Below are 72,089 nucleotides of genomic sequence, written 5' to 3' on the forward strand. Positions count from 1 at the left end.
AATGAAATGTCTACAAGAAAGCAATCAAGCTCAGAGAGCACCAAGGAGCCCTCAAAAAGGAAATATTGGAAGATAATCAAGCTATTCTCCAAAACTAACAGAAACAGAGCTCAGGAACAAGAGTATTCCCTATCTTGACAGCAAGGTCAGCATTATCAGTGGCAGTTTTAGCAATGGGCATATAATTAGTTCACACATCTGGGGAAGCAGCCAGATTAGGAAAAGCTAGTTTTCTGATGAATGCATTCCCTTATCCACTGTAAGTGAATTTTTTTACCATGGGAGTTTAATGTTAAAATATTGATTGGTCCATTTTGCTTGACATAATAAAAAAAAGGTGGTTTAAAATGGCTCCAGACCAACTGTAATCTCAATGCAATCCCCCCTCGAAGAAATTAAGTTTCCTTTTCAATTCAGGACTTTCCAAATCTCTTGTCATAGAGGATTAACATTCAGCATGTTGGATACAAACAGTGTAAAATGTCTCTTATATCTGCCTCACAGATGAGAAACCTATAGTCTCACATAGCTTTTGGATGGTCTCTCTGTGGCCTGCAGAAGCCCTGTGAACTCCATTGTCTTTTTCCAACTGTCAGCAGATCCACCATTAGTAGGCCAGAAGAATGAGATTGTGGCTATTTACCTCAGATAAAGCAGGTAGGACGTTTGTCTGCTGTTGCTACAAGGAACAGCTACTACTAATTTTCAGTGTATAATCAGATGGAAAGTATACTAAAGATTGACCTAATCTGGATAGAGTCCTCCTAGAACAGTAATAGCTAATCTTTTTCTAAAGGTGTGCCAAAATTGTGCGTGTGCACTATTGCCCATGTGTGCATGCCCCACCCACCTGCACATGTGCATGTGACCACCACCACACGGGGGGAGTTTTTGCCCTCCCCAGCTTCCGGAAGCCTGGGGAGAGTGAAAATGGTGTCCCTGTGTCCCTGGAGGCCCTCCGGAAGGCAGAAATGGACTTCCAGTTGACCTGTTGGGCCTGTTTTTTGCCCTCCCCAGGCTCCGGAACCTTTCCTTAACTCAGTGCTTCTCAATTATTTTCTGTCATGCCCCCCCTAGGAAGAAGAAAACATTTCACGCCCCCCCCCCCGCGCGACTGTAAATAGTATAATTTGTCTATAAAATTGTTATAAGTACACCTCTGCATAACATAGCACACCGGTCTTTCCTCGTCTCCCACCGTAGTCACATGCTTTCTTTCCTCTTTCCCTCTTACTTGTCTATCCTTCCTTCCACCCTCCCTTCCTCCTTCCCTTCCTTCCTGACTCCCTTCCAGTTCCCTCCTTCCTCTTTCCCCCTGCCTGCCTGCCTTCTTTCCTCTTTCCCTATCCTCCTATCCTTCCTTTCTCCCTCCCTCCTTCCCTGCCTCCCTTCCAGTTCCATTCTTCCCTCCTTCCTTCTGCCTCCTTCCTGCCTGCTTGCCTTCTTTCCTCTTTCCCTCTTGCTTGTCTATCCTTCCTTCCTTCCACCCTCGCTTCCTCCTTCCCTTCCTTCCTTCCTCCCTTCCAGTTCCCTCCTTCCTCTTTCCCCCTGCCTGCCTGCCTTCTTTCCTCTTTCCCTATCCTCCTATCCTTCCTTTCTCCCTCCCTCCTTCCCTGCCTCCCTTCCAGTTCCATTCTTCCCTCCTTCCTTCTGCCTCCTTCCTGCCTGCTTGCCTTCTTTCCTCTTTCCCTCTTGCTTGTCTATCCTTACTCCCTCCTCCATTTCTTCCCTCCCTCTCTGCCAGCAGCTCCTCCAGCATCCCAGCTGGAAGCAGCAGCACAACAGTCGCCGTTACCAGGGGCGAAGGGGTGGCGGTGGCAAGATCGGGCGACCACCGCCCCTTTGTCCCTTCCCCAACAGCGGCTGTTGCGCTTCCGCTTCCAGATGGAATCCTGGCGGTGGAGCTGCTGGCGGGGAGGCGAGCTACCTGCATAAAGACGCCGCCGAGGGCATGGCAGAATATATCCCGGCTTGAAGTGGCAGCGCTGGGGACTGCTCAGAGACTCATCAGAGCCACGGGCTGGAGCTGTGCAAAAAGTCTGCTTGGGCTGGGGGGGGGGAGGGAGGGAAGCCTGGGACAGCCATGCTTCCCTCCCTCCCACCCCCGCCCAAGCAGGCTTCTTGCACAGCTCCAGCCTGCGGCTCCAATGAAAATCCACAGTCCGAAGTGCTGCCACTTCCAGGCGGGATATATTATGCCTCGCCCACGCCGCCGCCGTTGCACCCAGATGGAAAGGGAGCCTTCGCGCCCCCCTTTACGGAGCCTCACGCCCCCCCAGGGGGGCGCGCCCACTATTTGAGAACCGCTGCCTTAACTTAACTTTATTCAATTTCTAGACCGCCCCTCTCTCAGAAGAGACTCGGGGCGGTGTACAGTCATATTAAAACAATAGAACAATAAATATACATAGTATAAATATAGAATTAAGCCTTAAGCCTGGGGAGAGTGAAAACGGCCTCCCCCAGCCCTCCGGAAGGCTGAAAATCCATGCGCATGTGCGCTAGAAGTCTTCACTCACATGTTCCAGTGTGCGCATGTGCCAGTGCACTCATGTGCACCAGAGCTGAGGGCTGCCATGGTGGCAAATATGGTTCTGCGTGCCACTTGTGGCACACATGCCATAGATTTGCCATCACGGTCCTAGAATGATGTGCTGCTTTTGTACATAGTATGTTGCATTGGTATGTGTATCTATAGGCATATAAAAAATCAAGATGGTGGTCAAATTGTGTGGTTAAAGCCACACCCCATTTTTCTGAGACTTGGTTAGCATGCCCTTGCAATTATGTTAACCATGCTTGCTTTTGAGATAAAAATAGAATATGTGAAAATTTAAACAGCATGCTAAATTCTTCACCAGAATGTAGCCTTCTATAGCACACTGGAGATGAGTACTCTATTGTGTGAGCTTCCCACCCCTCTTTTGTGACTGCTGGAGACCTGAATTTCAGGCTGTCAATTTTTGGCAGCAAACTACTGAATCACAGCAGTGCAATTTTCCACTGATTTTCAAAAGGTGGAGAAAGTATATTAAATATTCTTGCATTGACCCACATATAACATTATAAAATGCCTTCTGAATCCCTCCAAATGTACTCCCAAGGCCTTCTCTAGTAATGTCAAAACAGCCCCAAACTTTTATACTACGATTATTTAAAATGCAATTATTACCATCTGAGTAAAATGCTACCATAGTACATATTCTTCTCTATATGCTTGTAGGGTCAGCATCTGTAGTAATCCCAACAATATAAGTTCAGTAAAGCTTACACATGTGATAAAGCAAAAAAAAAATGGACTATGACTCATATCTTAATACAGAAAATCCTGAAAATGGAGATAAAAATGAAACCAGAACTTTTCCTCTTGGGTCTAATGGAAAAAGAACTGGGGAAAAACGTTTGGAACTTTGTTACCATATATGTTAACAGCAGCAAGACTACTGAATGCGCAGAAATAGAAGGACACTGATTCCTACCGTGGAAGAATGGTTGCAGAAGCTGATGGAGTTGGCTGAAATGGCAAAACTGACTACTTTTTTTAAAAAAAGAGAAGAATATAAGTATTTTTGTTTCTACGGGGAAACTGCTTCTGAACTTTGTGCTTGATGTGAAAAAGAATGAAACTTTGATTTTTGCTTTTACAGATTAGATTGAAAGATCTTTATAGAAATGACTGGTTCAGAGGTGGTATCCAGTTGGTTCTCTCCGGTTTGGGAAAACCGGTAGCAGCGGCTGTGGGAAGCTCCGCCCATCTGCCCTGACGTAATGCATGAGCGCTGCGCATGTGCCGAAGGTGATGCGCAGGTGCAGATGAGGCACACGCCCTCAAATTTGCGAACCAGTAGGGAAGGTAAGTGAATCCCACTACTGGACTGGTTCTACTATTACGGTAAAACAAAAAGTTGTGATCTGTTGTTAATGCCTTATTCTACTGCAACAGAGAGAGTCAATGTTTCTTTCCCTTTCATTCCTCACTTTTCTTTCCCTTTTTCCCTTCACTGTCCTCTTATTTCGTTTTGTATTTTATAATACTTGATAACTTGATAAAAATGTATTTTTAAAGAAATTCACTAAGGCTTATTGTGCAGTAAAATTCAAGACTTAGTTGGAAACTGCATCTGTTAAATGCATATTGGAAAATGGAAATATTGAATTCTTAAAATTAAGATTTTGTCCTGCACAGGGATTGTTAGTACAGAAAGAGAAGGACTGCATCAAGACAGCACAGGAGGGGAAAAGACTCTTTGTTATTGAATTAAGGTATATTTCCAAATCAACTTACAATAAAAATAAGAATCAGAATCAATTAAGCATTCACTCCATCGTTGTCTCTAGCAGTTTTCCCACTTGCTTCTCTTGTCTGTGCTTTCTGGGGTTGTTGGAATTACACAGTCTAACAGCATTAGTCATTTATCCACAATAGTTTATGACACCTAGCTTGAATCAAAGCTTTCTGCAAATAGCTGATTTATGATCAGTGTGATGCACATCTTATGGGTCGTCCTCGATTTACGAGTATAACTTTTGTGGTTAAGCAAGGAAGGTCTTAATTGAGTTTTGCCCTGCCTTGCAATCTTTTCTGCCACAGTTGTTAAGTGAATCATGCAGTCATTAAGCAAATCTGTTTTTTCCCCATCGGCTTTGCTTGTCAGAAGTCAGCTGAGAAGGTGGCAAATGGTGGTCATGTGTGCAACTGTCATGAATACAGTTGCCAAGCATTCCAATTTTGATCATATGGTCATGGGGATGCTGCATTGGTCAAAAGCGTGAAAAACGGCCATAATAATAATAATAATAATAATAATAATAATAATAATAATAATAATAATAATAATAATAATAATAATAAATATTTATTTCTTAGCCGCACCCTCTCCCGAAGGACTCGGGGCGGCGTACAACAAAACATAGGAAATAAATATATCGACATACATATAACAAAACATATACCAAGACATATACACGACATATACAAGGAGGAGGTGAAGTGATAGATAAAAACAAGTAAAAACACAATGTTTAAAAACCCCTAAATAAATTGAATGCAATTAAAATACCCCAAATAAAAAAACCCGTCAGGAGCGATATAGTTGGATCAAAGTTGAGCCAGGCCAGCAACTTGAAAAAGTTGGGTCTTGAGCTTTACACGAAAGGAGCGGAGGTCAGAGGTATTCCTAATATCCGGAGGGAGGTCATTCCACAGGGCTGGGCCCGCCACAGAGAAGGCTCTACTCCTAGGCGCCGCCCCTCGACACTGTCTGGTGGACGGCACCTGGAGGAGGCCCTCTCTGTGCGAGCGGATTGGTCGCAGGGATGTATGGGGCAGAATACGATCCCGCAAGTAACTAGGTCCTGAGCCATGGAGCGCTTTAAAGATTGTTATCAAAACCTTGAAACGCACCCGATAGACCACAGGAAGCCAGTGCAGCTCGCGCAGGAACGGTGTCACATGGGAGTACCTAGTACTCCCCATAATTACCCGCGCGGCTGCGTTCTGGACCAACTGTAGCCTCCGGGTGCATTTCAAGGGAAGCCCCATGTAGAGAGCGTTACAGTAGTCCAAGCGAGACGTCACCAGCGCATGAGTGACTGTGCGTAAGGCGTCCCGGTCCAGTAGGGGGCGCAATTGGCGCACCAGGCGAACCTGGTGGAACGCCCCCCTTGCCACGGCTGTCACATGGTCATCCATGGACAGCCGGGCATCCAGGAGGACGCCCAAATTGCGCGCCCGCTCCACGGGGGAAAGTTGAATGCCCCCGATGGCCAATGATGGAATTAATTGGCTGAACCGGGGAGCCGGTACCCACAGCCACTCCATCTTGGAGGGGTTGAGTTTGAGTCGGTTGTCATCCATCCAGATCCGTACGGCTTCCACACACCGGGACATCACTTCGATGGCCTCGTTGGGGTGGTTCGGGGTGGAAAAGTACAGCTGAGTATCATCAGCGTACAGATGGTATCCCACCCCGAAACCACGGATGATCTCACCCAGCGGCTTCATATATGTGTTGAACAGGAGTGGCGAGAGGACCGACCCCTGTGGCACCCCACAAGTAAGGGGGCGTAGGGTCGACCTCTCCTCCCCTACCAACACACGCTGCGTCCGGCCAGAAAGGTAGGAGCCGAACCACCGCAAAACGGTGCCCCGGACCCCCAACCCCTCCAGCCGGCGCAGCAGGATACCATGGTCGATGGTATCAAAAGCCGCCGAGAGGTCTAATAGGACCAGGATAGAGGAACAACCTCTATCTCTGGCCCTCCAGAGATCATCCACCAACGCGACCAAGGCCGTCTCCGTGCTGTGACCGGGGCGGAAGCCGGACTGGCGCGGGTCTAGATAATCATTTTCCTCCAGATGCCGTGGAAACTGGTAGGCTACCACGCTCTCTACAACCTTCGCCAAAAAGGGAAGGTTTGAGACAGGACGATAATTGGCCAGCTCCAAAGGATCCAGGGAAGGCTTCTTGAGCAAGGGTCTCACCACCGCCTCTTTCAAGGCGGCCGGGAGAGACCCCTCGCTCAGCGAAGCGTTCACTAGGTCCAGGAGCCAGTCTCGTGTAACCTCCCAGGATGCCAGTACAAGCCAGGAGGGGCACGGGCCCAATAAACATGTGGTGGGTCGCAGTCGTCCACGCATTCTGTCCAAATCCTCGATGGCAACCAAGTCAAACTCCTCCCAGGTCGATTCCTCAAGACTCGCCACGGACGTCTCCATTGGACCACTAACAGGGGCCCAATCCTTCCGGATTTGAGCGATTTTATCCTGCAGATATTTCCCAAATTCCTCTGCTCTGCCCTGTAGAGGGGCCTCCCGCGGCCTCTGAAACAAGAGGGAGCGGGACACCCGAAACAGGGCGGCAGGACGGTTCTCTGCGGATGCAATGAGAGTGGCACAATATTGGCGTTTGGCCACTCTCAATGCCACAAGGTACGTCCTTAAATGGGCTCGTGCCTGTGTTCGATCAAGTTCGGAACGAGAGGATCTCCAACGACTCTCTAGACGTCTCTTGCATCATTTCATCACCCTCAGCTCCTCGGTAAACCAAGGGGCCAGGGTGGATCGTTGCCGCCGGAGAGGCCGCAAAGGCGCCACCCGGTTCAAGGCCCCGGTAGTCGCATTATTCCACGCGACCACCAGGTCCTCTACCCGGGGGAGGGTCAAGGTTACAGGAGGTGGCCCAAGCTCCGTCTGGAACCTATCTGGTTCCATCAGGCGCCTGGGGCGGAACCATCTAGTGCTTTCCGGTTCCGCCTCCCCGCAGCGGGAGGTAGCACCAGGGAAGTCAAGACGAAGGAGTGAGTGATCTGACCATGACAGGGGAGTGATGGTTAAGTCCCCTCCTCCCAGATCACTCAACCACTGGCCAGAGACAAAAACGAGGTCCAGAGTGTGTCCTCCCTCGTGTGTCGGGCCCTGAATCATTTGAGTCAGGTCCATGGATGTCATGGAAGCCATGAACTCCCGAACCCCCTCTGATGCTTCTCCCATCGATGGCAGGTTAAAATCCCCCATCACTAAAAGTTTGGGGGTCTCGACCGCCACCGATGCGATCAGCTCGAGGAGTTCAGGCAGGGCCGCTGATGTATAGCGAGGAGCCAGGTATACTATCAGCAGGCCCAACTGTCTCCCAGGGCCCCATTTCACAACAAGGGATTCACATCCGGACGTCTGTGGCACAGTAGACTCCCTCGGCTCTAAGTCCTCCCGAATAATTACTGCCACCCCACCGCCCCTTCCCTGGGCCCGGGGCTGGTGAAATGCTCGGTAGCCTGGTGGGCACATTTCCACGAGGGGAAGACCTCCCTCGTGGCCCAACCAGGTCTCTGTTATTCCCGCGAGGTCCGGCTCCCCCTCTAAAATTAGATCGTGAATGAGGGGGGCCTTGTTAACAATGGACCTCGCATTGCATAACAACAGCCTCAGGCCCTGGGTCTGTAACTCTTGACCACCTAGACCGCGGGGATTGGTACAAGCGACCGGGTGTAACCAGCAACCACGGTCTCCCAACCGACTATAAGTTCTTAATCTGTCCTCGTATCTGCCCCTCCCTGCGACCGTTGGAATTAAAGAGCCCTGTATAGGAATGATATTTTAAGACATTTTTTTCATTGTAACTGTGACCCCGCACCCCGCTACCCTGCCCCCTGTGCATGCATGCATGCATGCACCCCCTGCATGCACCCCTGCACATGCATGCACACTCCCCTGTGCTCCTCCTGCCCCCCACGCATGCACAAGTGACCCCCTAGATGTGCCCCATCCCTGTGCATGCACATACGACTCCCATGTGACCTCCCCCATGTGCATGTGCGTGTGACACCCTGCGATTCCCTGCCCTTGCGCATGTGTGCACAACCCCCCCCCACATGCACCTCTCGCATTCCCCCACCCCATGCATGCACGTGTGACCTCTGCATGCACCCCTGGCATTGCATGTGTGCTCCCTGTGCATGTGTGCGTGACCTCCGCATGTGCCTTGCCCCCTTGCATGCATGTATGACTCCCATGCATGCACACACCACTTCCCCCGTGTGCCCCTTGCCCCATGTGCATGTGTAACAGAGACCAAGGAGGGAGGAATGGAGAGGAGAGGAGAGGAGAGGAGAGGAGAGGAGAGGAGAGGAGAGGAAAGGAAAGGAAGGAAAGGGAAGGGAAAGGGAAGGAAAGGAAAGGAAGGGAATGGGAAGGGAAGGGAAGGGAAGGGAAGGGAAGGGAAGGGAAGGGAAGGGAAGGGATGGGAAGGGAAGGAAAATCATCAAAGCCCATAGGAAGAAAAAATGAAGGGTAAAATGAACTGGACAGCAAGATAGTCAGTCACTCTGAACATTTATAGTAAGGTGTTTAAAATCCTTGTACAGCAAGGACAAATGAGCAGAACTGTAAGAACTACGCATACTTGCTTCATATGGTTTTAAAACCATGGGTTCTCATCTAAGCTTGAGTAGGATACTTACTAATTAGCCTTTCAAGTCCTTTTTCTTAAACACATGTGCACGCACGCACACGCGCACACACACATACACACACTATATCTATGGCTGCCCAACTTGCAATGCTCACAATCCTGTTCCCTTTTGTTATCTGGGACTGCCAATACTTTTAAGGATCTGTTTATTCTGTACAAGTTGGTCTGGAAGAGGTTCTCTCCCAGATAATCAGTTCTATAACAGAGTTGGCATTAGGGATTACTGGAGAGCAGATTTCACAAGCGTTCTAAGGCTAGAAGGTCATTGACTTAAACAATGTTCAGAAATGAGCATCCTTTTCAAATGCTTCCCATAAGAAATCAACCAGAAATGATACTTTGTGATTCCAGAAAGTGAATCTGAAAGTAGTGCGACAAAATGCAATTTTAAGAGGTTAAAATTCAAGGTTTGTTTGCTTGCTTACTTGCTTGTTTTAAACTGCCTTCCTTACCATATCTGAGTTGAATTACAAAAACCAGTTGAGAACTAACTAGATGGTAGCAAAGATACCAAAACCTCTAATCCTTTGCTATGCTCCAAGCGTCGTCTGGATAGCGACAGCCTAGATATGGCAGGCCTAACCTTCTGGTCTCCACCTGTATCAGGTCACATTTTGCTTTGCCAATGTTGGGGATATAAATCAAATGCAGTCAAATGTTTGGGTAGACTGCTAGGCAACTACATCATGTTTCAATGGATAGATTATCTTCTCCCTTCCTGGATCATTCAACAAGCTAACAAAATCTGTGTCTACAGAGAACCCGGAGGCGCTATGCAAAATCAATGGAAAGCAAACTCAATTTTAAAGACTAATTAAAATAAACAAACTTTCAGTTTAGTATTTATAGGTGATGATTGGCTGGATTCAATGATCTCCTTCCTAGAGTCTTGGAAGACTACAAAATGTCTATGTATTAAATCCTGCATAATGTACTCTGCATACATGCCACTGAACAAATTTCTTGCATCATTGCATATAAATTCAAGATAATTAATCAGGGGTAAGATCTATTCAAATAATTAGATTACATTAAATTAGATCAGATTAGATTAGATTAGAGAGTTGGAAGCAACCTTGTAGGTAATCTAGTCCACCACCCCCTACCCAAGCAGGGGACCTTACACCATTTCTGACAAATGGCAGTCCAATCTCTTCTTGAAAGCCTTCAGTGAAACTCCCACAAGTTCCGGAGGCAAGCTGTTCCATTGGTTGATTGTTCTCACTGTCAAAAAATTTCTCCTTATTTTCACGTTGAATCTCTCCATGATCAGTTTCCATCCATCATTCCTTGTCTGGCCTTCAGGTGCCTTGGAAAATAGCTTGACCCCCTCCTCTCTGTGATAGCCACTGAAATATAGGAATACTGCTATCATGTCTTCTCTGGTCCTTCTCTTCACTAGACTAGCATTGCTGTAACTGTTCTTCATATGTTTTAGTCTCCAGTCCCCTAATCATCCTGGTTGCTCTTCTCTGCACTTTTTCTAGAACAGAGGTGTCCAAACTTGGGAACTTTAAGACTTGTGGACTTCAACTCCCAGAATTCCCCAGCCTGGCTGGGGAATTCTGGGAGTTGAAGTCCACAAGTCTTAAAGTTCCCAAGTTTGGACACCCCTGTTCTAGAGTCTCAACATATTTTTTATAGTGTGGTGACCAAAACTGGATTCAGTATTCTTGGGGTGGCCTTACTAAGGTTTATAGAGTGGTATTAGTATCTCACTTGATCTTCATTATATCCTTTAATGTATTGTTAATGCAATTTAGGATTGTGTTGGCTTTTCTGGCTGCTACCGCACACTGCTGGCTCATATTTAACTGGTTGTCCACTAAGTCTCCAAGATTCCTCTCACAGTTACTACTATTAAACCTGGTTTCACCCAGTCTATATGTGTACTTTTTGTTTTTCCTGCCTAAGTGTAAGACTTTACTTTTCTCTACGTTGAATTTCATTTTGTTAGATAGGCCCCAGTGTTCAAGTCTGTGAAGACCCATCTGGATCTTGAATCTGTCCTCTAGGCTGTTAACTATTCCTGCCAGCTTAACATCATCTGGAAATTTGGTAAGTTCCCTTCTATTCCCTCATCTAATTCATTTATGAAGATATTGAAGACTACTGGGCCTAAGGAGGAACCTTATGGTACCCCATTACTTACTTACTTCCATGTAGACGTAGACCTGTTAAGGACTACTTGTTGGGTACGGTTTGTCAGCACTTACTAATCCATCTGGTAGTGATCCTATCTATCCCACTTTTTTCTAGCTTACCAAGAAGTAGGTTGTGGCTTACTTTGTTGAATGCCTTGCTGAAGTCTAAGTATATTATGTACACAGTATTTTGCTGGTCAACTAATTTAGTCACTATGTTGAACAAAGAAATAAGATTGGTTTGACATGATCTGTTTTTAACAAACCCATGCTGACTGCTAGTTATTCTTTATTCATTTCTAGATGTTGGCAGATCTGTTTTTTATTATCTTTTCCAGTATTTTCCCAGGTATTGATATTAGGCTGATTGGTCTAGAGCAGTGGGTCTCAACCTTCCTAATGCCATGGCCTTTTAATACAGTTCCTCATGTTGTGGTGACCCCAAACCATAAAATTATTTTATGTTTTCTGTATTTTTTTGAAAATATGTGTTTTCCGATGGTCTTAGGTGACCCCTGTGAAAGGGTCGTTCGACCCCCAAAGGGGTCCCGACCCACAGGTTTAGAACCGCTGGTCTATAGTTTCCTGGGTCTGTTTTTCCCCCTTTTTTGAAGATGAGAACCATATTAGTTTCCAGGCCTCTAGTAGTTCCCCGGTGCTCCAGGATTTTTGAAAGATATAGTACAGTGGTTCGGAGATTACATCTGCCAGCTCCTTTAGAACTCTGGGGTGTAATCCATCAGATCCTGGTGATTTGTATTCATCAAGATCAGACAGGTGTTCTCTCAGACAGGTATTTTTTTGCTTATTTTAACTTTTATTTCTAGTTTGTTTTTTACAGATATGTTTTGGGTAGGTTGGGCTATAGTTTCTTTTTGCATGAAGACCAAAGCCAAGAATGAGTCAAGTAGCTCTGCTTTCTCTCTGATGCCTGTTACTTCCTTGCTGTCTTCTCTCTTTAGTGGACCAACTGTTTCCTTGATTTTTTTTCTTATCATTTATATGTTGGAAGAAACTTTTTTTTATTATCTTTGACTTTTGTTGCAAGTCTTTGTTCATTCTGAGCCTTTGCTTTCCTGACTTTGTCTTTGCAGATTCTGGCTATCTGCTGATATTCTGCCTTAGTTGTGTGTCCCTCTTTCCATTTTTTGTACTTGTCCTTTTTGTCTTTCAATTCATCAGAGAGATATTTGTGCAGCCATGCTGGTTTCTTCTTGGATATCTTGTTTTCTTCTCAGTAATATTGTGCTGGCCTGGGCTTTTATGATAATATTTGTAAGAGTTTCCCAAGATTTGTTTTTTTAAAAAAAATTATTCTTAAAATTTTTAATAAGTTTTACAATTATTACCCTCCTTACCCTTCCCTCTTCCCCCATCCCTACCCCTCTTCCCTCCCTCCCTCCCCCCGACCTCCCAGAGCAAAATACAGGGTATAAACATTTAACAACCATACGCTACCATAAGCTAACTAATTTTAACATGTTACTATTCTTGTGCTTTAACTCCCCCTTTATTAAACTAGCTTTGAATAAATTGTAGCATTCCTTATGCCTTCATTCATAAAATAACTGAATTTTTTTAGTCTGGTATTTGTTTTGAATATAGTCAATCCATCTTTTCCAGTCCAGCTTGTACTTTTCATCTGAGTGGTCCTTCAGATACGCTGAAATTTTGGCCATCTCTGCTAAGTTTACTACTTTTAACGTCCATTCTTGGATAGTGGGCAAGAGTTTCCCAAGATTCTTGAGTTGTTTTCCCCTTTAGAATTTTCATCCAAGGAATCTTTCCCAACTTCTCTTTGAGTTTATTAAAATCAGCTCTTTTAAAATATAACACTCTGATATCATTATGTTCTATTGCCTGTGTTTGCATTATGTTGAATTCTAATAAGACATGGTCACTCTCACCCAAGGTTCCTGCAGTTTCCCTCTATCACTTCTTCTCTGTTTGTAAGAATTAAGTCCACTATGGCTGTCCCTCTAGTTTCCTCCTCTACCTTTTGAACAACAAAATTGTCAGCTAGGATGATTAGGAGCTTATTTGATTTCTCACTTGGTACAGAATTAGTCTTCCAATTGATGTCAGGGTAATGGAAGTCCCCTGTTATTATTATAGTGTGTTTCCTACATATATTTGTTAGTTAGCAAAAAGAACATCTACTTTTTCTGCTTGATTGGGTGGCCTATAGTATGCACCTATGGCCATGTCATTCTTTTTTAATATATATTGGCCCATATGCATTTTAGGAGATTTTCATCTTTGGTTTCATGCATTGCTGTAGCAGTATAGTAGTCCTTTGCATACAGTGCAACTCCACCTCCTCTTTTATGAGGTCTGGGTTTTTTGAACAGTTTGCATCTTTCTATCAGTATGTTCCAGTCATGGGTTACATCCCACCAAGTTTCTCTTATTCCAACTATATCATAACTACCTTCATGTATTAATAGTTCATGTTCACCCTGTTTGTTCCCCAGACTTTGTGAATTTGTATATAGATACCTAAGATCTTTATGTCTGACTCTTCCTCTGTCTCCTATTTGATTTTTGAGTGTCTTCCTTCCCATCCCTCCTTACTTTGTTATTTGACTTGCTTTCTAGGGATTTTTGTTTGGAATTAGGTCCTGGAGATCCTAAAGATTAGTTACCCTCCACCCTCAATTTTAATTTAAAGCCCTCCTGATAAGTTGAGCCAGTCATTTTCTAAAAACATTTTTCCCAGTCTTTGTGAGGTGCAGCCCATCCCTTGCCAAAAGCCCATGAAGATAGTACAGACCATGGTCCAGGGATCCAAAGTTTTTGGGTGACACCAACCCTTTAGCCAGAGGTTCACTTCTAGAATTCTTTGTTCTCTTACCAGATGCTGCCCTTTCATTGGCAGTACAGATAAAAAAAACTACTTGTGCATCTAAGTCAGGGTGTCCAAACTTTTTGCAAGGAGGGCCAGATTTGGTGAGGTGAAAATGTGTGGGGCCGATCATTCAGCCTGACATTCTTTGAACCCTTAACATTAAATGCGAATTGACTACCGTATTTTTCGGAGTATAAGATGCACCAAGATTTTGAGGAGGCAAATTTAAAAAAAAGTTTTTGCACTCTCCCAAAAATGGCCCATTTTTCACGAAAATGGGCCTTTTTTTTAAAGGGCATGAATAGCCTTTAAGAGGCTTCTAGAGTGCTCCTGGGGGCTGGGGGGGGGGCAAAGTTGAGCAAAAAATGGCCCGTTTTTTGCTCTTTTATGCCCTCCACAGCCCCCAGGAGCACTCTGAAAACCTCCTAAAGGCTATGCACAGCCATTTTGGTGAAAGGGGCAGCGTTTTGGGAGGCAAAAAATGCTGTATTCAGTGTATAAGATGCACCCAGATTTTAGCCTCTTTTTTGGGGGGGGGGAAGATGCATCTTTATACTTCGAAAAATACAGTATTTTATGAAAGACTAAACAAATAATTCCACTGGGGAGAAGAGGCTGCGGGCCGCTTGAAATTTGAAAAAGGGCGACATTTGGCCCCCGGGCCGCACTTTGGACATACCTGATCTAAGTCCTTGACTTTCTTGCCTAGCTGCTCCTAACTGCTCCTAATCAATATTGTTTTCAAGTCCATTTTTGTGTCATTCATCCCTACATGTAATAATAGAAAAGGGTAGCAATCTGTGGGCTTAATTATTTTGGTTAGGTTCTCAGCCAGTGGTGGGTTCCTGCCAGTTCGGACCGGTTCAGCCAAACCAGTCGCTGGAACCGGCAGTGACCCAAGCCTGCCATGCCCCCGAACCAGTTCTCTGGGTGGCACCTATTAGGGATGTAACCCTAGGCTTGGCTTGGCAATGTATATAAGCTATGATTACTTTACTGTTACTTTAAATGCAAAGGAAATAAACAACGATGTAGTAATTGAAACCCGAGTAGACCAAAATAATGTATCAGGAATACCAGAAACGTGTGATGAAGGGAAGGAGTCTACTCAGGAGGAGGAAGTGATAAAGCAGGAGGACATTCAGGATAGTCCACCTATAAGCCCTGAGTTACCCAGAAGGTCAACCCATGTAACGCGGCCACCTGGTAGGTATCAGGCATCTGTTGCATGTCAAGTAGATAAAGTTCCTGCAACATATAATGAACTATCAATGTATCCTAAAGAGGAGCAAATAGTTTGGAAAGCAGCAATGAACAGAGAACTGAAATTTTTACAAGATCTGGAGGTATATGAGAATGTGAAATTACCACCAGGTGAAAAGGCGATAGGGTGTAAATGGATTTATAAGATTAAATCAAGTGTAGATGAGACAGTTACCCATAAAGCTAGATTGGTAGCACAAGGTTTCAACCAGTCTGCAACTGATTATGATGAAGTGTTTGCACTAAGTTTAAAAGCCATAACATTGCGTGCATCATTAGTTTGGACAGCTAAGCATGGATATGTAATAAATCATTTAGATGTTGAAACAGCATATCTTCATACAATGTTGCAACACACTATTTATTTAAAGAAACCTGAAGGGTTAAACACTGATAACAGCACTGATTGTTGGAAATTAAAAAAGAGCCTGTATGGTTTAAAACAGTCAGGCTACGAGTGGAATCAATGCATAGTGAAGGAATTAGCAAGGATAGGGTTTAAAGCTGGTTTAGCTGATCCTTGTTTATTTAAGCTAGAAAGTGATGGTATGACTTCATTATTGTTATTGTTTACAGACAATATAGCATTATTTATTAAAACAGAGCAGAAGGCCATTGAAATTGTTACACTGTTAAAAAAGAGGTTTAAAATAAAACATCTTGGTGAAATAAAGAAATATCTTGGATTGAAGATAGATAAGACTAGGGGAGGATATAAAATATCACAGGTTGATAAGATCAATCAGTTACTGAGGAATTACAAAATGGAACTCTGTAAACCTGCTAAAACTCCTATGAGTCAGGAATTTAGCAATGATGTTAACAAAAGCCCAGTGTTTGATAAGAATATTTATGAATCCCTAATTGGTAGTTTATCTTATCTTAGCAATTGGTCTAGACCAGATATTTCATATAGCATTAATTAATTGGCAAGGTTTAATGCCGAACCCACTGAACGGCATTGGCAAGCAGCAAAACATGTATTAAGGTATCTGAAACAGACAATACACTATACATTATACTTAGAGCCTAAGGATGAGCTGATATTAACCGCATACGCTGGTGCGAGTTTTGCAACTGAAGTTTCCACGCGTAAATCTACATCAGGTATCGCAATATTCTTGGGAAAGGCATTGGTTGGATGGCGGTCTATTCATCAGAAGCATATAAGTTTGTCTACAATGGAGGCTGAATTTTCATGTTTATCTTTGTTATGTACTGATTTAATTTGTTACAAGCAACTACTTATAGATATGGGAATTAATGTTCGTGAGCCTATTGTTGTATATGAGGACAACCAAGCAGCAATCCAGATGGCAACAAATATTGCTGTAAAGACAAGATCAAAGCATACTGACTTAAGATATATGAATGTACGGCAGAGTGTTAGTTGTAAAATGATTACACTGGAATAGTGTATGTCTGAAGAAAATGTTGCTGATCATTTTACCAAAGCACAAGGTACTGTCAAACATAAACAATGTTGTGATGTGTATGGATTGAGAATGTGAAGTTGTGTGTAAATACATTGACAACCCAAGAGGGGAGAATGTTAGGGATGTAATCCTAGGCTTGGCTTGGCAATGTATATAAGCTATGATTACTTTACTGTTAGTTTAAATGCTTAAGAGATGTAATTGGTTTGTTACCTCAAGCAGCCATAAGAGGGAGCCAGAATGGCTGCTAGATCTCTGTTTTGTTAGAAGCTGATCGGTGTATACTGAGGTATTGTGGTTTGCTTCTGTTTAGCTATACTTTGTGTGTTAGACTGACTATTTTGATAACTGAATTACTGAACCGTGTATGACTTGGACTGTTAACCGGACTCTGAATACCTCTATATTTCTACATAGTAAACTACTATATTTTTATACTATTCAGTGTCTCTGTATGCTGGTTTGTGCGTGTTATTCCATATCACTCTCATTACGCTTCTCTGCATACTCGCTCTCCCAACGGGGAGCTTAATTACTTAACAGCGCCTATGGCTTCTGTGCATGCGCAGAGTAATTTTTATTGCATTGTGCATGCACGTGCACAAAGTGCCCAAGAGCGAACTGGCAATAGTGACTGCTGGAACCCACCCCTATTCTCAGCCATATCCTTGATTTTTGCTCCAGGGAGTCAATATGCCTTCCTAGATTGTATGTCTGGTCTGCAGATGTCTGTTCCTTTGAGAAAAGAATCTCTTATCACCAACATTCGCTTTCCTTTGTTAGGGGGTGCAATTAAATGCAAGTTCTAAAAAAATCAAATCACTTCATATGAAAGAAACGATCTTTCTCTTTCTTTAGGGCTATCATACACACTCCAAACCCCAGTTCTCCCCTAGATGGCATCAGATGGAATTCAAAGTTTATGCAGCCCTTTGCTGCCATCTAGTGGTTTTCCAAATTTCTGCATGGTATCATTCAAGACAATTGCAATTCAATATAAAAGCTGCATTATCACATAAAACTATGTCTTCTGCTTAGAAAAAAAATCTGGTTAGTTTATAGTAGTCCACTTTGTAAACCAAGAGTTGTGTAATTGACTTACTTCTCAGGGAACTTTCAGTTCAAATCACAATCTCCCATTGCTAAACCCTATTTCTGACATCAATTTAAGGTTGAATTAATAGTATACACATCTGATGACTCAGATCAGCATGACTAAAATCATGATAAATTATAACACTTGCTTTGGATTCTCAGAAAATATAGAAGTATAACATGAAGGCTCCTTTAATACATCAGCAATGTTGAACATCCAAACTAGCATGTTGCCCCTTGGAAATAATAATCTGATTGCATAAAACTAGCCAAGATTCTATCCTTCCTCCAGATTAATTAAGCCATTTCCTCAGGGCACCTGGATACCAGGTGCAGCATTTATCAATTCATCAAGATAAAAAGAGAACGATGCCAGGACTTCATAGTATGAATTTTGTTATACAAAAGGTCATGTCCTTCAAAATGGTACCTCTCTTTTTAAATATGAGTGATACAAATGGATATTCCATTTTCTAGGATTTGTTACATGATGTGGATCATTAGTCCCTGAAGGAAAATACATTGAAATTCAGTTTCCATAATTCTCAAGTATGGCTAAAGATTAGAAGATTATGGCAGGTGAGGTCCAGTGTATCATATCAGCTTGATGAAGACTGTTGCAATCATATAAACACTTATATGATCGCAGGAGCCTTATTAAATAGTATGGAATTTTCTCCTGAGTAAACATGTACAGCACTCTAAGATTCAACATTACTGGGCAATTAATTTATAATAAGCTCTCTTGAACATTACCGAGTTACAGAACTAGTAACTTGGTCTAGAACCAAACTGGTAGTTATGGCATCAGGCTAGAAAGTGGGACAGTGAGTTCTAATCACTGTCATGATTAGAACTTGCATAGCCATGCAAGTGAACAACAGGGTTATTTTTAGAAAAAGAATAATATTATACAAACATAATAAATAAAAATAAACAATCTCTTAAATGATAGCGAACAAGTTACTTCTTGAAGCTTTCAATTAATTTCTAGTCTAGTCTTTACAAGTCAATTCAAAGTTTCAGAGTACTGTATTTAAGTTAACTGGAGAAGAAAGGAGAGTGTGTTGAAATTGTAAACTATGAGCAAAGGCTTTTGAATTTTAATTTGTACAGCACCCCATTGCAATAGTATTTTGCTCTTTTAAAGAGAACTAATTAAATAGCACAGTTATGCAATAACTTTGTTTATGGGCTTTGGAGCCCCAATTCCCAATAGCATTCCCATCATGACTTTCTTTCAGGTCCTCAAATTCTGCATCATGTGTCTAGGGAGTAGGAAATGTGCACACGGACCATTCTGACTTGAATGTCACACAGTTCCCATTAAAAATTGTTTTCCTAAAATTCAGCTTGATTTTGTGTTTTATTCAAGTTTTGCTTAGTTTCGTCTTGGCAAAAATGCCTTCTGCTCTTCATCCAGCTACAGTTGTCTGGCAGAGCTCGTCTCAACCTTTCTCCAGTGTCAACATATCAAATGTCATGTAAGCATTGAATTTGTTTCTTGTGTCCAGCCACACACCATTTCCCGCCCCCAATAATAATTAAGATTATTATCTTAATAATCGAGAGCTTTTTAGCTTGCTTTTACTGTTGGATCCTGGAGCAGAGGCTTTTTTTCAATTGATAACAATTTAAATTAATTTTAAATCCTATTTTCTCATCTGATAGGTTGCCATAAAATAATTTTAGATGGACTTTACAGAAAGTGTTAGAGATGGACTGTCTTCTAAGATAATACGTATGTCATTCAATTTTATCTTATTTGCAAAATTGATCAACATTCCCTTCACCTCACCATCCAACTGATTAATAAAAATGCTGAAAACTGTTGGGTCTAGACCCGTGATGACGAACCTATGGCATATGTGCCACAGGTGGCACGCTGAGACATATTTGCTGCCATGTGACCTGTCAGCTCCAGCGCACATGTGCAGGCTGGCCAGCTGATTTTTGGCCTTCAGAAGGCTGGAGGAGGCCATTTTCACCCTCCTCAGGCTTCACAAAAGACTCCAGAGGCTGGAGATTCTTGAACATCCGGTTGGCCTGTTGGGGTCGTTTTTCACCATCCCTAGGCTTCAGGGAAGCCTCCAAAGGCTGGGGAGGGCAAAAAACAGCCCCAATGGAAGTTCATAAATGATCCATTTGCAGCTTCTGGAGGGCCTCCAGGGGACCAGGAGAGGCCATTTTCACCCTTTCCCAGGCTTCAGGAAAGCCTCCAGAACCTGGGGAGGGCAAAAACTCCCCCCATGTGTGGGGGGTCACACACGCATGCACAGGGGGGGGTCAGGACGCATGCACATGTGGGCAGACAGCATTGAGTTGTGGGTGTGGGCATGCGTGTGCATGCTATAGCGGGCACACACAATTTTGGCATGCCTTAAGAAAAAGATTCTCCATCTCTGGTCTACACCTTAGCCTTGTGACTTCTACTCGACATTTGCATTGAGTTTGACAATAGCCTTTATTCAACACCTGTCTGTAGCTCATTAAGGAACCATTGATGAACACTTGAGATATAATTTCCCTGCTCCCTGGAGATCTATGAAATCATCAGAGCATCCAAACCAGGATAATTCTTTTTTCCACCTCTTTTGAATTAGACTTTGTCTCAGAATCATAACTATTACAAAATTACCTCTTATACTTCTAGCCCTCCATATTTTTTGTTTTATCTACAAGCACATGGAGAAAGTTCAACCTCTTTGCTGCTATATGTGGTTAAATAGATTTTTTTGCAGCCCAGATATGGTAGCTGTATCCTTTGTATTAAGTTTCTTTATATATGAAGAATTCCAAGTCTACCAGTATTCCAAGTCTTGCCAGATTCCCACAATACTTTTCACAAGGCAATTTTAATGGCAAATTCTATGCAAGGCACTGTTAATTTCTGAGTTATCAGATCTTGTTTTGTTCTCCATGCAGTATTATGAGGATTAAAAAAAAGTTTTCCCCTTTTCTCTATTAATGAATATGGTTGAGCAGTGCATGTCCTCAGGTATAGGTAGGCATTTTATATGGATTACAGCAAGGTCATATTAAAACATTTGCTATAGTGTTGAGGATTGAAGTTCAATGTTACAGTCACCCCATTGTTGCTTAGATTTCAAAACTGTTTTAAAGGCTATTGACTTTGTTCACTTCTATAAATTCTATCTTAAAATATATCACATGCCCAATAATCAAGTTTCTCTCCATGGACTTTTACAAGTATTTTTTTCCTCTGTGACAAGGGACATGGTATATTCAGATAATAAGCTTATCGTGTTTCTTATCTATCTAGGTATCTCATTGTCTACCTTCCCGTTTTTAATCACAACTTTCCATACCACTCCTCATATATTTTCTATTTTTCCTCTCTAAGTCAAGAATGGACCTCTCTTTTGAATTAGAGATACACTTTTTGGAACATGCTGAAGACAGCATCAAAAATGGAGGTTGTGGCAAGAACGTCCAGGGGAAAAGAGAGAGAAATAGAAATTGCTATTGAATCCATTGAAATACCTATTTAAATATATGCTTTACTTTCTGTTACAGATTTCAGGAGCTCAATAATAAGACAAACAGGACTGCTCATTTTGCTGGTACAGCTTAACACAGATAAGTAACTAGATGTTTTTAATTGAGTTAAGATATTGCATCCCACCAAGTTGGCATTCACTACCCTGTTTCCCCGAAAATAAGACCTCCCTGGATAATAAGCCCAATCGGGCTTTTGATGGCATGCACTAAAATAAACCTTCCCCTGAAAATAAGTCCTCCCCACAAAAATTTTGCAAGACAGCAGCAGTCATGAGGTGACCACGCTTCCTGCTACCTGCACCTCAAAAATAATAAGACCTCCCCGAAAATAAGGCCAAGTGTTTATTTTGGGGGAAACACGGTATTACCAATTATGCAGATAGACATTCTCCAGAATTATCTGCTTATTTGGCACTTCAGGACTTCCAATAGTGTATCCAGCATCACTATTGGAAGTCCAATAGTGGACTTTCATCCTTTCTTTCCTTCCACCTTATCCAGAATTATAGAATTCTGAAAAGATGATAGATGTTAAAGATACATGATGTAAAGGCAAAAATCACTAAAGAAGTTCCTGATATTTGAAAAAAAACTGACTATGGTTGAAAAATAGGATGAATGATTGACAATAGAAGCATGAACTTGAAAAATTTAAAGGAACAATGATGCCAGGTCAAGAAGAGTTGGAAGTGATTAAATGACTGAAGAAATTATGTAACGTCAAAAGCAGCTACAGACATTAAGGAGTGACTTCCTCCTTGCAGTGAGTATATTGCCTATTTACATGCAATCAAATAGATCTACCTAAATCCCATCTAAAATCTCATATAGTAAGAAAACTAACCACTGATTTTCATCTACCTGTGAAGGCTTTTCTTCTTGTATGGCACATTAACAAGTTATTTCTCCAAGAAGTCAATGGGAATATCTCTGTATCATTAATGAATTTGAAAATCAAACATTTTTTTTCTGTGAAAAAATTGTTTGGTTGTAATGCTTTAATCAGTAGAAATTGTAGCAGGAAATGAAAGCCCTTGGCTTGATATAAGGCACATCCTATTGACTTCAAGAATCTCTAATGATTTTTTTTAAAAAAATCTCTTGCTTAAAGCTTTCAGACCCCCTAACATTTTTCAAATGCCCTGTGTCAGACAATAAAGCCTGTTTCCTGTTTTAGTTATCCTTTTTAATCCCAAGAATGAGTTTGGAAAATAGATAGAAAATATATTCAAATATCAGATAAGACGTTTATTTTGCCTAATTAGGATTCTTCTCAAATTTAGACTAGGTTAATGAATTATTTTTCATTAATTGCATTACAATGAAACTGGGTGTGTCTAAATGCATTAGATTTTATAATTTAGTTAGGAGTATATTTGGGAAGAAACATAAGGTGCCATCGATCCATTGCCAGGGAATAAAAATGAATACAATAAGCAGCATAAAAAAATTAAATTCTGCCCCTGGAATACTTTGAAATACCAATTTGTTTACTTTCTCATTTTCTTCACCACAGATCCCATTTTCTTTTCAGAATAAATTTTGAATCTGAGTAATGTCGATACACATGCCAAAATATGACTAACAGGACAGATAACGATCATATACAAATATCTCCTTGTTGAGTGTTTCATTTTTTAACACATGCATTAGGATATGATTAGACATCACTATGAGTCATTTAAAATTGACTTTCACCAGATCCTGAGAAGAAAGCTGGACAGATCTCTCGATCTCTCTCTCTCTCTCTCCCTCCCTCCCTCCCTCCCTCCCTCTCTCCCTCTCTCTTTAATGTGATGTTCAAAACAAGGGCAAGTAAAGAGAACCAGCAATTGTGATCCTATCAGGAGGAATTTCCTCTTGTGAAGAGAGAGTTCTCTATTCTCCATTTCAATTGATGTGTAAAGTTAACTCTCTATTTGCGGAGGTGGGCCAAGGATGACCTATCACACCGATGGCGCACCTTTTTTGGCTTGCGTGCCATAAATGGGGGGAGTGCAGGTGGGTAGTGTGCGGGCATGCCACACCCATAATGCAATGTGCGACCTCCCTAGTGCGCATGCGCGCACTACAATGCGCACATTTTTTGCATGGTTTTTTTGCCCTCCCCAGGCTCCAGAGGCTTTATAGGAAGTGACTTATCATATATCAGGGTACAAGTTCAGGGTACAATCATCCTTAGCTTCTTTCATTAATATGCTCCTTTGCAGACTGTCCATTTTTGTCCCTTGTCTGCCTCATAAATATTACTCTAAATGGATAGTCAGAAAGACTTATTAGAATATGGGTATTGTGGACAGGTAACTACCACAGTCATGTCACAATTTACTGTCCCAAGAGTTCTATGTAGAATGAAACCTATAGGCTGGCTACACCTATAGACTGCTAATTAATTTTTATTATTAGAGGTTGCAGAATGTTGCATTTTCAGCAATCATAGTGGAGTCATTAATACAGTGCAGGTTATTGAGATCTTACCTAATAAAGCTTTCAAGTTTACACACCTCTTCAAAAACCTCATAGAATAGGACTGCTATTCTCCAATGTTAACTCCCACTTGTGTCTTCCCCCTTCCTATTATTAGTTTACAACTATGAATTAATTTCCCATTACTATTTAAGATATCCAGAAACAACTACCACTTCTTCCTCATCCGCTTCTTGCTCCTCTTATATAGAATACAGAATAACAGAATTGGAAAGGACCTTGAAAATCTTCTAGTCCAACCCCCTGTTTGAGTAAGAGACCCTGTAACAATCTGGACAAATGGCTATCCAGTCTCTTCTTAAAAGCCTCCAGTGATGGAGTGAGGATCACTGGGGGCTTCTTAAAAGCCCCCAGTGATCCCCAACTTCTGAAGGCAAGTCATTCCACTGGTTAATGGTTCTTGCTATTTCTTGCAACTAGTTGGAAAATACTAGAAAAAAAACCAGTTGATCTGACCATTAAAGTTTTCTTCTAATAATGACTGAAGAAAAATTACTAGTAGTTTGAATTTTTAAAATTAACATTCATAAAACCATTGCATAGTCTTTTCAAAAACTAAAAAATCCTGAAACAAAATAAAATATATTATTGAACTAAAAATGTGATGTAATGAAAAACACATAGTACCTCATTTATAACATGCATTGCATACCCATTCCTGGAGAGTGATTTTAAAGCACTAAAATGAATCATGTTGACAAACTAGTGAGCCACACTATAATGTTTCTTTATAAGCATAGGTGGAAATACGATATGATGGTATGTCCCATCAGTCAAAAGTAAAGGTAGCTTAGACGTTCTTCCATTTTTATAATATAATCCACACTTATTTTTTAAAAAAATGCTTCCTAACATTGTTGAATGTCTGGAAAAACACTAGTAAATAGCAATAACACTTAGACTTATACACCAGTCCATAGTGCTTTACAGCACTCTCTGGCTATGCAATAGTGGTGAATAGCTGTAGCTCGGGTATAGGATGAGGAAGAAGGATCATTCTCCAAGCTTGTGGGTTGCTTTCTGAACATTTCGTTACCAAGCTAGTAATGAAACTCTCCCCCTAAACTCTGCTGAAGATGTTACCTAGTGTAGGAAGTTATCACCCAGCCCTCTCCCAGAAAAATGAAATATCCTAGGAAATATTGATAAGGCAGAATATTATATTTTCCTGGATATGAAAAAAGGGAGAAACACATTTTAAAAACTAAGTAAATTCCTGCAGCTTCCTGTCCATCCTCACTTTATCAATGGGCCATTAAGAAGGCCAAGCTAGTCCACTTTACATAATAAAGAGTTCTCCCCTTCAGCTCCAGGGGGATGGGAATGAAGGCAGGATAATATAAGCCTTTACTCAACTGACCACATGGCATCTGAGAACTCAACGAAACCTGGACTCAGCCTAGAGGGTTGCCCTTGCATGGGCCCATGTGAGTCTGACAACCAATCAGAATACATTTCTTACACAGGAACAGGAAACAGAAAGGTGGGACTGAACAGGTTATAAAAAGCCTAGCAAGCCCCTCCATCTCTCCTTCTCTTCTTCTTCACTAACATTGAAGCATGTGATCACCTTTTCTGTTCAGGGCTCAAGCCATGCGGTCCTGTCCACCATTAAAACCATCTTTCCAAGCAGCCTCCATGTCTTCAGTGTCTTTTTCCCCACTTGGAGCCGAACCCAGAAGGACATTTCTTTCATCACTAGTCTAGTAACAAAACATTCAGAAACCAACCCACAAGCTTGGAGAACGATCCTTCATTCTCACTCTCTGGGTAGTTTGCAATGACAGCCTATTGCCCCCAACAACCTGGGTCCTCATTTTACCAACATCATAAGGATGGAAGGCTAAGTCAACCTTTAGCCCTGTCAGGATCAAACTCCACGCTTTGAGCAGAGTTTGCCTGCAACACTGTGTTCTAATCACTGTGCCACCAGGGTTACACTGTGTTAGAAATATGTGTTTATTAGCTCATCTTATTTATTTATTTTTTAAAAAATTGTCATAAAATAATATAGGGTAACTCTGAGCAGCTTATATGGTTATAGTTGTCTATGGAAATTGTCAGCCATCCAGGTCATGGTTGGTCCAAAGTGGCTATTTCAAGAAGCAACTGGAGTTTCTATTTTTTTTTTTTGAAGACGTTTCGCTTCTCATCCAAGAAGCTTCTTCAGCTCTGACGGGATGATGGGCAATGGAAGGATTTATACTCGTTGCAGACAGATTTATACTCCTTGCAGGCAGTTGGTCATTTGCATTCTTTTAGCGAGCTGTTAAGTTGTTTATCTGTGTCATTAAGGTCACCTGAATGATGCAAATGGGTGTGAACTATATAGTTATAGTTCTATTCCTTTTGATTGTGTGTTTCTTGACATATAGACCTATATAATCTGGTACTGTAATTCTAATAATGTCCCCAAGTCAGGAATAAAGTGTCATATAACAATGACACACTAAAAAAAGATGGGCTGGTATAGCATTTTCTAGTATCAAGAAAAACAATTTTTAAAGCTTTATTATAGTACAATTACAGTTGTTCATTAATCCCTGCAACTCAACTTACTACTCAAAACCAACATTCCCATTGTTTTTAATAAAGCTAGATTTGCACCCATTTTATCTTCACCGAAAACTAAGATTTCTCCAATTTTTTGTTCCGCTTTAAAACAGATGTATTTGCTCCTGACATGTTTTGGCAGTGAGTTTGCCTGACCATTATGTGTGAAAAGATGAATTTCCCCACAATTACACCACTTTTTGCAGTTCTGGTTCAATTCCAGAAATGAAAGGTGATCCCTTAGTTGATTTTGACTGCCAAAAAAATTTTTTTTTCAGTACAAAAGCTAAAAGATACAAAATGTTGGAAATCCTTGTTTACCTTCATTAAGTGACCTCTTGGGAATTTGCTGGCAATAAATTGAACAAATTATTTTTCTTTCCATTTGATCCTCCAAGAAACGTTGACTTTTCAGATGGAGTCCAAAACTGTTGTTTCTGTGAAGCCTGGCTGCATGGTTTTGAGTTAAAATGCTTGTTTGTATACAATTTCAAATGTCTGTAAAAAGTAAGACCAGATGAGACTCACAAGCAACCAAATATCAGTCATCATTCTGAAGCAAAGTTGAATTCTAAGGCTCTCGTAAACGTTGGTTTCCATCCATTTGTACTACTGCTATGTTCTGCAGTGTCTTTGCACACGCAACACATGTTCACTTTATTTGGAGACAATTTTGCCACGTCTTATCTTCAGTTTTTCTTTTCTTTTCTTTTTATTGTCCAAGTTTTATTGATTTTAGAAGTTTTACAGGGGAAAAGGGTTAAAAGGTTATAGAACATTTTGACAGCTACATCGTGCAGGGGGGGGAGAAGCCCCCCCCAGATCTCACAACTTTTACAAACAAAAATAGAAAAATATCAACATTTACATAGGTATGAGCAGTTTTAAGTTTAACACAAAATCATCAGTATGTTTCAATCATATTGTTTTATATCACTTCCATAAAGGTACATTGTAACAACAATTGCAATAATATTTCAAATCACTTTTGTGATCTGAGTCTTCTAGTTGTCACATCCTTCCCCCTCCCCCCCCCCCCGTCCACTGGCAGAGCCTCAGCCCCTCCCTCCTTTGTTTCTTGTGTAACATCCCCCATTTCACCTAAGAGAGCACTGTGCTTTTTAGTGAAAGCCTCTGCTTCCACCACTGTGTTGATTCTAATTCTTCTTCAGTTTTTCTGATTGCAAAAACCACGTTATAGCCATGAAGCCATCTACAGCATTCAGGTTAAACATTAAATCAACAAAAGATCATTTTTCTTAAACCATGACTTTAAAACATTGCTCCCAGTAGACCAAAGAAGACATGGTATTTCATAATATAATGGCAATGATATTTGCACCTTTATTAAAATGGCAAAAAATGCAGAAGCAAAATGTACTCCACCTTTATATGCTTATTTTTTGACATCTTATAAAATATGTTTTTGCTACTTTTAATCACCAAGCTTAAACTGAACTAGACCACATCCTTAAGATGCACCGTAACTTGGGCTTTGTCCTTATAGCTGCTCCAAAAAGGTTACACATCATATAAGTCAACTTATGCTTTCTGTAGCATTTCATATTTAATATAAATACTTGATTACATATACAAATAAAATGCATTGTAAAACAAAAAAAAAATTTAAAATGGCAAAATAAGAAGGAAATATTGGTGGTTGTATGTGAGTTAATAGCAATCCCAAATGAAGTGTTGGAAGTAGTAGAAATTCTGGCATAAAATTAGTTGCAATTCAGAATTTTGACATAGGCTCTTCTAACTAAAAAAAGAGTGTAGAGAAGAACAACAAAGATAATTAGGAGACTTGAGGCTAAAACATATGAAGAATGGTTGCAGGAGCTGAGCATGTCTAGTTTAATGAAAAGGAGGACTAGGAGAGACATGATAGCTGTGTTCCAATATCTCAGGGGCTGCCACAACGAAGAGGGAGTCAAACTATTTTCCAAAGCACCTGAGGGCAGAACAAGAAGCAATAGGTGGAAACTAATCAAGGAGAGAAGCAACTTAGAACTAAGGAGAAATTTCCTGACAATTAGAACAATTAATCAGTGGAACAACTTGCCTCCAGAAGTTGTGAATGCTCCAATGCTGGAAGTTTTTAAGAAGATGTTGGATAACCATTTCCTGAAATAGTGTAGGGTTTCCTGCCTAAGCAGGGGGTTGGACTAGAAGACCTCCAAGGTCCCTCCCAACTCTGTTATTCTATAGGTCTAATTGAATGGCCATTATTTAACTTTATTTGGAAAAATAAAATATTTCACAGACACAATGTGGAGACAACAAAACTTTTACTTTGCCTTTGAGGCTGGAACGCCTAACATTACTCAACAAGTATCCTCTTGGTCAGCCTACTCTTTAACATGTAATTAAAGACATTTGAGCATTATTCATTAGCAACTTGGTAGTAATAATACTAAATCTCTTAAAAATATTAAAGAAGTCTACCTTGTTCACTTTGGAACAGGAGGGATATTACAGTACATGAAATTTTCTTGCAAAGTTTTAATTACATCTGAAGTAGATTCCAACTTGGTTCAAAGTGAGGTTTCTATTCACCTTAATCTCTAGGTTATTTCTTTACCACAATCCCAGTAATTTCTGGTAGGAAATTGTTTTTTTGAATTTTTGAAGTTTTTGAAGATAAGGAGAAGCCTTGTGCTTCCTTTCTAAATATGTACAGCTTTTCTGACATGAATCCCTATTTATTGTACCAGATGAGACTTGTTTCCGTCTTTTTCTTCTTTGGGCAAAAAAACCCACACATGCAGTTTATTCAGCTGAGCTTCAAGATTTAAAAAAAAACATTTGGGAAAAGCAGTAAGAGAACATAATAATTTATCATTATAATAAATAATATAAATATAATATAAATTATAATTTATCATGGCTGATGGCTTACTATGTGAGATGGTAAAATTCAGGAAGAATAGGTATTCATTTTTATACTCTCCCCAGCTTCTCTTTATTATTTATTAAGTTTTGTTAAACTACTTAGCAATAGAGACAAAAAAGAGGTACATAATAGAACACTAACAAAATTAATGTAATTTCAGAAATGGTAATCATGATAATCATAGACAATTGAAAAGTGCCATGAAAATTGTTTTATCAACAGAACAAGTTTAAAAAATATGACTAACTATATTATTAGAAAGCCTGCCTGCCTGCCTGCCTTCCTTCCGTCCTTCCTTCCTTCCTTCCTTCCTTCCTTCCTTCCTTCCTTCTTTTCCTTTTCCCTTTCCTTCCTTCCTTCCATAATTCAATTGTTGACAAACACATATAACATTTATTACAGAAAATCAAGTGTGAATTTCTTCTTCCAATGTATAATCATGTTTTTAACTTGTGTCTGAAAAATCCAACATTCTCAGGGTTTTGATAGATTCTAATACTTGATATAGGGTCAAGAAGAATGCATGCATTTTTATCACATGTGATCAGTTGGTCTTGGGTTCTTCCTCTTGATGGGTTTTTAAGTTATCTTCCCTGGAATTTTGGTTGAGAGATGAGCTGGGGACCATTCCCTGAGCTGGTTGAAAGTGAACTAATAATCCTAGAAGATGATGCTTCGTTTTCCTTGGTATTTTTTAGTTGGGCTAGTCTCTCTGCCTAATTGAGTCATTTTGTTTGGAATATCAGAGGATGCTGGCAAAATATTGATGATTGGATTTAGTATTTGAAATAATTTCCTACTAGTTAAGCCAAAAGATCGCCTGGTATTGAAGTACAAATAAATTTTCAATGATCTGCAGCCCCCTGTCTCACCAAGCTTCAGTTAATGATTATCCTATAGACAACAAATTAAATGAACAAAAAGGGTTTGTTGAAATGCACTATATACTGTATGCTAAAATTTTGCAAATGTCATCCTGGGCTGGTGAGTTTGGACAAGTACCAAAATAAATCAAATGCTGAAGCTGCCAACATAAAAAGTATTGCCTTTTGTGGTGGTTTTTTAAAAGCAAGCTCAGAAAACCTTGAACCAAAAAGGTCAAGGCAAGCAGGGCCTATAAATTTTTTTAAAACACTAGAAGCTGAAAATGAGTGTCACTGAATAGAATAATTTGTTAGTATGTGTGCTTTTGTAAATGGAGTTCACTTCATTGTATTCTGGCAAGTGTCAGACTAATAATTCTGGCTCATACTGAAGAACGGTTATTAGTTTACTTCCAGCAAAAACTTTGATGAGATGTATTGCGGTCAGGCAAAAACATCGTGCCACTGTGCAGCTCCCATTTTTAGGACTTAATCCTAAATACATTTTTATTTCATTTAAGCATACAGCATAATTTATATCATTGGGTTGCATTTTCATAAAGAAAAATGCTGAAAATTCTCCTAACTTTTAAAGTTTTTTTAAAAAGAAATACAACATAAATGCAGGTTCCTAGTCTGATGAGTTGATTCAGATGGATATTGGCCTTCTTGAGCCCAATATACTCTAGGTTTGGCATCTCTAGGAACTGGATCTCCTTCCTTTTCCTCTGATGCTCTCCATGTCTATCAGAAATATATGTACTATTGATTCTTTATTTTTTCCTCAGGCTTCTTTAATAACTAATATTAAACACTGGGAATTTTATTTTTATTATTCAAAGGTGTACCAATTCTCTGAACCAGCAGCTTTATTTACATGTTTGCTTGGATCATTGATAACAGTTTAAGGAGGCTTAAAAACCTCTTAATGAATTCCTTCATTCATAAATCTTAAATCAGGATCTGTACTAAAGAGTTGGCATCTCTGTAGCCAGTTCCTCATTGCCAATGCCACCGCCACCAAAGGATTCAGCCCTTTTGTCAAAAGGCAAAAACACTGCTGTACAGTTATGCTACAGGCTCTGTTTAATTAATACATGACAACATAATTTATTTAATATATGACAACATAATTTATGTATAAATGGGGAGATATGGTGGCACAATGATTATTTGATGACTATGCTTTCAACATCTGTCACCCCTTGGCCCTCCTTTAGACACCTTTGACCACCCAATGCTGCTGCTGCTGCTCCTTCTCCTCCTCCTCTTCTTCATCATCATCTTCGTCTTTGTCTTCTTCTTTTTCTTAGCATATTCCCACATGTCCAGGGTCTGCTTTGTGGATCACTGAGCACCATTTTGCACTGTCAGTTCCGTCTCCAGTGCACAGGTCCATGGCTTGCATATCTTTGTTGATGGTGTTTTGGTCACCAGCCATTGACTTCTAGTTGGTAGGCAATCTTGGTCATGGTGGAAGGTGCTGCTCTCTGGACATGTCCATACTAGCAAAGTCAGCCTTCTCTTATCTTCTCTATAATTGGTGCCATACCAAAATGTTGTCTAATGGTGCCATTTGTGATGTGCTCAAGAAGGGAGATGCCCGATACCCAATTCAGCATTCACATTTCCATGGCATGGAGATAGCTTCCGGTCCCTATTGTTGCTGCCCAGCATTCAATGCCATACAGTGCAAAAAGGCAGGTGGTTGTCTTGTAAATCTTAGATTTAAGATGGGTTTGCATTTTCTGTCACATAACACACCTAATGCTTAACAGAAGCCACATAATGCAGCTGCTAGTCTCCTTTCAATGAGTGGGAACTATATGACTAAGAAAGGTCCCCAAAAGGGGAAAAACCTGCTAAAATATTCTTGCACCATGCTAACCTAACCATCTTTTCTCTTCTTGGCTCTGCTTTGAGAGCACTGAGGCTGATGCCATGAACCAAAGTAGATATGTATGCTGCCATATGTAAATATACACTGTGTGTGTTTTAGGTCTCTGTGTGTGTGTGTGTCAGTGATGTGCAGTGAGGTTTATGGCTGGTGAGGCTGGTGATGTCATCAGTGCGAGCCGCGGTCCCCTTCATGTTGACTCAGGAAGGCGGGGAATGGGACCACGTGTGCAGGAGGCTGAGGCTGCCTCAGCCTCCTGCACACGTGGTCCCATTCCCCTCCTTCCTGACTCCTGAGTCAACATGAAGGGGACCACGGAGCGCGCTCCACGGTCCCCTTCATGTTGACTTAGGAAGGCGGGGAATGGGACCACATGTGCAGGAGGGAGGCTGAGGCTAGAGGAGCCTCCTGCACACGTGGTCCCATTCCCGACCACGTGTGCAGAAGGCTCCTCAGTGCCTTTTCCCCCTTTTTTAAAAATTTTCATGATGAGAGCGGTGAGGCTCTGCCTCCCCTGCCTCCCCTGACCGCACGTCCCTGGTGTGTGTGTGTGTGAGAGAGAGAGAGAGAGTGAGTGAGTGATACATACTGTAAACTATCCAGAAGAAGAACCAAATCTTGAACAAAAGAGTTGGACAGTTGCTCAAAGACAGCCAAGGTGCTACAACGTATAAAAAGGGGAAATGTCTGTGAATTTTCACAGTCATCCAGGTCATAGTTGTCTCAAAGATTTTTTTTTTTTTTTGAAAAGACAACTGGACTGATTTTTTGAGGAAGAAGAAAATGTTTTGCTTCCCATCCAGGAAGCTTCATCAGTTATACTCCCGCACCTTTTGAACAGTGTTCATCCTAAAGTGTATAGCTAAATGTCTATGAAATTCTCAGTCGTCCAATATTCATAGACACTTAGCCATATACTTTGGGATCAACTGATGAAACTTCCTGGATAAGAAGGGAAATGTCTTTTTCCTCTTCCTCAAATCAGTCCAGTTGCCTTTTCAAAACAAAAACAAAAAAAACCCCACCTTTGAGACATAAAAAGGGAAGCATGGGCATTAGGCAACCTGAACATTTCTGCTACATACCCAGGAATAATCCTGAAAAGTTCTGTAAGGCTGAATCTACTATAGGACCAAAACAGATCCTGTAACAGATATTAGATATAGTATAGCTGGTTTCACTAAGGAAGTTCTGAATTAATAGTCAGCACCATGCTAATAGGTAAAATCAACTAAAATTTCAGATTTGTCCCCATGTGTTGGCAGAACTTCCAAAGTGGCAAAATATCCAAAACTTTGCTTCCATTGTCCTGGCTCCTGCAATTGACATAACCAGGCCTTACCTCTCCTGTCTTCCCCTGTATTTTGCAAACTAATGAAAAAAAATTATAAGACAAAAATGCATTATATAGAACAATCTATATAAGGCACTATTGATTGTGTAAGGAAACCAGGCATAAGAGTAAGGTTTTGTTTTTTGAAGAAAAGAAAACTGGCAACTTCAGTAGAAAGTGTAAAGAAAACGAATTGCCTTCAACAGTCACTCTCCAACTATTTGTTTTCATGGGGAGAAATGAATCTCCCTCCCTCTCCCATTTTTTAACAACCTTTGTTACCAGCTGAAAAAAAAAATCTCAGGGCCTTGTTTTTAGTGTATCCAATGTTCTATGAATTTATAAGGGTGTTCTCTAATAAATTGCTCCTTCAAGATTTAATAAATCTGATGGGGAGGTTATTTAGCTCTTCTATACAGGTTACTAAGAGTCATAAAGAGAAGGTAACCGTAATAAATAAAACTAATAAAACTATTCATTTCCTGGAATACTGGAAAAGAGTGTCTAACCTCAATGTTACAAGCGAGCAATGTTCGCTGTTGCAAAATGCATGTTCCCTCAAAGGGTACTTTATCTTTCCAAAACAACACTTAGTTTAGGTGGGTTCCTGTCTGCTAAGAAGTTATCTCCGACCATAAACCCGTTTCAGATAAATAACTCTTCTCCCCTATAATCAAGCATTCAGCTAAAAGGCTTCACCTTCAGGAGGCCATCTTGCATTCAGTACCACCATTATCCCTTCTTTTTTCGGTGGTGTCGTTAGCCTGGTCTGTCGTCTTCATACTCACGCCAACAGCAACATGGCAGTAAACATTCAGATTGTAATTAAATATGTATTTTTCCTTCTTGTTTCTAAACCACCCATCTCCCTCAAAGAGGTGCCCGGGGTTGTGTACAATATAACACAACCGATAAAATACTTCTGTGGAGATTCTCAGCCATCCAGGTCATGGTTGTCCCAAGAGCAGCTTTTTCAAAAGGCAACTGGGCTTTCTTTGGCCAGTTGCCTTTGGAAAAAGCTCCCTTGGGATGTCCAATAAGTAAAACAATATAGAAAAATGAGCATTAAAATTAAAAATTAAATTCACGTTAAATATTTTTAAATGATGGAATGACGACAATTGAACATTAAAAAAAGGGGGGGGGGTGCCATTTAATGTTGGATTATTACCGAGCTGAAGTGGTGCAGTGTTAGAGTGTAGCAATGTAGGCTACTCCAACTGACTGCTAGCTACAGTTTGGCAGTTCAAATCTGACCAAGCTCAAGGTTGACTCAGCTTCCATCCTTCCAAGGTGGATAAAATGAGGACCCAGATTATTGGGGGCAATAAGATGACTCTGTAAACCACTTAGAGGGGCCTGTAAAAACACTATGAAGCACTTATAAGTCTAAGTGCTTTTGCTATTACAGATGGAAAGGGCTCTCTAGGCTCTAGCCAGTGCCATATAAATATAAATGTACAACACTATACAATTTAGATTGGTGAAGTGCAGATAATACCAAGGATGAATGATGGATGTGTATGTTGGACAGTGAGTAGCACAACATACCATCACCAGGATTCACAGAGGCAAGATACAGAAGAGAATATTTGTACCTCGGGTTTGAACTGCGGAGCTCTTGATGCTCTCTGAACTTTTTAAAATTCAGATCTGCATTAAATGATGTTATCTAGTTTGGTAATGGTATATCTGCAAAAAAAACAACCAAGCTCAGGGAGCATCAAAGACCCTACAGAGGCAGGAGATTAATGGCACATTAACACCATGTACAGCAGTGGTGGGATTCAAAATTTTTTATTACCAGTGCTGTGGGTGTCTTGATGGGCGTCGCAGGGGAAGGATACTGCAAAATCCTCATTCCCTCCACACTCCTGGGGGAAGGATAGTGCAAAACCTCCATTCCCACCCCACTACAGGGGAAGGATGCTGTAGAATCTCCATTCCTTCCCAGCCAGAGGTGGTATTTGCTGGTTCTCCAAACTTCTCAAAATGTCCACTATCGGTTCTCCAGAACTGGTCAGAATCTGCTGAATGCCACCTCTGATGGTACAGTCACAAAGTGGATGTGGTCCAGTTTCTTTGGTTTAACATCATTTACATTTCAACTCTTCTTTGTACATCCAATATTGGCGGAGCGGTAACCAAATGCGCCCGGTGTTTTATTTATGAAAAAGACAGAAAACCAGGGGACCAATTACTGTAAACAAGATATATGAATAAAAGGACAACTATATGGTATGTCTGAAGGGGTGGCTCTTTAGACGAAACTAGATTTCCCTCTCCTTAGAAACCAAAGTTCATTTGCAAGTTAGTGAGTCACATGCAGAACAAGGGCCTAGTCGGTCAGTTGAGAGACATTTCTCATTTATCAGTTTCTTGACACTGAGTAGGTGTGGCTTAACGAAAGAAAGCCAGTACAATACCAACAGCTGCATGGAATCTTTCCACAATCCAAAGATGAATAATTAAATATAACTGAAGCCCATTAGGAAGCTATGAGTCACCAGCCTTAAAGCAATGGTATCATGTAATGTTCAATAAGAGGGAAATGCTGTAAGCGTGCCCAGACACACTCAGGGGAAAGAGTGAGCTGCACCCGAAAAATATAATGCAAGGAGTCACGAGAAAGGCATTTCCATGTTTGTTGAATTAGGAGTCAGGTTGTCAAGTTGCTTTACCTTGCAAGTGAATCTATATTTCTTTCGAACAAACCAGGGATTTGGTGGGGAGGAGACGTTGGGAAGCTTAAAAGTCTCTGTATAGTCTATATGTCTTCTATAAAATATATGTTTCTATGTGTGTTGTGTAAAAGCAGTCTTGAAAACTGAAAAAGGTTTCTAGTTATATAAATGCCACACCTGTGAGGCAAAATCCCATAGCACCTGGGCTGAGTCAGCAGTAGAAGTAAACAAGAACCTATCACATACATTCCTCAAATCCAAGGGTTTCCTGCATATTCTTCTTATGTCAAAACCTGAGCATTATGGTTGGCACAGACTAAAAACCTAAAGCCTTGAGGGACAATTTTTTCCCAACATCAATGAAAGTAGGAAGACTAGAACATTCATTGAGATCAGTTTGAAAATCCCTCCAAGGTATGATGCTTATTTTAAAAGGAAACTTTTTTTTTACTAGACAGATTTGTTTTCATTCCTGTAACCATTTGGTCTCACAGAACCAAAATAGGCTGAGAAACACCAAGTTCCCAAGACCACCCATAACTTCCACTGAATTTGGTATGATCACCGCAATCATGGGATATGCTTATTTTAGGATCTGCACAATACATGTGCCCTTAAAACTAGTAACAAATTATCATTGCATAAAATGTAGAGGGTCACACAACCATATTTGAAGTGGAAAAGTTATCCTAATGAAGGCTTTTATTTTTAACCCATGGAAAGTTGCCTTACGCAAAAGCTACCACATTCTAAGTACCAATGTCCTGGGCAAGCTTCATGTCAGAGGAAGGAAGGGATGGGCTACCAGCCTCTATACCAACATCTGATAAAGTGAGCTGCAGCTCACAAAATCTTATTTTTTAATAACATTTATTATTCAGAAAAGATGCTACCAGATTCTTTCAGATTATAACAAGGATAAATAATTCTCTTTTTCTTCCCTCCTTTCTTTTTTTGACCAGAGGGCTACACAATTTTAAAAACTTTTTTGACTTTAACGGAAACAACAGGAGACAGTTTTTGGCCGCACCTGGCATTTTTATAACCCAGCAATTTGCAAATTGGAAATTACACATCAAAGCAATAAATGGCATGCTTATGTAGGCTTGAATCTTTTCAGGTTATGATTACCTATTCCATATTCATGTTTCAAAGAACAATGGGTTTAAGTCTTCACATCATTAAACCTAGGTTAATGAGGATCTCTGTAACATCCCACAGAAAGAGATTGTTCACAACCAGTTCAAACTGCAGAAGTGAGAAGGACAGCTATCTACACAGCTGGCAGCACCTTCTCAACTTCTCCGATCTGAAAGCTGGGTGGAGTTGGACTAGTAGTAGCATGGAGAGAATGGGTCAAGAAGGACATAATGATAAAAGCAGCCTCCCCTTTGAATCTGCATTGTGAAATCATCTGTCTCTACAAAAGAGTGAGTTTGTTGTTCAACACTGCAATGCAGTTTTTGTCACCTGCTTGCAGATTTCCATGCTGTTTACTGCCTAAATACAACTCTTCAAGTAATAACAGAGCTATAGGCTTAGAGCCATGTTTTTCAACCTTGGCAGCTTGAAGGCGTATTCTGGAAGTTGAAATCCACACTTCTTATAGTTGCTAGGATCAAGTAACATTGGGTTACAACTACTAAGAAGTTGGAAAAACATCCTGGGAAAAGGAAATGTCAAACCACATCCAATGTTTCCATAAATCAAAGTCAACTTGAAGAAGATAGTACTTTTATTTCCCATGTAACCAGATCATTCGCCATTGCTGACTATTAGTGACTGTACCTTTGAAATCTATAATAACATACAGCAAATTTGGTCACACTCTAGCCAATTCACAGACAGGTCTTGAACAATGAAGAACTCTTCTCCTCCCACCCCCCAATACATATATGTGCATATATCCTTCCACCCATTCTTTGCAAAGCTCCTAATAATAAATGTAGCCTCTCTTTTCTCCTCTGTAAATTTTGGGGGAAATGTGTTATTCATGCAAGTTCCTATGCCTTACAGGATCATAGCCATTACCTTTCCTCTGTGTAACGACTAGTGAACATCAGAGTATATCAGTGCACACATAAGTTTATGTTGTTGTACTTAGGCTATTGAATGTCGCTTGAGGGCAACAGTGTAAGCTATGAAAATATGAGGTTTTAGAAAATGAGATACATCAATGTGTGGAGCTTAGCTAAGCCTAAACATATTCCCACTAGGATATGTGTACAGTCTGTAATTAAATCTGCAATGCTCTAATTAGATGAATGAAAGGAAGTAGAAAAACATCAATGAAACCGAGATCAGCAAGGACAGGGCAAATTGAAGTTGCAAATCTGGTTTGATCCTAGTTACTAAGTAATCATTTGGATGATTATATAAGTGACTAATTAAAGCCAATAAAAGAACCATCTATCCCACACAAGTATCCATCATTCATCCTGTCACCACTTGTTTTCATATCACTGTGTTGTCATGAGATGTCCAATACTTATCATGGATCGTGACATGAAGTTCTGCAGCTGTAGTTCTGGCAACCTATTATTCCAGGAAAAAAGGCACTGAATACCAAAAACAGAAATCATATTTTGAATGCCATAATACCAGTGGAGAACCATGTGCCAAAAGGTAGCCTTGCAGGCATGTACTAGTTTCTTATGAAAACAACTTTCTATGTTTTTGTTGCTAGACAACAACTCGTCATTCCCCAGCGAAAGTCTCCTCCAAGTTAATCCTAGGAGAAGAGTGGTGAGGTTTCTTTTCTGAGAGAGGCATATGATTTCAGTTCTGCTTCCTTACAGATTAATCTGTTCAGTAGACTTTAATATTAAGTATTGATTGGATCAAAATTGACCAAGTTCTTGGGAACTTCATTGATTGATTGAATCTTTCCTGGACATGGAAGGCTTGACTTTGTCCATATCCAGGAAAGGTTCAATCAATGAACACACTGGTAATTTTATCCTTAGTTTTCTGCAGGGTGATTTACACTGGATCAAACCTGTAGCTCAGTGGTGTCAAACTCAAGGCCCATAAGCCGGATCTGGCCCATGTGGGGCCTAAATCTGGCCCAAAGGGCTGCCCAGGAAATAGTGCAGGAATGGCTCAAAGTGCCTCTGCCAGTGAAAACAGAGCTCGGGAGGGCTGGGGGCCATCACAGCTGAAATGGAGCTTGGGGACCTGTTTTTTCTGGCAGAGCGTCCGGGCTACCACAGGCGCCCCCAACATGACTGATGTCAAGCTGGCCATGCCCATCCCACCCCCCACCCTGAGGTCAAACACAACGCTGATGCAGCCCCCAATGAAATCGAGTTTGACACCCTGTAGCTGATGCAAAATGAGGCTATTGTCAAGAAAATCCTTTATGAACCAGTTTTAAAGAAACCGCATCAGCTGTTTATATTCTATCAGTTAGACTTCAGTGTTTTAGTTGTACTATTTAAGCCCCTAAATAAGATAGGATCCCAGTACACAAGTGTAATATTACATTTTGTAACAGATGGACCTCAATATCTCCAGGCTGGGAAAGGGATATGGGAAAGAGTCTTCTTGTCATTGTGTCCCAGCTTTACAATATCTTTTTTTCCTGGAAGCCAGGGTGATGCTAGCAGACTTTTGGCACCAGGTGAAGATCTAGCTTTCACATTGACACAAAGGTCTCATCACCCACATCCAGACCATGCCCTACTGCTCCCAATGAAATGTGTTTCTTTTCATTATTAATAGTATTTATTCTTGTAGCCTTTACTGTTTGATCTCATAGATTCCAGGGGTTATAACCTTCCAATAATAGGAAACGTGGCATTGCTACTAAAGAATATCCAGAAGTTTCAACTGGTGCAGAATACAGTGGTGCAGGCAGTTACGTCTGTGCCTAGAAGAGCACATATCACACATCTACTCTGCAAGTTGCATGGCTGCCATCCTCAAAGTGATGACTGCCTCCCTTGCAGTCAAAGTTTGTATTTTGAGTGTCTGGCAGCCATCTTGCCTTTACAATTGGTTGCAGCATCCCATGGTCATGTGACTGCCATTTGCAATTTTTTTCCCCATTTTCCGCCAGAAATGTTGAGCTGCAAGAATAAATGCTATTCATGATGGAAAGGTACTATCAAGTCCAACTCAAGGTGCTGATTTTTAACCTTTAAAGCCCTTCACAGTATGGAACCAAATTATCTGAGGAACTGCCTGCAAATGGGCAGTTTTTGCTATTTGCTGCCAGAAAATGGCAAAAAAATTGCAAATTGCAGCCACGTGACCATGGGATGTTGCAACCAGTTGTAAAGCCAAGACGGCTACTAGACACTCAAAATGCAAAATGTGACTGCGAGGGAGGTAGTCATAACTTTGAGGACAAGTTGTAAGTAGCTATTTTGAAATCAATCATAACTTAAAGGTAAAGTTTCCCCTCACACATACATGCTAGTCATTCCTGACTCTAGGGGCAGTGCTCATCTTCGTTTGAAAGCCGAAGAGTCAGCGCTGTTGGAGATGTCTCCTGGTCATGTGGCCGGCATGACTAAACACCAAAGATGCATGGAACATAGTTACCTTTCCACCAAAGGTGGTTCCTATTTTTCTACTTGCATATTTACATGCTTTTGAACTGCTAGGGTGGCAGAAGCTGGGACAAGTAACGGGAGCTCACTCTGTTACATGGTACTAGGGATTCGAACTGTCAAACTGCCTACCTTTCTGATTGGTAAGATCAGCATCTTAGCCACTGAGCCAACTTAGAACAGTCTTTAAGCCACCGGTTTTTAAGTGAGAACCGTCCGTAAGGCTTTGAATATATTTTATGCATTGTGGATGATCTTCTGCTTCATTCTTTCTTCCTTATCCAAGAACCAAAATACTTAGGAATGATGGCCATGGTTCACTGACTGTACAAGTGCTAAGGCCCTTATTCTCCAATAACTGATCATATTCAGAAGAGCAGTTCTCCACTTTATTGTAAATCTATTGAGGGTGTCTACTGTTCGTTGTCACCTGATTTAATATTTCCTTTCCCTGCTGAATGCATGTTACTCCATGAGCTGAAATTCAGCATGTCTTCTGCAAGCAAACTTCCCTAACTTGCATTCCTTTAGCTGATAACCCATTTAATTTTTATATAGTAAATGATTATGTTTGTCCATCGTATTTGAATAGGACCTTGACATCTGGGATGTTGAGACTTGCACATGAATTGGATTAAAGTGAGGGAGAGGTGTGCAAAGTTAGCCTCACTCTCTCTTCCCAGATTCCATCTTGCTCCAATGGCAGGACAAAGCACAGTGGTTGACCAGGGCATCTTTTGTGTCTTGCCGTGCTCTTAGTGTACCACATCACTTGCAGAGACCACCTTCATGTCCGTTGTCCTATTGTAGTAGGTTTCATCCGCTCAATCCATTGGAATCTGTCTGCACATGCTCGAGATAAACTATCTCACCAAAGGTCAATGACCCAATGGCTACTCTCAACCTGGTTTGGCCAGCCTGTCAAAGTTTTGCCTGGGGCGTGGCTGCTGTGCATGCTACAGCTACTAGGAGCCACAGGTGAGAGCTGAATAACAGATGGGAACCAAAGGTGGACGAGCTGGCCCCAAATTTTCCCTAAAATGAGCTGCTCTAAAAGGATACAACATGCCCGTACACCAGAGGTGCTACCCCTGCCTGAACACTCTATACACCCCATACAGTAACTAGATATGATAGCTAGACAGTTACTGGAATATTTGCTTTAGTTTCTGTACTCCTAGACCAAGTAGCCCCATTTCTTTGATTCAGTTAAGGTTAGTTACTGTTCCATTTGTAATTTTAATCATCCTCCAGAAATGCATGGGATTTTTCTTTTTTGAAAAAAAAATGGGCACCTTCTTTTTATTATTTGAGTAAGAAAAGGCCTTGTTGAATTAATATTCTGATTCTTTTCTTCCTGCGGCGCAGACAGTTTTTCTGCCTTTCATCCCCCCCCCCCGCCTTTTTTTAAGCTTTGACAGAAGGACTAGACTAGGTAATCCATGCAAACAGCTGCTGCCTGCAATGTGATCTCCCCCCACCAACCAAACACTAACAAAGAGTCCTGAACCTGTTCTTTGGTTTTAGATAATGTTGGGAAACATCTCAAAGCTGAAACCTGACAAAAGATTAATGTTACTGACAGACCAGCTGTCTGATCCACGAGTTTTAGTTTTTAGAGGTGCCCCCATACTAATATTAAGTCAAGCATATATATTGATGCACCTTCCTAAAACTGGTGACTGGAAACTGTGTCTCTCACACAGGAATCTAACGTAGTGTAATGTATCAGTTGGCTCTATTCAGCAAGATAAATAATGGAGTGTTTTTTTCTGACTACCTTCCTTCTGAAAACTGATGTCTGTATTTATAAGCAGAAAAACAGAGAACCTTTTTCATCATTTCTCCAAGAGTTAGTAATTCCAAAAGTACTGGTTTTTCAAGTAAAAATAATATTTGGGGTTTCATGAAAAAGAAGAGGTGAGCCTTGGTTAAATACAATTGCTAGACAATGGCGACAAGCGGGAGGGGGATAAAGGAGAATTGTTAACTTTAACTCAGTCAAAGAGCAGCAGCTGAAAACAGAAATGCCTGCCACTTTGGCTCTGCCTCTGAAGCAACACATGTGAGTGTCGTTGCATGCAATCTATCCTGTGGGTTGGCAGACTAAAGTCTGGGTCCTCTGAATGCCCCCTATATTCATTCAGATAATATCAAGGCTCTGATGGAAAATGGACACAAATAGTGAAGACCAAAAGGAAAACTCACAAAAGAAGCTGCATGAATGCCGAAAGGCTCTAGCCCAGCTTCGGTAAAAACTGGCAACAACGGACATGCCATTTGAACTAGGGCACCTCCAGTGCAACAGTAAGAGTACAATCGTCGTTCAGCTTATATCTTTTGATTCAGAAGAAAAGCACAATGTTTTCAGGAGAGCGAGTGACTCTCCCTCCCATCTGCTTTTGTAGGAAAGAGGTAGATTGTTTTTTAGAGTCCCAGGGGTGTCAAACTGGTGGCCTGCAGACCGGGTGCGTCACATGCAGGACACATCCACCCCAGCTCCACGAATGGGGAAAACGTTGTGAAACGTCATGTGACGATGGCAACGTGAGGCGGCAAGTTTGACACCCATGTTTTAGACCATTGTACTAGTTCAATTGCAAGACTGGTATTGGCTGTGCATGCACACCACCTTCTGTGCATGCACAGTACTCACACATTATGTTGGGGTGGGAAGGCAGAACCTCCCGCAGCCCAAACCAGAGAGAACCAGCTGAATACCACCTCTGGTCTGGGTACTTTTCTTTTTTCTGAATCATTTTGTGTGTGTATGTGGTATGTATTTTGGAGCTGAGATTCTTTTACTATTGCTTACTCCTAACCACTTTGACAGCTTTATCAATTTAAAAAATATCACCCACATGATCTCAATAAACTGTATTTAAGAGTGCAACTTATGGTCAGCAACAGCATGAATTGCAAAAATGAACAATACAGTTCTGCAGAAAAATGGGATGAATTCTGATAAACTGTAATATGAGACAGCCTGATTTCTTCACTGTTAAGATGGGAAAGCCAATTCATTATTCATATCAGTTTCTTGCAAGATAGCTATGTTTTGGAAATGGGAAATGGGAATATGTTCTGCAAAATGCAGAAAACAACAATAGGATTTATCTGACATTTTCTTTTTCTTTTTTTTTATTAAAAGAGTTTTATACAAACAAATTTTCCCCCTTTTCACCCCCCCTGCCATACAATATAAATCTCATACAGATGCTATGCCCTCCCCAACCCCCCCAAAAATTTTCTCATTCAAATATTATACTAAACACTTTACCCCCTCCCCTCCCCCATCTTAAAATAGATTACTCATTCACATATTATACCCCCTCACCTCCCAACAAACATAATATAAGTTTCTCTTAAAGTAACAATAGCCCATTGATCCCATCTTCTAAGTTAGTTAAACATATATAAATCATAATATAAATTTCTCTTAAAATAACAATATTTCATTAATCCCATCTTCTAGATTAATTATGCATATATATTAGCCCACCCTCCACCCTAACCCACCCCCACCTCCCACTCAAGCCCCCCCCCTGGCTTCCACTATACACCACTCTAACAATTCCAAGCAGCCCATGTATTATTTACTCGAATCATCTATCAGTCTAAACATTCTTACCTAAAGGCTACATAATAACTCCTAGTCTGGTATTTATTCTGTATATAATCAATCCATTTTACCCATTCCTGTGTATAATCCTCCTGCTTCTGAGCTTTTAAGAAAGCTGAAATTTTTGCCATTTCGGCGAACCCCGCCACCTTCTGAATCCATTGATCAATTGTCGGTAAAAAATCTTTTTTCCAATGTTGCGCAATCAACAACCTAGCTGCTGTGACCATATGCAAGACCAATTTTGTTTCCCCTTTGGTAAAATCCTTAGCTATACCCAATAAAAACATTTGCGGAGTGAATTGTATTCTTTTCTTAAATATATTCTGCATAACCCACCATATTTTTATCCAAAAAGCCTTAACCTTGTTGCAAGTCCACCATACATGAAAAAAGGTAGCATCTAGGCACCCACATCTCCAACATTTTGGTTGAACATTTGGGTACATGCATGATAATTTTTTAGGATCTAAATACCATCTGTAAAACATTTTATAAAAGTTCTCCCTTAAATTCTGTGACTGTGTAAATTTAACATTCTGAACCCATATTTTTTCCCACGTTTCCAACATAACCACTTCACCAAAATTCTGAGCCCATTTAATCATACAATACTTAACCAATTCACTTTCTGAGTCTCTTTCTAACAGTACATTATATATTCTTTTAACTTGTTTTGGGCCAGTCTCTTTTATCTGCTTGATCAGTTCCACTTCTTTATCCATAAAACCGACCCTACGATCTTCTTCCCATCTCTTCTGTAGCTGTATGTAATGTAACCAATTTAAAGTAATTCCTTCTTCCAACAGTTGTTCCAAAGTTTTTAACTTCCATTCGTCCCCATCAGCGATAAGCACATCTTTATATAAACAACTCCCGAGTGACTTAATATTCATAATCCCCATGTGGTCTGCAAGATCCAACCAAAGCGGTATTTTATAATCCCAATTGGGCCGGTGCTTCTTCCATATTCTCATCAAGGCACTTCGGAGAACATGATCTGACATTTTAATCTGGGTATCTTTACTATAGTCACTGCATGCTACATTACTTCCAATGTATGGCAGAGAGTTTCTCTTAATATTAAAGGACTTTCAGACAGCATGCTTTTAAGTGGTTTCAGAATAAATAAAGCATATTCTTTGGTCATCTGTAAACTCAGAGTGATAGACACTCACACATATACATATAACATTTTTCCTCCAAAAGAGAAATCTAAAGTTTACTTGGTGTTGATTAGGCCATCAAGATAACAGAGAGTTAAGAATGAATACTGAATTATTTGCCAGATTTTAATGAAATTGTCTCTTAAGAAACTATCTTTTGCTCTCAGTCTAATTAGCCATGCATGATGTTTTCCAGCCTTAAAAGATGATTCACACGAGTGTACATTGCTCATGTCATAAATCAGGTTGATGTCTCAACATTAAACAGAAATCAGTACTCAAGCAGATCATTCTAATTTCTTGCAAAATAGGGTGATTCAGCCCTCTATGCTATCCTCAGCACCCTGAACTTGTACTATACAATCTCTTACTGGTTTTTTTTTTCTTTCCTGGTGTGAAGTGAATCCCAGTTCCCTTTATGCCACCGCATGTATTTTGTCATTGTAATTTCCAGACCAGTGATAAGCTTGTTTTCTCAGCCCCCTGCTCATGGTTGTTTTGGGCTGCTCCCTTTCTTTTGCCCCATGTTTCACCAAATATTTCCTGAAACAATTTCTGCAACAGGTTGACTTTATGTCATTATTACTGTTGGGCTTTCTGGGGGATTCCACTGAGAATGGGAAAAATCAGCACCTACAGAACATCCTCAACCCAGTTAACTACCCTGTTTCCCCGAAAATGACCTCCGGGATAATAAGACCAATCGGGCTTTTGAGTGCATGCGCTAAAATAAGTCCTCCCCTGAAAATAAGCCCTCCCCAGAAATATTGCAACACAGCAGCAGCCATGGAGTAACCACACTCGCCGCCTCCTACACCTCAAAAATAATAAGACCTCCCCAAAAATAAGGCCAAGTCCTTATTTCGGGGGTCAAAAGAAAATAAGACCCTGTCTTATTTTCAGGAAAAGAAGGTATCTTCTAGAACAGTGGTTCTCAACCTTCCCAGTGCCGTGACCCTTTAATACAGTTCCCCATGTTGTGGTGACCCCCAACCGTAAAATTGGTGTCTCAGTTCCCAAGACCATCAAAAATACGTGTTTTCCGATGGACTTAGGCGACTCCTGTGAAAGGGTCATTCGACGCCCAAAGGGGTCCCAACCCACAGGTTGAGAACCACTGTTCTAGAACCTTGTTTTTTGCAGGTTTAGAACCCAAGACACTATTTTCTGTATTAACATTAGAACCCTGGCAGTTAGTAAGCTATTACCTTGGAATAATCTGTAGGAAAATAGAAGAATTTACTATTGTTCCCTGTTAGCTATCTGATATATTGATTTCACAATCAAATATTGCATTAATAGCCAAGTTATAGGAAATCTGTAGTAACATCTAATTTTCATTATCCCTACTTAGCTGTAGTAGATCACTCCCCCCTCCCCCACTCCAATCTCTTAGAAATAACAGAAAATGGGCTGAATGTTTCTCTTGCATTCCGGGAAAAGTCTTAATAATAATTCTAGCTCACAAAAATACATTTGATGAAGTTGTTTACAGCTGTGTATTGTGGAACATTCATTCAATTATTATGAAGACTCAGTTTCTATCACAACATTTAAATTATCAATCCATCCAATTTTCAGGTCTTATGAAAACATGGACAAGGCCTAATGGCACCATGACCAAAACAATCCTTTCTAATGGAGCTTTCACTTAGGCACAGGCCTAGATCATATGGGTAAGAAGGAGGCCTCACTGTTGATAATGTTTGCATCTTTATTGGCTTCTTCTTAACGAAAACACTTGACTCTCTGGACAGAAAAATGAAACTTCCACTAACACGCATTAACTGCATTATTTATTCTCTACCTGGCATTAATCAGTTTATACAGGAACTGAGTTTATGGTTGTTGTTGTTGTTGTTTGCTTTTTGCTTTTTGCATTACCACAACCAGTCCATTGGTTCCCTGTGACCAAGATGGGGAAAATCAATCCATACCCTGATTGTCTCATGTTTAGATTATCATAACAACCTGTTGCCTGGGTTACTTGAATGCTTCTGACATCTATGTAACATGGGCTCAGAAAAATATATTGGGACTGTCCTAGAACTTCCCTGAACCACCCCTTTCTTCCCCACGCTGGTTGTGAAAAGTGCCAAATTAAGTTGCTAGTGCTGTTTCTCTGAGCCTTGCACAAAGGCACATCCAGTTATCCAAAACTCTATTTACAATTCCTTTGCCTGTGAACCTGACCTGCTGAGGTAGCTAACTTTCACCTCCTTGAACCACAACAATGTATTTATTTATTTATTTATTTTATCAGACTTATTAGTCGCCCCCTCTCCCCACAGGGACTCGGGGCGATGTACACAAGCAACGGTCTACGGACTACAAAGAAGGAGGTAAAAATAAATAAATACAATAATCAGAGAAGTTAAAACCCCAATAAGAATAAAAGTTTAAAAGCTAACATTGACAATTAAAATTAACCAAGGGGTGGAACAGTTGTCGAGATTATGCCAGGCCGGCTAGCCGAAACAGGTGGGTCTTCAGTTTACTGCGGAAGGAGCGGAGATCGGTTGTTGTCCTGATGTCTGGGGGAAGGTCGTTCCAAAGGGTGGGACCCGCCACAGAGAAGGACCTACTCCTGGGCACCGCCCTCTGACAGTCTCTAGAGGACGGCACCCGGAGAAGGCCCTCTCTGTGTGAGAGAATGGGCCGCAGGGATGTATGGGGCAGGACACGGTCCCGCAGATAACTAAATGTCACAGTTGTCACACTTTTTCCCTGTGCCACCAGCTCTCAAAATCAATTTGCAACAGAACTATAATTGGAGACAGAATTGTCCAAATTTTAAATAACACTAAAATAGTTTTCCTTTTATGGATTTTTGTGAATACCAATGCTTTGTGTCTAATATTATGGTGTGTAATTTTACATGCTTCGGACCATTGGGTTGTATATGATTCTACCATTTAAGTTGTGCTTTTAAAGAAGAATGTAGTGTTTTAGTTACCAAATCATTGATTTTTTTATTTTATCATGTACAGGTATATGTGCATGAAAAATATTACTACTATTAGTATTAACAGAGAAAAGTTGTATATGTTATTGAAGGACCTAAAATGGTTACCTGCGGGATCGTATTCTGCACCATACATCCCTGCGACCAATCCGCTCGCACAGAGAGGGTCTCCTCCAGGTGCCGTCCACAGGCAGTGCCGGGGGGCGGCGCCTAGGAGTAGAGCCTTCTCTGTGGCGGGCCCAGCCCTGTGGAATGACCTCCCCCCGGATATTAGGAATACCTCTGACCTCCGCTCCTTTCGTGTAAAGCTCAAGACCCACCTATTTCAAGTTGCTGGCCTGGCTCTACTCTGATCTAATTTTATCGCTCCTGACGGGTTTTTTATCTGGGATATTTTAATTGCATCCAATTTACTTAGGGGTTTTTAAACATTGTGTTTTTACTTGTTTTTATCTACCAATTCACCTCCTCCTAGTATATGTTTTATATATGTCTCGGTATATGTTTTTGGTATATGTATGTTTGTCTGTATATTTATTTCCTATGTTTTGTTGTACGCCGCCCCGAATCCTTCGGGAGAGGGTGCGGCTAAGAAATAAATATTTATTATTATTATTATTTTGAAGCAGAAGAGAATCTGTATCAGAATCCTAATTTAAATTTTCTCACAAGGTGTAATGGTTAAGTGTTGGATCCACAGATTCTGATGTTTGATGACAAAATAAGCATCATACTGTCACAAAGATAATTCCATCCCTTTCATATGGATATTCATTATGATGTTGCTTCATAATTTCCTCCCTTCACACAACCTATCTCACAAGAAATAAGGAGGAGATCCTACCCTGGGTTCATGGAGGGAAAAAACAGGATATAAATCTACAAAAAAGAAAAAGAAAATTAATTAAATTTCATTCAATTCTATCCCTACCTCCACTTAAAGGCATTTTAAACTATGCTTACAGCTTGATGGAAAGTTTTTGTACCTGTAAAATACTGAATCTGGCAATGATATATAGTTAGCACTGTTGCCATCAAAATGATAACAAGTTTAACTTTGTTTTGAAAAGTATCTGCTGAAATCATGTTTCAGCTTTTAAAAAATATTCTTCCAAAGTACATCTTGTGCCCGAGCCAAAAAACATCCCAATCTCTCTTTTTCTCTTATAAAATAGTACAATGGCTTTATACCTTACTTTTCTTTACTTTTCTAAAGCAGAATCCAAATAAAATTTTAGCTCTACAGTAGAACCTCAGATCATGAACCCTTCTGACCACCACCAAATTGGGTTCCAAACAAAAAATTCACAAAACTTTTGAATGTGGTCATGAACATATACTCAGGTGGCGATCAAACATGGTCACGGCTGATTTTCCCTTCCGTGCCATTTTTTTTTTTTTTTTGTAAGCAACAAATTTTGGGTCACAACCAAATTGGGTTGCAACCAAAATTATGGAGTGAATTATGGTTGTGACCAGAGGTTCTACTGTATATGCTTCCAAATCTGGACTAAGCAAGTTGCCATAGTCCTTGAAGGTTCAGGCTACACGATGCACAAGTGATTGCTGATATCTTTTTCTTTCTTGTTTATACTGCGTTACTTAACTGCCTAAAATTTACCTTTAAGCAGCAGCCATAATTTTCAAGCAGTGTTTGTAAGTATGTTAAAAAGAAGCAGATGTTTTGTAAAATATGAATCTTCATTTGTACAGGATGGTTTCTAACACTATGCGCCTCTTCAGTTCTAGATCTATATTATTGTGTCACTTCTTGGCAATTATTACCTCTTCTTTTCAATGTGTATTCCTGATACGTACATTCTAATTTAGGACTATCTCATTTATACTGCAAATATCTGGATGACTAGTAGATGACAGAAAATAAATGTCAAAGACTAATATCTTGCTTTCATCCAGAAGACTTCTACTTTCCGCAGCCCAGACCTATCCTATTTGTTACGCCTTATCCCTCCACGTGGCTTCACGGATGCTATGCCTTCAAGGTCATGTTCATACCTAGTTAACTGTATCTTGATTGATCTGGGCACATGAAACACAATGAACCATAAACTAAGCACATGCAATGCATTCATACACCATCCAGCCAGACTCACGTTGGCTGATTTGTAATTTCACACATCTTATGAACATAGACATAGGCATACCCTTAATATAGGTTAAGTGAATGAGGAGTTGTGATATGGTGTGTAAGAGAGTTAGGTACTTTTATTTGCAGGCTTGAATTAAAATCTAAACTAGGATAGCATCAGCTAGAAAAGTTGGATTGGAGACATTACAAATGTCCAACTCAACCAATTAGATTGTAAACCTTTCCATCAGAGGTGGTATTCAGCAGGTTCTGACCAGGTCTGGAGAACTGGTAGTGGAAATTTTTAATAGTTTGGAGAACCAGTAAATACCACCTCTGACTGGCCCCGCCCCCATCTATTTTCTACCTCCCGAGTACCAGCAGATCGGGAAGGAATGGGGATTTTGCAGTAACCTTCCCTGGAGTGGGGTGGGAATGGAGATTATACAGTATCTTTCCCCTGCCATGCTCACCAAGCCATTCCTACCAAGCCATGCCCACCAAGCCATACCAAGCCCACCAAGCCATGCCCACAGAACCGACAGTAAAAAAATTTAAAACCCATCACTGCTTTCCACCATCAATAAATTACATTAAGTCCCAATTTATACCGAAAAGTTAGTAAAATAGATATTTGTGGCTGAATGTCCTTTTTTAGTACTGTCATTATCCACAGTAAAATCATCTGGAATGTTTTGCATTGAGTCAATGTCTCATTGCTGATTGGGATCACTGGAGGAGCAATAGAAACCATGTTTTACTTGATGTTTCATTTGGTCATAGTAGGTCAGCGAAATCAAAATATTTTTTCAAGACATATTGTTAAAGGCACAGAGCAGATCCAAATTGCGTGTATGACAACATAAAGTCTGAAGGAATCCAGAATATTTACTGTAGCTAACAACATAACTTTGAATAAATAAATAAAAATTGGACAAATTTTACACTGCCTCCAATAGAGAACAGTTGGCTATCTCTAAGATGTTCATAAGCATAGCATAATGGGGAATGTTTTTTGCATTTCCTCCAGTTTCAAGAAACCAACAGGATAAGGGTTCTAAATAAGATTTAATTCCAAGATATTTTGCCTTTTGCAGCCTTATGCTCTGTTTCTCAGAGTTTATTAGGTTTTTATAATTTGATGATTATAAATAATTTCTCTTGCCTTTGGCAATCTAAAGCCTGGATATAGCAATTGAGCTGGATATTGCAATTTCAAGACATTCAAGACAATATATAGCACTGGATATAGCAATTCCAAGACACAAGAAAGTCAATCAGTAGCTACAATTGAATCAAATTCTACTAAGGGAGACTGCATGTGTTCTTTTAAAGAATAATGGCAAATGAAGATGACAAAAGTAGCATGGATATGTGAAGATTGAAATAACGCTGACAGGGAATTTCCCACTGCTCCAGGAAACAGCCAAATAAAGCACCAGATCTTCTTGGCAAGAGACTGTAGCAGACATAATATGGATTAGAAGGCATAATTGGTATCATTTCTATCTCCTGAAGGCATGTATGAGTCATCTTTTCAGTCACGTCTTCAACTTTTCATATTTCTGCAGTAAACCATTGTTAAGGACTACTAAACAAAATTATTTTGAAAATGCCAATAAACCAGGGAGATGGTTAGCTTATAAACTAAAAAAAGAGAAAGAAAAGAAAATAATACAGCAACTAGAGGATGAAAAAGAGGTGATACACCACCAAAAGGAGGGGAAAAAATATAGCAGTAAGATACTTCCAAGCATTGTACTGTCGAGAGGAGATAGAAGAGGAGGATATTAAAAGATATCTCCAGAGGAGAAATCTTCCAACCCTACCGGAAACAACAAAAGAAACATTAAATGAGAAAATAACTAGACTAGAATTAAAAAGGGCAATTCAAAAACAAAAAAATAATAAAACACTGGGCCCAGATGGAATTCCAGCAGAATTTTATAAAGGAATGCAAAAATCATTAGAGAACATATTACTAGAAATGTATAATGAAATATTAGAATGAGCTAAGACACCAAAATCCTGGATGGAGGCATTAATAACACTAATTCCCAAAGACAATGCTGAAAATCAAAAGATCCAAAATTATAGGCCAATCTCGCTGCTAAATGCTGATTATAAAATATTTATGACAATTATGGCGGAAAGAATTAAAAATATATTAAACGAAATCATACACCTAGACCAAAACGGATTTTTACCCAACAGACACATAAAAAACAATATACGAACAATAATGGACATATTAGAATACTACGAAATACATCCAGGAAAACAAGCAGCATTGATATTTATTGACGCACAAAAAGCATTTGATAATCTGAATTGGGATTTTCTTATAAATCAACTAGCAGTAATGAACTTCAGAGATAAATTCATTGGGATGATCAGAGCAATATATTCGAGTCAGAGGGCAAAAATAATACTAAACGGGGAAGCAACAGAAGACTTCAGTATAACCAAAGGGGTAAGACAGGGATGCCCGCTTTCTCCTTTGTTATTTATCCTCCCACTAGAGACATTGATATCACAAATCAGGCAAAATAAGGACATAAAGGCACTGAAAATTAGAACACAGGAATATAAAGTGCAGGCCTTTGCAGACGATCTTGCATTTATCATAGTGGAACCCATAGAAACTGGACTAAAACTATTACAGGATATAAACCAATTCGGTAAAGTAGCAGGGCTTAAAATAAATAAAGAAAAAACTAAAATATCAACTAAAAATTTAACCAAAAGACAAAATGAAGAACTTGAGGAGAAACTGGGAATTTCGAGGGCCAAGAAAATTAAATATTTGGGAATATGGCTATTGGCAAAATGTATTACAATAAAAGAAGATAATTACAACAAACTGCTACAACAGATACAAAAAGATTTGGACAATTGGACTAAACTACAGATATCACTAATTGGCAGAATCTCAACAATCAAAATGAATATACTACCCAAATTATTCTATCTCTTTCAAACAATACCAATTAAATTAGAGAAATTTTTTTTCGAACAACTAAATAAAATGATATCCAAATTTATTTGGTCAGGGGAAAAAACGCGTATCAAATGCAAACTTCTACAAGATGGTAGAAACAGAGGCGGTTTGGGACTGCCAGATTGGGAGCTATATTACCAGGCGGCAGCCCTAACGTGGTTAAAAGACTGGATCCAATTAAAAAATAAAAGAATCCTTATCCTAAAAGGACATGATCTCCAACTAGGCTGGCACGGCTTCCTCTGGGAGGGAAAGACTAAATCCCACTCCTACTTTCAGAGACACGTAATACGGGATGCTTTGTTTAGGGTCTGGGAAAAAATAAAAAGAAAACACTACCTGAAAATCCCAAACTGGTTATCAACCATGGAGGCAATGACATATCCATTTACTATAGACCTTAGTAAAATGGTAAGATACGCAGACCTCTTAGATGGAAAAGGAGAACTAAAATCAGTACAAAATCTGAAAGCACAGGAAATAAATATAGAATGGTGACCATACCTACAAATTAAAACAAGATTCAAAAAAGATCGGGAACAATACGGAATATATGAGACACAAGTGGAATTAGATAAAATATTACTAGGAACGGGAGGAAAAACGATCACTAGATTATATAATTTTCTTTTAAAATATAAAATGGAGGAAGAGATGGTAAAGGAGACAATGATTAGCTGGGGAAGGAATTTTGGCCACAATATAGAAAAATGGGATAAACTGTGGGAAAGAAATTATAAATTTACGAAGGCAGCAGCTTACAAAGAAAATCTCTATAAAATGTTTTATAGATGGCATTTGCCTCCAGCGAGTTTGGCCAAAATGTGCCCAAATTTATCCCCTAATTGTTGGAGATGCAATCACAAGCCTAGAACATTTTATCACATGTGGTGGATGTGCCCCAACACAAGGAAGTACTGGTGCAAAATTCGAAAGTGGCTGGAAGAAATTACTGAGCGAAAAATAGAACTCAAACCAGAAGCATTCTTACTAGGACTACTGGATCAAAAAATGGACAAACAATCTCAATATATAATCATACATATACTCACAGTAGCCAGGATTGCCTTCGCACAAAATTGGAAAGAAACGAATACACCCTCAGACGAAACTACAACCAGGAAAACAGTTGAGTGTACAGAAATGGACAAAATGACAAAAGAACTAAAAGAAAGAGAAGAATCGGACTTTTATAATGTTTGGAATAAAATATACAAGTGGCTAGAAATCAAAAGCCAAAACAGGAAATAGAGAATACAAATAGATGGAGATACAAATAATGACTATTACTATAAGTGTTTATACTATGCTTGTTACATCATAGGACAAGGCTATAGTAATAGGAAGGCAATGCAGAAGGGAGAATTATATAAGCTAGGCAGGAAAGCCGATATTGAAAGCTGTAAAATTACTCTATATTGTTATGTATGTTCCATGTTTTGTTTTGTTTTATTGTGTTTTTTTCCTTGTTGTGTCTTTTTTTACTGTTTTTAAATATTAAAACATTCAATAAAAATTATTTTTTAAAAAAGGACTACTAAACAACATTATTCACCAATTCAGTGGTCAACAAAATTTGGTGGAAGATTTCTTTGAACTTCTACAAGGAAATAGTCCCTGAATTCCTCTTTGGTGGAGGCTACAATATAGCACTACAACTGAAGCAGTGGTGGGTTTCCATTTTTTTTACTACCAGTTCGCTTGTGTGCACACATGCACTTGTGCGTGCCACACCTCTGCGCAGAAACATCTGAGCAGGTGGGTGGAGCCTCCCGCCACCCCCACTAGCAGTTCGCCCGAACCAGACCGAACCAGACCGAACCGGCAGAAATCTACCTCTGAACTGAAGGTTACCAAAAGGAAAACATTTTCTCAAGTTTTAATCAAAGTGTGGCCACTTGCGAGTAAGTGAAGTAACATCACAGTTTCTTCAAAATTCTATTTTTTTTGGGACAGGTCTTTCAAAGCAAATGCTCATTCATTAATTTTGTTTTCAGATATTGCCCCCAGATATGTTAAGAATATAGTTCCCAAATTCTCCGCCTGCATGATTATAACACACCAGAAAATAGCTGTGATAGCCAACCACAAAGATGTAGTCACATGAGCTTGGCTTTAGCTTGATAAGATTATCCCAAGAAAGTAACTGCGGTTTATGATCACAGTTGGATCACACAGAAAATAGAAAGAAAGAATCCAGATAATATTTCAATATTGTAATCGATTAACAGGATTAAAATTGAAACCTGATTGAAACCTGAAATTAATTAATGTAATTAATTGAAACCTGATTAGAATTAAAACCTGATTGCTTATTAGTAACCTATGACTATCACTAAATGTTTTATCTTATGATTCTTAATGAATGTATTTTATTTTTCTTTATGTACACTGTGAGCATATGCACCAAAGACAAATCCTTGTGTGTCCAATCACACTTGGCCAATAAAGAATTCTGTTCTGTTTTGTTCTATTCCATTCCATTCCATTCCATTCTATTCTATTCTATTCTATTCTGAATGAGTCAACCAAGTCAAAATACCAATAATCAATACATTCATAGGAGATACAAGGTACAAGCTATCAGCCTGATATCAGGAGCTTTGTAACATTGCAACACAAGTCCTGGCTTTTATCTATGTGCATTGAAATGGCACACCCACACGCCCCAAAGAGGTGAAGCTTTCAGCAAGACAGCATAAACTGCTTTTATCAGTGAAACGATAACTGCAAAGTCCCGTGGTTGCTGCTACTAGAACTGTTGCAAGAGCCAAAGACAATAAAAGGATTTCAGTAGGAAGAGATATCAGCAGGGAGATCAAATGTTGGGATACCATTTGCTTTAGGATATCATCTTTAATATAAGAAATGTTAATTAAACAAAAATGATCTGAAATGGTGCTTTAAAAGTGTGGAATAGATTATCCAATGTGAAGCTGGCAAACCTGAACTCTGACCACACTGCTCTCAACCCTACTGAATTTTACATGAACAAAAGACACCTTTTGTCGACCTTTAGCAAAAAAGGGAGATCTGGGTCCCAATGGCTACATATATTTATATATGTTCAGGTAGTCCTCGACTTACAACCAGTTGCTTTACAACCATTTGAAGTTATAATGGACCTTCCTAGAGCTACTAATGAGGTTCTGATGGCTGCCTTCCCCTGCAGTTACAGAAATGCATTTTATGTGCTTGGCAACAAGCCAACATTTATAGCCATTTGCAGAGTCCCAGGGTCACATGACTGTGATTTCAACTATTTTTTAAAATGGAAACCAGCATTTCCCGTTTCCAGCAAAAAAAAAAAACCCATTGGGTATAACAGGTTCACTTAATCGCTGTTCTTTTTTCTTTTGCTTAATGACCACCATGTTTCTTTAACAACCACAGCGTCAAGGTTCCAAGTAATAAACTCAACCAATCCAGCAGCTCTGAGACTTGTAGCTTTCTCGAAGAACGGTTTTATTGATTATATCATTTCGGCACAGTTGAAAACCAAACCAGCTCTGGCGATTTCCCGTGATTTTGGTATAATTAAACATTAGACAGCTCCCTCCCTCTTTGTCACAAGTCACATTGTCCAATTAGGTGTTCTGGTGTCTCCTTGGTAACATCTTCCAGTCTCTGGCCAGCACCTGTTAGGATGACCTTGGTTCCCATGAGATATTAATTTGTTGATATCTGGTTTAACATTTCAAAGTTCCTTCCTCCTCCCCAAGCTGTCAAGCTGAGAAACAGAGAAAATGGCTCCAGCAGGCCCAATCCCAGAGGTGGTATTTAGCTAGATCGGACTGGTTCACCCGAACCAGTAGCAGAAATCACGGGTGAGCTACCCACCTGCCCTGGCTCTATGCTGTTCTATTTAGACACATTTTTGAGGCTGGGTGCATGCATGGAAGGCACGTGCATGAGCAAAGCACATGCACGGAAGGCCAGGTGCATGTGTGGAAGGGGTGCATGGACCTGTGAAGTGAGTGGGCATGCATGGGGCGAACTAGTGGTAACAAAATGTGAAACCCACCACTGCCCAATCCGTTTCAAAATGGACACACATTGTTCGTTTAATAACAGCCACAAAAAGAGTTGTAAAATCTGGCATGGTCACATGATGACTGACTTAATGACTGCCACAACCAAAAAACATAATCCCAGCCTCAATTGCAGCCATAAGGATTACTTGTGCATGCTTAGTTGTCTGTCCCTGTCTGGTTGTGTCACAGAGACTTCATGACATGCAACTCTTCCTACAGTAATTAAGATTAATTTTTTATTTATTATTTATTTAGCATATGGCATCTACGTAGATCATGCAATCACTGCAGTGGTGGGTTCCGTATCCCGGTGCAACCTGTCCGGTGCAACAGGGCCAGGCATCCACCACATGCACGTGCGCATCATGCGTGCATCACATACATGTGTACTTACCACCTGTGACACTCCGCAACACTCAAGCTGGTCGGCAGAGCGTCATACAGGCGCCGTACACTCCGTGCTTACACGCGGAAGCCCCGATCGGCTCAAATACAGGTAAGGAAGGTGGGCGGACGGATGGACCCTCCGGAGCACTGTACCGGAACATACGGCAGGCACCAGTACACCCATACCGGGGCATACTGGTCGTATCCCACCACTGAATCACTGGTATACTAGGGTAAAACCATGATAAAAACATCACAATATTGTGCCATAAAGTTGCAATATGATAGATGTTATGGTTGAATATCTAAGGAAGCTAACCATCTAGCTGCTTCTGGTGTGGCTGTGATGAGATCATCCCAGGTGCCTTGAAATCTCCCGAGGGGACATTCTTGGATTATGTGTATTATTATTCGTTCCGGTACACCAAGTCACATTGTGGGCTCTCAGCCATTCCCTACTTAAAGAGCTTCACCCTAGTTCTGGTGTGGCATGTCCTGATTCTCTTTAGGTAGCTCCATATGGGATATGAAGTCTACACACATTAGACTTAACTTGATATTGTATCTCTCACAGTCAAAAACTAAAGAGGCAGCAACTAAATCACACCAGTTGTTTTAAGAACTCATTGACAAAGATATTGGACCCCACGTAAATAATCTAGAAGGCTTAAGTAGAAATAAATGTGAACACTTAATATTAAATGAAACCAAGCAACAAACATTCATGATCTGAGTACATCAAACATCTTTTTCACTTTTACTACTTGGGAGCAAAAATAGTTCTTATATTGTATTCCCCAAATGCTCCAGAAAACCAGATTCTTTGTGTTCTTCAAAACACTAATAGGGGAGGACTACTCCTGGGGGAAGCTGTTCTAGGTGAGGAACCATAACAAAGAAGATTCGTTTCTTGGATCTTCTTGGACAACATTCCTCTGACATGGGATCTACAGCAGGAGGTCCCCCTAGATCTCACTGGACAGAGCAGGCAATCTCAAAGTTATCCACACCCTAAATTGTAAAATATTTTAAAGGTAATGATCAACAATGTATTGCACCTAGATGTTTGCTGGTAACCAACATAGATTGAAGTCTAAGCAACATAGAGAGAGGTGTTAGAAGAGCAAACCAAAAAAAGGCCATAACTATACATGACACTGCAGTTTGTATCAGGTGTCACTTTAAAATGGTCCTCAAGGGGTGTCCTTTTTAAATTTGAGTTGCAATAGTCTAAACATGAGATGGAAAGGGCAGGAGTAACCATCATTGAAGCCACCCATTCCAGGAAAAGTCATAGCTGATAAACAATATGAAGTTGTGCAAAGGCCCTCTTTGACCAATCATTTAATATCTCCTGCACCAGTTCCAAGCCATCTTCCATCCACACCTTCAGTTACTCTTTTCCATACTCCGGTAGCAATCTATCCCACTTCCCTCCCTCCGTTCAGCTGTTCTCTGGAGTAATGGAGAAAAAGTTGTAATGTATTACCTTTCTGCCATTACTTTCTCACTGATTGGCACTGATTGGCACTGGAACCCCAGTAGTGGCAATGTAGATACAAGCAGCTCCACCTCTAGTTTCTCAGTCTTGCATCTGTTTCCCATGATGATCTTAGGCAAGAAAAACCAAATCCATAGCTATAATATAGGTGGTACCTGGCTCAATAGTAATAACTGCAGGAGGGTTCTTGGAGTCCTAATGGACAACCATTTAAATATGAGCCAGCGGTGTGCAGCAGCTGCCAAAAAACCAAACACAGTTCTATGCTGCATAAACAGAGAAATAGAATCAAGATCACGTGAAGTGTTAATATCACTTTATAATGCCTTGGAAAGACCACACTTGGAATACTGCATCCAGTTTTGGTCACCACAATGTAGAAAAGAAGTTAAGACTCTAGAAAGAGTGCAGAGAAGAGTAACAGACATGGACAATGTTCCTCCATACCTTCCTGTCCTCTACCATTGGGTAGAAATTGGGTATGTCTAGCTTAATGAAAAGGAGGACTAGGGATGACAGGCAGAACCAGAAGCAATGATAGCAGTGTTCTGATATCTCAGGGGTTGCCACAAAGAAGAGGGAGTCCAAGAACTGAGGACAGGGCAAGAAGCAATGGATGGAAACTAATCAAGGAGAGAAGCAACCTAGAACTAAGGAAAAAATTCCTAACAGAACAATTAATCTGTGGTACAACTTGCCTCCAGACATTGTGGAAGTTTTTAAGAAGAGATTGGACAACCATTTATCTGAAATGATATACTGCCTGAGGGGGGGGGGTTGGACTAGAAGACCTCCAAGGTCTCTTCCAACTCTGTTATTCTATTGTTCGGTTAACTCTGCAGGTATCACTTATCTCTCTTTTCACTACTTCAATTTTCTTTTCCATCACTCCAATCTCTAGCAGACACAACAACAACCCACAACTTGCCCACAGCCTCTGGCTCACTTGGCCAATTTCCAACATCTTCCACTTCTCCAGCATTCCTTCCTCCTCCTCCTACATTCCATTTAAAATCCCTTTCCCTTCTGACTTTATGATCTCTCATTCACTCAGCTTGGAGTCTCTATAAAGCACAAGCCCAAACTTCTGTTCTCTTTTCCTCTCGGCCCCCTCCACACATTTGTAACCCTAGTCTACTTGTCATCTACCTCCTGTTTAGCAGTAATTAATAAGAATCCACAGCATGGTTTCTTCTAAATTTGAAAAAGGAAATGCACAAAGGCTGCAGAATAGTGTGAGCTTGAAAATAGGCTTAAGATTGTTTTCAAACAAAAAGAAGAATCTCCAGATTTCCCCCTTCAAACAAAAATTCTGCCTCTGTCCTGGTCTACGTGCATATCATAGTTTGTCTGCTTTATGCATGTAGTTCTCGACTTATAATCATTCATTTACCATTCATTCAAAATTGCTGCAGCACTGAAAAAAGTGACTTACGGCCATTTTTCAAACAATCGTTGCAGCATCCCCATGGTCATGTGATCAAAATTCAGATGCTTGGCAACTTGCATGTATTTATCACAGTTCCAGTGTCCCAGGGTCATGCGATCACCTTTTGTGACCTTCTAACAAGTGAAGTCAATGGGGAAGCCAGATTCATTTAATAACCGTGTAACTAGTTTAACAATGGCAGTGATTCACTTAACAACTGGGGCAGGAAAGATCGCAAAATGGGGAAACATTCACTTAACAAATGTCTTGCTTAGCAATGGAAATTTGGGGATCAATTGTGGTCATACGTTGACTACCTGTATCCAGTGGTGGTGGGATTCAGCCAGTTCGCACCACTTCGGGAGAACGGTTGTTAACTTTCTGAGCAATTTGGTGAACTAGTTGTTGGAATAAATCAATAGGGCAGAGAACCGGTTGTTAAATTATTTGAATCCCACCATTGCCTGTATCATTTCTCTGCTTCTTATTCATATTTAGGGTACCACACTGGGTTTTAAGCCTATAGAAAAATAGATTTGGCTGGAGAAGATTTTTGTCATATTTCCTCTTATTGAATACCATGCTTCTCTCAAAACACGACCCACTCCAATAATAAGCCCTACCCTAACTTTTTGGGAGTGGGCCTAATATTACCTCTACCCTGAAAATAAGTCCGGAGGAATGGGTGTGACCAGCACAAGTGGCGGCGCGGGGGGGGGAGACTGTCCAGCTGCAACAGCCCGCCGCTCCCTTGGGGCAGTGCAAATTCCACTTGTTCCCTTGTCTTTCTGAGTGCAGCACTTCTGTTTGTTGGGCCACTTTCCCGAAGCTGGCAGCTCCATGGTCAACTGCTTTGCTTTTTCACTCCTTTTGGGAGGCTCGCGGGAGGCTCTTTTTGGGAGGAAAATGGGGGAGGGGGGATTTTCCTGCCTGTCATCCATTCCTCAAGCTCAGTACAGACTGAGGGAAGGATGACAGGCATTTTCCTCCAATTTGCCAAAAAGCCTCCATGCCGAACAATGAAGGTGAACAATGAGAAACAGAAAATAACAGATGCTTCCTAAAGCATCCAGGACTATTTCTTCCGTGTTCGTGTGAATAAGTCTCCCTGGGTTGATTCTGTATCCATGTGTATTCTAGCATGTGTGTTTATCTGTGTCTGTGTGTATTCAAAAAAGCATCTTTCTATTAAGGAAGGAAAGTCTGAGTATTACAATTCTGAAGATTGACAGGGAGATAAAATCTGAACACTGTCCTTAAGTAGTCTTTGTGATTGTGCATTGTATACTGTAGAACATTCAGAATATTTGTTAGGATAAATATGGAGCTTCCTTCTTACAATAGTCCTAATATGTAGCATTATTCTGAACAAATCAAAGTTGTTTTAGAAGTATGAGGTAAAGATTCCTCCAAGAAGTATAAGGTAAATATCACTTCCTGGGAATTTAGTGAAAACAGCCATAATTTTGGCAGCACCAAACGTGGTTTGCTCTCACCATTCTCCAGGATGGTTTTTTTCCCCTCCACTTACTAGTCTAATCTATAGTCCTCAGAATTTTCTGGCGGTATTTTATCTGAGTGCTAAGTCTGGTCCTGCTTAGCTTTTAAAAATCAGCCAAGGTCAATTAGGTGCTGCCACCTAGCTGGGCATTAAAAGTATAAGAAAAACAAAGTAGTTTGTACTGAAATTTAGAATGTGAATTGTCATTTCGTTTGATTTATAGAATTATACCAATCTATATTACAGACTATCTACCTCAGAGACATGCAATCCCTATCAACTCAAAAGACACACCAACATATCAAAGGCTACACTCAAATTATAGATCCATATTTGATTGGGGGGAGGGGATGTTTTAAGGGATGAAATGGGAGTCTTAAATCTCCCCACCCACATTGCTTTGCCATCCACCCAAACCACCCCAAATAAAAAAAAAGAATCAAATGTTTGGACTATACAGACTGGGGGAGGAAGTCACATGTGTAAAAGGGATAGAAGGAAGCTGCCCTGATTTACATTTTTTAAAAAAATAGAATTCAAATGTGAAAAACAAAATTCATATTCAGCTACTATATAATAAAGACAGACTTGGACATGTATTTTTGCAAATATTTGTACAGTTTACTTCTGAAAAATATGCCTAATTGATAAATTAGTTATGTGCAGCAGCAGTTAGCAAGATCCAAAATTTGTGCTTCCGCTTCGCTAAAGCATCAAATTCATATATATGTATGTATATATACACACAGAGAGACAGAATTTGCATCAGAATTGTTCTTCAAATTAATTTCAGCTATGAAGTTTAAGTCATGATAATATTCCAACTTTTGGTCAGAGAAACAATAGTGATGGCTGTGTTACATGAGGGGGAAAAACAGTATTGCCGTCAGAAGTATATAATAAACTTACTAGCTTGCAGATGTTTGGAACTCATTGAGTTTGGACATTTGGCAACAGATCCTTAGTTAATGTTTATAAGCATCCTGGTCTTTTGAGTACTTATACGTGTGTGGTTTACGCATTCTTAATCTTACGCAAGGGAAACATTTAAGTGACTTCATCGTGTAGTTGGAATTCATTTTAATAGTGACTTATTCAACATTGTTCTACAGCAAAACTGAAATCCTAAACGTAATTTGGAATATAGAGCATCTGGATAATCAACTCCATTCCTGCAAAACCTGTGGATATTCATCAATATCCACAGGTTTTGCTGTGGATATTGCATCTCAAAGGCCCATGATTCCCAGCTAGACTTAGCATGCAAGCTAGAGAGCTATGGGAATTTCTGTTCAACACATCTAGAGGGCATCAGACCGAAAAAGACTGTTTCATATTATACAACTCCCCTAATAAACATGCATCTCCTATTCATACAGGAGGATATATTTTTCTCAGCTTCCATTTACTTCTAGGTTGTCTTCTGTACTGCTCTTCCCTACTGTACCTCTTCTTAGAGAATTTTCACAAGGATTCATTTATGTGACAACCTCACAATTTCACAATGATTGACACGTATTAAGGAATGCTATGTGATAGCTTTTTTTAGAATCCTCTCTATAGCAATACAGCAATAGCACTAAGATTTATATACTATCCCATTGTGCTTTTCAGCGCTCTCTTTACAATGTCAGCATGTTGCCACCAACAATCTGGGTCCTCATTTTACCAACCTCGGAAGAATGGAAGGCTGAGTCAACCTTGAGCCCATCAGGATCCAACTCCAGGCTGTGGGTAGAGTTTGCCTGCAATGCTGCACTCTAACCACTGTTCCACCGTGGCTTATCTCTATGCTAGTATATTATCCTTAAGGTCTTGGTTTCAAACCAGTGGTGGGTTGCAGGCAGTACACCTCGGTATGGGCGTACCGGAGCCTGCCCAGAGCACCGGGTACCGTTCCGGTACGGTGCTACAGAGGGCCCACCTGCCCACGCTCCTTACCTGTCTTTAAGCCTTTGGCGCTTCCACGGATACGTATGGTGTGTACAGCGCCTGCGCGACACTCTGCTGAGCAGCTGGAGCATCATGGGGGCTTGCGGAGGCGTCACTGGAAGGTAAGATGTATGCATGCGCTGCATGCATGTGCACACGCTGCGCACCATGCACGTTCATGTGGAGGACGCCGGGCCCCATTGCAACTGTGCCAGTTGCAACGGGATCCAGAACCTACCACTGTTTCAAAAGTTAGGTCCATGTTACCTTCAAAGAAAGCAGGTGTCTGTATGATCTAAACTACCTTACCCAAAGTTCATAAAATGGGTAGGACAATTCTAAATTCAGATAGTTATTTTCCTTGGCAGATAACAATGCTGGGCACCAGATTAGGATATGCTTACTTAAGATGAGTGACAAAAGCTTTCTAGGAAACATTCCTAGCCTTATCTAGAGATTCTCTTAATTGTATCCAAAACATATATTTCTATCACTGGGTTATTACTGTCTTTCCTTCTTTGTTTCTCTGTGGCTTTTGGAAAGTTATCTCTGTGAGCGTAAGCACTACATCAGCCAATTAGCCATATCAGTTGCATCTGAAAGAGTAGTGGGTAGTCGGAAGACTCAATGACCTGGAGAGAAAGGGTGGAACTGTAGACTTAATTATGAATAGAATACTTGAATAAATGTCAGAAAATATGAACTTGGCTCATGTTGGTTATTGTGAGTACATAGCAATGTAGGAAACGATAACTTGATGAAAGTTGCATGTAATGTTCCAGTGAATTATGATAACCAGATAAATTTGGGGAAGTATTAATTGAAAGGGGGGAAGGAATATTCAGTCAGTGACATGAATGAGTGGATGAAAACGTGTTTTTGAGAAAAAGTGATTGAATTATTTGGCAAGAGACCCGAGAATGTATGCCTATTGATTATCTGCTTAGAAAAAGTGAAAAAGGTTGTAAATGAGGGGGAAATGTCTGAAAGGGATTGATCGTTGCAAAAAGAAAGATTGAGAGAAAATATTGCCTAATTTATATAAAAAGGGAAAAGAAAACCACAAAGTTTCCAAAGAAAACAACATTAAAAATGAGAGGTGGAAATGCAGAGTGGTTTTGAAACCTTGTATAGATGGTGGGTGCAGACAAGTAGCCTCCAAAAGAAGGAACGGGATTAAAACAAAGGGATGAAAGGCCTTGGAATGAAATGAAGGGAAGGGGGTTCTAGAAAAAGAATTTCAGACAATTATATGGGAATGATAAGGATACATCAAATCATAATTGAAACAAGATGTATAACTATTGGTGTCTACCAACAAAATGAAGAGAAAGTCATAAATGCTTTTATGAAAATAGGGAAATGGTAAGGCCGATGATTTATCTGGGAAAATGTTAAAATATGGGCATGGATTGATAATGGAATGCTTATGCAACTTCTTTAATGTGTGAGTGAATCTTGCATCTATGCCTTTTAATTGAAATACTGCACCAGAGTATAAGACGCAACCGAGTATAAGACGCATCTTAGTTTTGGGGGAAGAAAATAAGGGGAGGGAGAATTCTGCCTACCAGGTATTCATTTTTATTCCAATAACACCAGAAAAGCAAGCAAACATAATAGTATAATAAAATGACACTTTTTGCCACTCTTTTTCTTTCCCCGGGTGCTCAGAGAAACTCTTAATAAACTTAACTAGATGTCTGGGCATTCAGCCAAAAGCACTTCACACCTGTAAAAATGTAACAAAGCTGAATCAACAAACCAGCCCAGCACTTGCCTGAAGGAAACCATTGAGAAAACTCACAGCCAATAGGAAAAATCCCTACCTTTCCCTTAAAGGAATTATCCCCAAAAGAATGGAAATAATGTAGTCACAGGAACTCTCTGCTTGCCCTTGAGAGGATTATCTCTCAAAAATAGAAACTGGACAAAAGAAGTACCTCTTAAGGCAGTCTTCAAATCTTTCATCTTTGGCTTCTCCCAGTTGGAATGAACCTGGGAAATTTTTCCAACAGTATGCTGTGGTAAAAATATTCAAAGCTTTTTTTTTCAGCCCTAAGGAGGTGCTAACGAGTGAAGCAATCTTCTGATCTTCCATACTTTGCCTGAAACGGAAGATCACTTCACTCGTTAGCACCTCATTAAGGCTGAAACAAAACTTCCAAAAAGATACATTCAGAGTATAAAACACACCCAAAATTTAGATGGATAGACAGACAGACAGACAGACAGACAGACAGATAGAAGAGAGGTGGGAGCAGGATGCATAGGGTGGGGAGATGGAATCTACTATTATTCCATCAACAACCTCCAGTGTGAAACTTCCCATTTGGGTTCCAGGCCGGACCTGGAAGAGCCAGGTCTTCAGGTACTTATGAATGGTTAGGAGGGTGGGGACAGATCTCACCTCAGGGGGCAAGATGTTTCAAAGGTCTGGTGCCATGGCTGAGAAGGCTCTTCTCCTGGGCCCTGCCAGCCAAAATTCCTTGACCAATGGGATCTTCAGCATGCCTTCGTTGCCAGCATGTCCCATAGGGTCTATGCTGCTGTACTCGGCACCAGTGGAAGCTTCCGAATGCTCTTCAAGGGTAGCCCCATGTAGAGTGCATAGCAGTAGTCAAGGCATGAGATGATCAAGGCTTGAGTGACAGACAGAGGGAATTTTATTAGAGATTAGCTTTTGTTGTATGCCTGGGAAGCTATTAGGCAGAATCCTATTTGAAAGATCACAAGAAGTAGCAATGTGCAAAATTCTGGAAATACAGGATATGCAGATTTTTATTTTTTAGAAAATTATTGAGAAATATATTGTTGTAAGAAAGGTTACCATGTATTTATTGACTTAGAGAAACTCACCTACTATTAAGGGACTAATAGTATGACTTATGAAATGTTTGGGCCAAATATGAAACAGAAGGTTGGAAAATGGCTTTATTCATGAGAGCACTTTTGTCCACTTGTTTTATGTAAATGCAAGTTGGGTATATCAGAAGTATCACTGAAGTACACTGAATGCAAGTAGGAAAGTAAGACTTAAGAAGAGAGAGCATCATGAATGAGTAGCAATAGCTCTTAGACTTATATTCTGCTTTACAGCCCTCTCTAAGCAGTTTACAGAGTCAGCATATTTCCCCCAACAATTTAGATCCTCTTTTTACCAACCTCAGAAGGATGGAAGGCTGAGTCAACCTTGAACCTGGTGAGATTTGAACTGCCAAATTGCTGGCAGCTGGCAGTGAGCAGAAGTAGCCTGCAGTACTGCACTCTAACCACTGCGCCACCAAGGCTCATTTGAATAGAAGTCAAATGAATATAGTCAATGACTAGTACCGAAGTAATATAGGCAAAGCATCCAAAACATTTGGCTGCTGGTATTTTGTGTCTTAATATGAAGATTTTATTTAAATATACCTCCTGAGGAATTTCAATGGGTGAAGCAGATACAGAGAAGATAAGAGAAGCTTTGATATATGAATTCAATAAAATATGTGATGCAACTAGCTTGAATAAATAGCAGAACATGGTATCCCTACTCATCAGGGAGATAATTTTAAGGTGGATATAACCCATAAAATGAAATAATATTCTATCTAGGTGCAGTAGTAAATGGAATATTACATTCCAAATGCTATGGAATACATTGCATAAATGAAAATAATTAGTACTTTTAATGCAGCAAAAGACTACATGTATGCTAATTAAAAGCAAAAAAAACAGCTCTTGTTTTTTTGCAGAGGCACCTTTAAAATAATTATGTAAAAGGGAGCACTTCTACATGGCTAGAAGTGTAGAAGTGCCCAATCAGACATACTTTGGTGCTTTACCTGTTAGACACCTGTGGATGACCAAGAGCCCTGACTGTCCAAAAACATTTGCCTATTCAGCTTCTGACACATAGGTCTCCTTCTGCAGAAATGAATTCTTAATTCTTAATAATTCCATGTATTATTTTGGAATGGGAACAGTGATAGGATGGATCCCATCTAATTATAGCTGAATACAGTTAGAATTTGGCATACAGAGGCTTGTTGAAAAAGTTGGTAGCCTTTTGCTTACTTTGACTGAATGAGGACAACATGTTTCCCTTAGGAAACAAAAGTTAGAAATATGCCATGCTAATCACCTTGCTTCTCTTGGATAAAGATCTGATTAGAAGAGGGATATGGATTTTAGGTTTGAAATTATGTGTCAGTCAAAAAGTTTCTCTTAATCCTTCCTTCCTGTCTGTATCCAACCTGTGCTGGCTTGCATCAGAAGTTAATACTGCAGTGAATCTATGGGAGGTTCAGTACAACTGGTATAGTGACAGCCAAATTTCTTAACGTTCATGTTTGGATATGGAAATCATGGTATTACCAGATATACTTTTAAAAAAACTAACACCATGGGTTTTGCCTCCAGCATTGGAAGAACCTGACAGTACTTCTATTTCATCTCCATCTGATTTAATGTAGGAATCAGGAATATATCCCCCATGTGTTCACTTTGACAGGGTTTTTGAACTACTTCCCAATTTGCATGAAAAATTCTAAGATGAGCTTTGTTTAATCATGTTGCGAGAATCTTGGGAAACAGTTTGGATTAGTTCCAATGTTGATTTTTTTAAAAAAAAATAGTGTTTATGCTCTAGAATGTAGAGCATTTCATATTACAAAAAATACCAGTGATTTCATTATTAAAGACAACTAGGCGAGCAAAAAGAGCAAGAATATAAAGATTAGACTTTCCAAATTTTCTAAAGAAGGAAAAGAAAAAGAAATTATTTGGAGTGAATTATCAGATTATGGAATCATATTGGAAAAGATGGGAGTTGTAAGGATGACACAATTGTTTGATTGTATAATGTTCACACGGTGATGTAACACTGCACAACACCTGGAGAATGAATGGTGGGGGCAAGATGATAATCTAAACCAGAAGCACAACTGGAATTCAATACTAAAGGCAAAGAACAAGCAGACAAATTACAGCTGAATTTGTATAACTTGCAAAATATTGACTTTAAAGGAAACGATCTGCTGATCAGAAATCATGCAAATTTCAAGGTATTTCCGGTCACAAGTTCTTTATCAGTAATGAAGCAAAAGGCATCCAGAACACAGGGCAGAGAAAGGTTTTTTTAAAAAAAAATTCTCTGGCCCCGTTTAACCTCTAAGTTGTATACAGGAGACATTCTCCAAAACAGGAACAGACAGGACAAGAACACCATTCAGTTTAGATTTAGTTAAATTTAATTTCAAAAGCCAAAATTTTTATTAAGCTAATTAACCAGCATAACATAAAATTGTAGGACTGTCAACCTTTTCCATAAAACTTATGGAATTACTAGTATTGTACAAAACTCTGAATTCATTGTAACAGTAAATCTGGTAGGTTCTGGCTGTCCTATAGAATCCAGCAGAAATTGCACTAACACCTAAACAAAATCAGTTTCTCTGTACAACACCATCCATGCACTTCTATCCTGCCCTTGTCCAGAAATAAATTAAAGGGGTTTTCTCAAAACATTGATTATAATTGATATTAATATTAATGTTTAATATAACAATTTTATATTGTTGTATTAACCTACTTAATCTAATATTAAAATCAGTATAGAGTTATATAGAGACAAAAATTCTTAAGGCTAAGTATTCTATAGCTACAGTCTTGCTGTTTAGGGTTGGAAAGGAGTCAGCGAGCTGGGAAGGACAACAGAGGTTTGAGAAAGAGACACTATTATTCCCGGCACCTACCTAATATTGTGGCAAGACAGGGGAAACAGCCTAATATGCCACCATTCAGTTTTTACGACAATGTGTTACCTATTATCCTCTCTATAATTGCATCCGGCTAGAGTGCCAAGTACCTCAGCTGATGTTTGAGCTCCCATACTGGCTATGTAAGTTCCTCTTGCCTGTTGGGTTTTCATCAAGGAAATTGGATGCAGGAGGCAGCCTTAATCATGCGTTGTTAGAGTCCAACTTATGCTGTCCCCATAAAATTAGATACAAAGTAGAGAATGTTGACATAAATGAATCAACACATTCTCTAGAAAGGTGCATTACTTTCAGAGAGAAGCATGTGTGTTTGGAAGCCAGTGACAAAAGACTCCTGTGAAAGTGCCCTTCGAAACCAAGTACAAATATTTCCATGTCTCCTTATTTGTAGACTACTAAGTTGTTAACCTGCAGATATGAATAACATGAAAGCATATGGAGATATGGAGCAATCCAGGAACAGGATGTAGCTCTAGTTAGGCCACCAGCTCTTCAAATATTAACCTACTGCTGTGTAATCATGGAAATGATCATCAAAGTGAGCAGTAGTTTGTGTGACTGAGGAAGGGTTATCATTTTGACCTGTTTTCCTGAACTAAAATGTCTGTGAGACAAAATAATCAGAAAGCCTTTGTACAGATACAAGCAGGCTGTGAAATTGGAATTCTTTACTGAATAACAAGATTACAAAATTGCCAGCATTATGTCTGGCCCAAAATATTCCTATATAGGGATTTATCCCATTGTTGCCACGTACCTTTAATATCTACGAGGGACTCAGTGGCTCAGTGGCTATGATGCTGAGCTTGTCGATCAGAATGGTCGGCAGCTCAGCGGTTCGAATCCCTAGCGCCACATAACGGAGTGAGCTTCCGTTACTTGTCCCAGCTCCTGCCAACCCAGCAGTTCGAAAGCATGTAAAAATGCAAGTAGGAAAATTGGAACCACCATTGGTGGGAAGGTAACAGCGTTCCGTGCAGTTCCAGTGTTGTTTGTAAGTTACGTGTATGTGTTTGTCAATGAGATTAATTAATTAATTATTTAAAATTATTTTTTTAAAAAAAAAAGTCATCCAGCTGGTTTTCATGCCCTAGACAAGACTAGAATTGACATGGTTTCCAGCCTGGTGCCTTAACAACTAGATCAAACTGGCTCTCTTGTTACTTAACTAGTTCCTCTGTTTCCTCTAACTTGAGTACTTGAAAGTCAGTCTAAGGTTAAATGATACCTGAATCAGACAGCTCTGGCAATTCAATAATGCATATACCTGCTAAGTTCAATAGCCAAAGGAAATATAGCAGATGGAGAAGGGACTGGGTTGATAACTGGGCATTAGCTTCATTTCTTTTAGCGTGCTACTATCAGCCATAACTGTTGAAATTATTAGACAGCTGGGTCATTAAAGTGGAGATAGAAAGTTCCCAGAAAAGATGGATTTACTCATAAAATAACATCTAGTGTCCCTTTCAAAGTTTGATGGTGACATTTTGGGGTTTGCTGCAAAGAATTTGATGTTCAAAAAGATTTGAGGAACTTACAATGTCAGCAACTGAGACTTGGATATAATCTATATAGGCATAATGAGTGTCATATACTAAAAAAATAGGTCAAGCTATCACCTTCCCAGACCCATCAAAGAAAAAAAAGGGTGTCCATCAGTCTGAAAGCTTCACTTTCCAGACAGAGGAGGAAGGAATCATGATATTTGAACAGCGCCATGAGCACCTTTAATCATACCAACTCATGAAATGACATTGTTATATACCCAAAGAAGTTGTTTTTCTGCCTTCAAAATGCAAAGTTCAGACAATAAACATGCAGTAAATAATGTATAATGTAATATGTTTTGAAAGATCACATTGAGTTTTTGGCACCAAGCCTCATGGTCTACAGTACCTCGTGCAAAATGAAAACAAGAAATTTTGGAGAAAGTAGAATATCCAGCTAAAATGTTGTGTGTGTTTTCTGTATGGTAAAGCTTTAATTGTTAGTATATTTATTACAGTTGTATCATAAACTTGTAATTTGAGATCAGGCCTAGCATCATTAAGAGCTGTAAAAATAAAATATTCTTGACCCCAACATGACCCAAATATTTTCCCCTCAAGTAATCACAAAATGTCTCGATTCATTTCAAGCTTTGGTTTACTAATT

The sequence above is a fragment of the Natrix helvetica genome (assembly GCF_964273705.1).
Source record: "Natrix helvetica genome assembly, chromosome: 2".
Classification (NCBI taxonomy): domain Eukaryota; kingdom Metazoa; phylum Chordata; class Lepidosauria; order Squamata; family Natricidae; genus Natrix; species Natrix helvetica.